The 55,164-nt window shown below is 52.1% G+C and overlaps 2 protein-coding genes across 15 annotated transcripts; one reads left to right on the forward strand and one right to left on the reverse strand.

Annotated features, from left to right (window-relative positions):
• Positions 1–6,940: 6,940 nt before the first annotated feature.
• On the reverse strand, positions 6,941–17,479 carry TRAPPC3 (trafficking protein particle complex subunit 3). Of its 2 annotated transcripts, XM_042245486.2 has the most exons (6): positions 17,337–17,479; positions 9,897–9,994; positions 9,075–9,172; positions 8,737–8,836; positions 8,148–8,330; positions 6,941–7,695 (listed from the first exon to the last, which is right to left on the reverse strand). In XM_042245486.2, coding segments are annotated over exons 3-6 (405 nt in total). In that variant the 5' UTR covers positions 9,077–9,172; positions 9,897–9,994; positions 17,337–17,479; the 3' UTR covers positions 6,941–7,575. The 2 variants fall into 2 exon arrangements, with proteins under 2 accessions (XP_042101420.1, XP_004001847.1); XM_004001798.5 differs by lacking the exon at positions 9,897–9,994.
• A 5,437-nt stretch (positions 17,480–22,916) lies between these two features.
• Positions 22,917–44,860, forward strand: MAP7D1 (MAP7 domain containing 1). 13 transcript variants are annotated; one of them, XM_027967854.2, is made up of 18 exons: positions 22,917–23,229; positions 35,473–35,823; positions 36,007–36,075; positions 36,637–36,800; positions 37,490–37,604; positions 39,028–39,138; positions 40,350–40,472; positions 40,569–40,732; positions 40,840–40,982; positions 41,798–42,150; positions 42,431–42,608; positions 42,695–42,833; positions 42,948–43,052; positions 43,328–43,381; positions 43,556–43,601; positions 43,688–43,769; positions 43,886–44,079; positions 44,266–44,860. In XM_027967854.2, exons 1-18 carry the CDS (start codon positions 23,184–23,186, stop codon positions 44,274–44,276), a joined length of 2,448 nt encoding a protein of 815 aa, XP_027823655.1. In that variant the 5' UTR covers positions 22,917–23,183; the 3' UTR covers positions 44,277–44,860. The 13 variants fall into 13 exon arrangements, with proteins under 13 accessions (XP_027823655.1, XP_027823656.1, XP_027823663.1 ...); XM_027967855.2 differs by having other exon boundaries at positions 43,559–43,601; XM_027967862.2 differs by having other exon boundaries at positions 42,458–42,608.
• The last annotated feature ends 10,304 nt before the right edge of the window (positions 44,861–55,164 follow it).

Genomic DNA, 55,164 nt, shown 5'->3' on the forward strand with positions numbered 1-55,164 from the left:
GAGCCACCACTCATCAAATGCGTGTCTTGAGCAAGTTGCCTAACCTCTGAAGCCTCAGTTTCCTCATCTGAAAAGCTCTCATAGGCTTGTTGTGAGGATTAAATCCATTAGTCCATGTAGAGTTTTTAGCTCTGAGTGTGAGCTGTTCCAGGGTGGGGGGGGGGGGAGGGAGTTCAGTGATGGGGGTGCTGGTGAAGCCAGCAGTCAAGGTACCTCTTGTGCTGGGGAAGGGGTTCCCATGGGCTCCACGCGCACAGTTGCTGCAATACACACTTAGTCCCCCACATGATCCTACCTCTGATTCTTCTGCTGCTGCTGCTGCTAAGTCGCTCCAGTCGTGTCCGACTCTGTGTGACCCCATAGACAGCAGCCCACCAGGCTCCCCCGTTCCTGAGATTCCCCAGGCAAGAACACTGGAGTGGGTTGCCATTTCCTTCTCCAATGCATGAAAGTGAAAAGTCAAAGTGAAGTCGCTCAGTTGTGTCCAACCCTTCGCTACCCCATGGACTTCAGCCCACCAGGCTCCTCTATCCATGGGATTTTCCAGGCAAGAGTACTGTAGTAGGGGGCCATCACTTTCTCCACTGATTCTTCTGACTTACCCCTTAAACTTTCCTGAGCCCCCCGTCAGCCTGGTTCTATGTGCCTCGTACATCCCCAGCCTCTCTTGTTCTCCCCCTGCTGAAGGCCCTGCAGGCAGAGAGGGCTCCAGCCCCTGCACCTTTCAGCCGGTCCTAGGAGGCCAAGTCTGGCCCTGTCCCATGGTCCTGTGGTCCCTGGTCTTCACTGGACCCTTAAGGTGGGCCTCAGTTGCCCCTCCCCAAAGCAAGGCTGAGACAGTCTTGCCATGACCCTCCATAGCCACCTGCTGTTCTACCAGTTCTTGGCCCAGCAAACTTCAAGGCAGGAAATGAATGTCTGTGTACCATAGGTCGCAGACTTTCCTGCCAAGGCTCACCTCTGGGCTAAGCCAGGACAGACACCTGGCCGGTCCTCCATCCCACCTGCCAAGGGCTTTCAGCCTTGGTCTGGCTCTGATGGTGCCTAGATATCAGGGGGTCAGCTCTGCCTGTGATTGCCTGCTGTTGCCGGCTGTGTGGCCTTGAACAAGTTGCTGCCCGTCTCTGGACTTCATCTCCCTCAGCCACAAGAATCCGAGGCCAAAAAAAGAGGATTCAAGGACTGTTCTAGGCCTGAGTGAGGGTAGGAAATGTGTGGTTGGTTAAACTGAACCAGACGAGGCCCGTAACCTGCTTAGCACAGCCCTGGCGGAGCTGATGGTGGCCTCTCCTGCCCCATTTAGAGCATGGGCTGAAGAGTCACGCAGACCTGGGCTGGGATCGCAGTTCTGCCTCTTGGTGACTGTGGGCAAGTGACCTCATTTCTTCAAACCTCAAACTCCTCCTCTTTAAAAGGGGGATAATGATAGTCCCTGATGACAACAGCTAACCCTTGCGGGGCTCTTACTCCATACCAAGCACTGTTCTAAGCACTTATCATGGATTAACTCGTTGAATCCTCACACCAGTCCTTTGAGATGGATAAGAGTATTGTCCCCACTGTGTAGATGGGAAAACAGAGGCACAGAGGGGTTAACTGACTCACCCATGGTCACCTGGCTAGGAAGTGGGTGAGCTGGGAAGTGACTCCATGCAGGCTGGCTCCCCAGTCTCCCCCCTTTCCCACCATGCTATCGGGCCTCTTAGAAACAGTGAATTTAAAGGGCTTAACCCAAGCCTGGCACAGAGTAATGACTTAATTAATGTTAGCAACTGTTATTCCTGTCACCGTGATTCTCCCATTCCTTCTAGACTTCTGTCTTGACAAGTCAGTAAGAAAACTCTCTGGGCTCCAACCGCTCTAGGTTGGAGACTGCGGAGGGCCTGAATGGAATCTTCCTCTTTCCATCTGCCAGGAAAACTGAGGGGAGAGAGGGACGTTCGCAGGGATGTGTGGCCTGGGGTGTGCAAGTCGTCTGGGGAGGGGGTGGGTGTTGGTAGCTGTCCCTGCTCTCCCAGGGCCTTGGTGATTCTGCACACCCTCATGCCCACCCCACACCCTAGGGGACTGGACTCTTGCTTCTACAATTCCTGGGAAGCCCTTCCCTCTCTTGAGCCCTTCTTTCTTTCCAGCCACCAGAGGCCTCTCTTACAGAACTAGGGTAATGAAGACCCCTCCTGCAGCCCCCACCATTCTCCTCACTTCCACCCCCAGGGACCTCTCAGCCCTATCCTCAAAAATCCCAGTAATGCCATGGAAATTGAAGTTACCTTAAATATTCTAATCTTATAACAATTTTGCTTCAATCAACATCTAAATGTGACCACATGTGCCCAGACCACCCAGAGGCCTGGTTGGTGGTTTGGGGTGGGGGGTAAGTTTCTAGACAGATGGAGGGCAAGAGGGCTGCTCTCAGGAATGGTCTGGCTCAGGAGGGGCTCCCTGGGGGAGAGGTCTGCAGGTCACTGAGTCCCTTCCTGGCCTGCTCACACTGAGCAATCCTCAGGCTGCCTGGGAAGCGCAGGCCTGGGCAGAGTCTCCTTATACTCCCTCCTAGCTGGGCTGGGGGAGGGCTGGGGGCTGGTGATGCTCAAAGGCAAGGGGAGGCTGGGGCTGGCTTCATGGGCTTGCAGCTCAGAAGGACTTGGTTTAAGGCTCTTTTGGGTCATCTTTTCTGAACCAGGGGCTCTGCATTTTCGTTTTGCCCCGAGTTCACACCACCCACCCACCCTCTATGGGCCCGCCTTACTCCATTCTTACACTTAGTCAACAGTGAATAAAAATTTATTGAGTACCTGCTTTGTGCTGAAAATGATGCTAGACGCTTGGGAATACAGCAATGAACAATAGAGGCATGGCCCTGATTTTGCAAAATTACCATCTGCAGACACTCATATATCCACACACAGCAATTCTGCAAGATAATTCCCCCAAATATCATGTTCATCATAACTGCCAATTAGGGAACACTCAGCCTAGGCCAGGAAATACACATACTTCATTTTGTTTTATCCTCAAAACAGTCAGCAAGGTAGGCATTATTATCCCCATTTTCCAGATGAAAAAACTGAGGACCAGAGATCCAATTCTTTGTCCAGAGTCACATAACCGATAAGTGGCAGAGCTGGGGCTCACCCTTGGCTCTCCATTTTCAACCTGTCCTCCCCATCACCATACATGCCTTCAGCTGCTTCCCCATGGATAAAATCTCCCAGCATCGTGTCTCCAGCCCTCAACTTGGGGCCACATTTTCATTAAATGAAAGAATTCACATAACAGACACACTCTTCAAGGAACACAGGCAAATAGTCACTCAGTGAAATACAAAAACACACATATGCAACCCAGAACATACTGGAGAAGAGCTTAGTGTCCAATACTGGGCTGTTTTGGTTCAAGTCCTGAATCTAATATGTGTTAGCTGTGTATCTCGGTCTTCTTATCTGCAAAATGGGAATAGTGCTAGGAGTATTGTGAATGCTCAACGAGAGATGCATGTGAAGTGCTTAGACTAGCACTGGCAGAGTCACTCTGCAATAAATATTAGCTGTTGCTATGAATAACATTGGTCTGCATTCACTCACAAGCTGCCATGCTCATCACGCCATCTTCCCAGCCCTCCTCCAGCCTGGCTTTGTCCTAGATGCCCCCATGACTGATGGTCCAGGCCTCCAGAGCCAGAAGGGACAAGCAGCTGCTTCTCTCAGCATCTCCCAGGACTATACCTGTGTGTTGAGGGGTGAGGGTACTGCTTCTCATCTGTTTGGGGTCCATCAGAGAAGCCTTCCTGGAGGAGGCTTCGAGCTCACAGTCTAAGTGAGCCAGGTTGAGTCAGGAGGCTGCTGCCCTGTGCCTTGACTCCCTCCATTATTCCTCACAGCACCCACCCCCTCAACTCTGCTGCAGCGCCCTCTCTCCACCCCCTTCCCCACAGTAGAAACTTTCCTCTCCTTCTGCCAGAAGTGCAAATTGCCCCCAGGAATGCGCTGCATCCCACAGCTCCCCTGGCAGTGGCCAGCTGCCGTCCTGGGGTCAGACCTGGCCCGACATCAAAGGCTGGGGATTGGTAACAGTGAGGCTCCTCACCGCCACTCTCCCCGCCCTCCCTCTGGCCCTCTGGCTTCCAGGGAACAGCACATGGTGGCACTTAAGCTCCAGGAGAATGGAGGATGCCTTTCTTGCACCACCACCCCCTAGCAGCCACAATGGACTACTTGTTAAGAAACTGTTTTAATTTTACTTAATGCAATTTCTGCTCCTGGGCCTCTGTGGCCACCTTCTCAGACCTGGATGCCCAGGACAAATGTAGGGGCAGCCAATCTGCCAGAGAAAGGGGTGCCCTGAATCTCGAAATGTCACTGGTTGGGGGCTGGGGCAGGGACAGGACCCTCTTACATCAGGGGAAGAGGGCTAGTACTCTGGTCTCCACTCAGGAGGTGAGGGGGTTGGTTAGATAAGAGCTCAGAGCTAGCGCATCCAACTCAGGAGGCTGCACGTCTCATACTCAGGAGTATGAGTATGGAGTGTGAATGGAAGCCAGAGACTTCTTTGCCAGTGTGCTTTTTCCAACGCCCTGGGCAGCCATGGAGCTTTGTTTTCAAATGGTTGTGACTAAAGGAAGGGGGCACTTTCAGGCTCTGACCAGCCTCTGAGATTTGCTCCATCAGGTGCATCTTCTGGCAAATTCTGAGAACCAGGGATCCCATGGTTACTCTCTCGGGATGTTACAGTGATCTGGAGACCCCTGGTGGCCAAAGGCTGCAGACAGGGCCTTTCCTTAGCACTCTGCCCAGCCAGCGCCAAGCCCCAAAGCCACCAGCATGGACTTCTCCAGCCACCCAGGCTCTTTGGGAAGCCCACCTGGTTAGTCAGCCATTCCCATATAGCGAGGCAACCCTGCCCCTTCTTGTCGGGAGGCTGTGCCAGTACATCATGGATGGGGAATGGCCTAGCCTGTGGGTTGTGGGGCAGGGGGTAGTCCACCCTCAGCCACAGTAAAGCAAAGGGGTATGTAATCTACAGCTAATTAATTTCAGAGGTGGGGGGCGCAGCTGTTGGGTAGCTGGGCTTTGTATGGTTGGCTCATCTGGGGAGAGAATGAGGTGATGTTCCGAATAGCTCATAGTCCTCAGCCCTTTCCCTTCCCTCAGCCCCTGAGTGCACATCACACAACTGTGGAGTTGTAATTGGGAGAACTTACTAAGGGGACTTTGTTTCCACAGCTTGCCGACCCTGTAACGCTGCCCAAGTTAAATTCTGGGAAAGGAAATACCCAAAACCTCACGCCATACAAACAGCTGCTGGAAAGTAGGCTGTGGTACTAGGAGGAGAGGAAGGGCGAGGGCCCCCCTGGAGAGAGAAAGGGTGGCGCAGCGCACTTTTCTTGGCAGGTCCAGATACCACACGCTTTCCACATCGGGCCCCAGCATTCACTCCATCAGCCGTGCTCTCATTCACTCACACTCTGGTGTGACTGCACCCAACCCCATGCTGGGTGCTGAGGATGCAGCTGGCCAAAATGGGGTGCCTGCACTGGGGCCCCAAACTGTATGTCTCTGGAGGGGGAGGTAAAGAGGTTCGGAGAAGGGGATCCTAGAGGAAGCATCAGTTCAGTTCAGTCCCTCAGTCATGTCCAACTCTGCGACCCCATGGACTGCAGCAGCACACCAGGCTTTCCTGTCCATCACCAACTCCTGGAGCTTGCTCAAACTCATGTCCATGAGTCAGTGATCTCATCCTCTGTCATCCCCTTATCCTCCCACCTTCAATCTTCGCAGCATCAGGGTCTTTTCTAATGTGTCATTTCCTCACATGAGGTGGCCAAAGTATTGGAGCCTCAGCTTAAGCATCAGTCCTTCCAACGAATATTCAGGACTGATTTCCTTTAGGATTGATTGATCTACTTGCAGTCCATGGGTCTCTCAAGAGTCTTCTCCAGCACAACAGTTCAAAAGCATCAGTTCTTCAGCGCTCGGCCTTCTTTATGGGCCCCAGAAGTGATCTTTCCTCCTCGTCAGCAGCTTAACCCAGCTGGAAGAGGCACGTCGGGTGTTCCAGCGCCCTAGAACTTTACGACCAGACACACTTCAAGCACAATGTTCCCCTCACCTCAGGCTCGTCCACTAACCTTGGGGAAGGTCTGGGGCTCTGTTTCACCCCAACAACCTGAGCATCTGGACCTCAAGGTCCGAGGCTCTCCCCAAGAAGAGTGCTACCAAATATGGCCTGATGACCTCTGACCCCTGTTTAAAAGCTACACTAAGCTCTGTGAGACTGAGAGGGATCCGCGGGCCTGCTCCTCCACCATCCCACAGTGTGAAGCAGGCATCATGGTTAAGAATATGGACTTCCCTGGCGGCCCAGAGGTTGAGGATCCACCTTCCTCTGCAGGGGGCACAGGTTCTATCCCTGGTCAGGGAACTAGATCCCATGTACCACAACCAAGACCCAGAGCAGGAAAAAAAAAAGACATGGGCTTATGGAGTCTGGCTGGGGCTTTGAACCCTAGCTTCTCCACTTACTAGCTGTATGACCGTGGCAACCTGTGGCCTTCTAAAAATGGTATTACTGTGAATTAGATAATGCATACGAAGCGTTCAGTGCAGTGGTGGCACTTGGTAAACACTCATTGAATGGCACCCTAACAAGGTTTACATGGTCTTTCTAGCCAAATCCTCCAACGTGGTGGCCAAGAGCCCAGGCTAGTCCATTTTAGGAAGATCTGGGATACTGGTCTGCTTCTAGATTTTGCTATAGACGGTAGACTCAATAATGACTCTGAAGGAGCCTCCTTGGCTCCCAGGCTTCCCAGACTCTCTGGTCCACAGGGAGAAGTATTTCTGGATTAGATAAAATCAAGGTAGGGCACAGGACCCAGCAGGTCTGCACATCCCATTGTAACAAAATTCCCAGGGCCGAGCAGAAAGAAAACAGGACATGATTGGGATTTCACTCAAGAATGTGTCTTTATTGAAGAATCTGTAAGAAAAAAAGATGGACCCTCTGCAAAAAGAGGAGATGTTGCCTCCAAACAGCAGGGAGGAATGAGAGACCTGGGTGGTTTCCCAGAAGTCAATGTTTCCGGCATGACTGGCTCCCCTTTCCTGGCAAGCACTAGAGGGTATCACACTCCAGCCAGCAAATCCGCCCCACCCCTCCCATCATCTCCCTGTCCAGTGAGTCCTGGACTCCCTACAGTCACTCACCAATGACTTTCTGAAGACCCAGGTATAGGTGCGCGAGGTTTACCTCTTAATGGGGTCAAAGTGGGTTCTGCTTTGGAAAATTCAAACAGGAATGTAAAATGGTTTGAGCTCCTTCTAGTCCAACCAAGGATGACTACATCCAGCCCCTGTGAAGGGATAGGGAGCACAGAATTTCGCTCCTGAATGCGCATACTTGAGGGTAAATGGACTATATCACAGTCTGCTCTTTATTAACACGGAGAACGGAAACAAGGTTAGAAGAATATATAACATCCGTTAAAGAGTCACTGAATTCTCAACGGCAGGAGGAGCACTGAGGCTTTCTGATCCAACAAGTGCTCCTGCTGGCTGCCCTGGAGTCCTGGGGTGGTCATTCCTCTCCGGCTGGGAGGTTGTCCTCAATCCGCCTGATGAACCTCATCCGGATTTCTGTCACACCGTCTCCTTTCAGGGTGTCCTGGACAAATTTGGCCTCCACAGCCATCTGGACCTGAGGGACAGTGTGAAAATGAAGGGGCAGCTGCCTGGCCATGGCCTCTGTGAAATCACTGGGCATGCAGCTACAACTGCCTCACCTAGAGCAGCCTAAACAAGGGGGTTGGTTTCCACAAGGACAAGGTTGCTAGTTCCTGTGAAAAAAGGCAGTGGCCCCAACCCAACAGGAGAGACTAAGCAAAGAACATTCACAAATTAAACTGTCACCAGATAAGCCAATCTGGGAATGGATGCTCCCAGGCTTTGGGGGCTGACAGCACCACCTCTCAGCCTAAGCAACGAGGATCAACACCACGTAGAGATCTCCAACTTGGATCCTATGCCTGGCAGCCTCGTCATCTCCAGGTGAGCTCTAAACCCTTCTTTTCACTCTCATTCATTCATTCAAACATTTATTAAGACCCTACTACCCTTCAGGTGTCTCAGAAGGAAAAGAGCTGCACTCACCATCTCCAAGGCTCCTCGCAACACCCCACACAAGAGATTGGAATAAATAAGGGATGAGTGGTTATCAGGAAGTTCCACGAAGTCCACCAAGGGATTATTTTCCAAAATGAGGGAGAATTCGTCACCAGCTGGGCTCCAATTGGTGATGCTTGGAGTGATGCCCAAGTACATCTTGAACGCCACCTGTCAGGAGACACACAATGGCACTATGGGAAGAGCAGGAGGGGCTGTGCACCAGGGAAGGTGATGTGATGGGACCAGAAAGGGGACTTAAATGGCTCTGGAAAAAAACTAGGGCCTCCGCAAGACACCGAAGCCTCAGGTATTCAGGGCAAAGAAGGAAAAGCAACTGTGCACAACTCCACACCCCTCTCCTTCCAGTGGGGCTTTAATCCACAGGGATGCTCCCAACCATTCTTCCCTTTTTCATCATCTGTACTATTCTTAAACCACCAGCAAGGCTTCTTTGGCCCAGACAGCTGCCTAGCTATTCTTCTGGAATACTAAGGGCCTCTCTAAGGGAGAGGGTGGTAAGCAGTGCCTTCCAATGATAATTCTTCAGCATGGCCTGGTGGCCCAGGATAATGACCTTGGCAATGACATCTGCAGTTTCCCGAAAGTCATGGCACCTCCCGACGTTTGACCGTGCCAAGAAATCTTCAATCAGTCGGACTCCAATGTTATAGCCCCTGAAATGAGAGAACCGACTATGTTATGGGGTCTGAATGTCTTATGTCTGAATGTAATGCTGTTGGTAGTACAGGGACAATGAGGACAGTCCCCAAACCTCCCAATAAATAAGCAGTGGAAACAGCACCCGAAGGCTTGGCTCTGACAGAGGACCTTGTTCTGGGCTCTAAGGGACCATGTAGACTCGGCGTGCTCAGGAGTCCCATTCCTGTCTCTCCCACAGAGGAGCCCACTCACATTTTGTCCAGCTGTTTATTCACATCTTCATCATTTTCATAGTCCTTGCAGAGCTGGGTAACTAGAGCCCCGTAGGTCAGGGTGAAGAGCTCAGAGCTCTAAAAGAGATTGAAAAGGCAGTCAGGAGCAAGCCACACAAAAGAGAAGGTTTGGTGAGAGTCTAGATCAGCCTCAATGCAACTGGCAGAATTCAATGGAAGGCTATGGTGTCCCGTGGGAAAGAGCATCATCCTCTGTGGAGTAACCAAAGAATCTGGCTCCCTAGGGTCCATGCGACAGGGCTGCAACCAGACCCACTCGAAAATGGGCTGGGAAAGGTGCCTCATCCACTGAGCAGTTACCCTTCCAACACACCGAGGTGACTTCTGCTGACCCAGGACCCCACCACAGCTGCCAAGCCGAACTGCACTCCTAAGGCCCCATCTAGGAGCAGCAGAGGAGTGGGGAGGAAGGAAGTACCAGATGAAGTCCAGTGCACTAGTGAAGAGCCCTCCAAGTCACCAACAGGGGGAAAAATAATGTTCCTCTTGACACAGCTGAAGTGTTTGTAGGAAAGGGGTAACTGAAGGAAATACAATCTTTTCTGTGCCTGGAACACAATATTGACCTGGACTGGCTTCTATTACAACCACAGTTAGAACCACAGAATCTCTTTCTCAGATAAAGAATCCTGTCACCTACCTACCAAAAAACAGAGAGATGGGAAGGTGAAAGGAACAGCAAATACCAAGACTACAGAATAAAAGCAGCAGGTTGGAGCAAAGGCATTATCAAAGTTAAACAAAGTGAGAAACGTGTTAACATCTGGGTCAACGTACTTACATAGAAATAAGGCTGAAAATCAAGTGCCACCCAACCAGTGCCTTCTGCATGGAGGCTTGTCAGACTTGCAGAAGAGCACCCTTCTGTCTGCAAGTCTTCTGGGGAAGAAAGTATAACTCAAGTCAAAGCCCAGGCTCCCAGGACCCATCATTCCTCACCTCATCCTCAGGGCCTGGCGATGAGGTCACTGCAAGAATAGTAATGCGAATGCCTTTTGCTTACATACTGCATTCTATTTTTCATTATCTCAGTTTCCACTCCACACTAACTCTGTAAAGCATAAAGGGCAGGAACTAATCTGGTTTTAGAGATGAGAAAACTTCAGTAATTTGTCCAAGGACAGATAACTATTGACAAAAGTAATTGGGGGGACTGAAACCAGAAGTTTCTAAGCCACTGTTCATTCTGTTCACTGTGCCCAACAACTGCAGTATTAATCACCTCCCCCCCACAAAAAAACAAAAGATAGCTATACTACGGAGTCAAAAAGAATCAGCTTCTGAATAAGTAAGCTCTCTGAATTCAACTAAAACAGGTCAGGGTATCTCCAAGATCAGGGTATATTACCAAGTATGGCAGTTAAAGGGGAGCTATTAAGGAGAAGAATGATTTTTAGTAAAGTTAAGGGTTTGGCATTAGAGTGGCCTGGGCATGAATAGATGGAGACAGTCCAGCAGTAACCAGTCCATAGAGTTGGCGCCACTGCATTAAATCAGAAGAGCTTTCCTTGCATTATTAATGAGTCCTAGAACTGAGAGTCCAAGAGCCTTGCCCACCATGATGCCAAGTAACATACATATCACGATGTTATTAAGCACTTCACACATGCAGCAGCCCCCAATTTATCAATAAGAAAACTCAAGGCCCTAAAGAGATCTGTTGGTGCTCACGGAATCAATAAGCCTGGAATCTGGGAATGGAATATGACCCAGACTCTCCACAGCCTCTCTTAATTTCTAAGTTTATCTCCACTCAATTATGAACCAAGCCTATGTGGAATAATAGCTCATGACATAAATAGTGCACGACAACGGAAAAGGAAATGAGCTGTAGTGTAGGAAAAACCTTTCATTCAAGGTTTACTATGTACCAGAAACTACCTAACAGGAGGGAAACAAGCAACAAACTGAATAAATAAATGGTTTGCCAGACAGTATAAGAGCCACGGAGGAAAATGAGTGTAAAAGATTAGTGAGTATTTATGTTCACCAATATGTATATGGGGGGGGGTGTCAATTTTAGATAGGGTAGTTAGAAAAGGCCTCATTAAGATGACGGTTGTACAAAGACCCGAAGGTAATAAGGGAAAGCCACGAAGATATGTAGGGGAAAAAATTGGAGGCAGCAAGTGTAAGGCCCTGAGGGGGGGTGTGTGTCTGCTATGTGTGAGACACAGCTAGGAGAGCAGTGTGACCAGAGATGAGTAAACCCAAGAGAGAACAGAAGAGGAACTCAGAGAAGTAACAAGAGGCTGCACTCTGAAGACCCTTATAACTTAAGGTTCCACGGTACCATCAAGGTCACATCATTCAACCAGCCCCATCCTGTCACTGAACATAAGCACACTCTTCCTCCCAACAGAAACAGGAATCTCTTCGCAAAACTTCTACTTTCAGACTGCTTTAAGTATGTTTAATAATAACGATCATTAACATTTATAAAACTTTTAGAGTATCTTCACAGTTACTTATTGATCTTCACAACAACCATGAGAGGTCAGCAAAATAAACACTAGTTATCCCCATTTTATAGGTGATAGGTTAAGTAACAGACTCATTCTTCTTAGTGCTGAGCACTGTCCTGTAAAAAGTTAAGTCTTCCTAAGTCACTGCTTAATCTCCCTGAATATCAGCTTTTCCCAGTTGTACAGTGGTGGCAACATTATGTGCCCTTCAGGATTATCAGTGAGACGACGTGTGTAGAGTGCCTGCAGCATAGCACCTACTCAAGAAGTAGGTACGGTAGGACTCCCCCGGCAGTCCAGGGGTTAAGACTCCACACTTCCACTGCAGGGGCATGGGTTCGATCCCACATAAGGCCAAAAAAAAGAAAAAGAGTAGATGTTATTTTTGTTCTTAAACTGCTTCTCTGTGGCGTGGTGCCAGAAAGCACTCTGAACTAGGTTCAAAGAGGGAGATTCTGAATCACTATAAAGAACTTTAAAGCAATTAGTAAGGCATATAGAAGGATACAGGGTTTATAGTCAGAAGACCTGATTCTAAGTATAGACTTGTCACTGGCTGAAAGACTTTAGCTAAGTCACTTCACTCTGCTGAACTTCAATCTTTTCCCAACAAAAAAAGTAACAGTGAAATCTGTTGTGCCAATCACAGGGTTGATGGAAGGGGAGGGTCTAATGAGATAATGGACTTAAAGATGCTTTGCAGACCAAGAAACCACAGGAGTGAGTTCATGCTGGCAAAGTCAAGTACTTCAGGCACCCTGTGCAGAGTAAGTTAAGCCAAGCCCTACACTCAGGTAAGCTCCTGCACTTGATGGTTTTCAGGCAGCTTTGTAGTCAGTGCACCAAACAAAACATCCAAACTCCTTAGGGGGCTAACCTTTGGAGCTAAAGTTCCAAGATACTTATTAAGAGTCATACTTACTATTTTTGTCAACACAAATAATCCAGTGTGACTGCCCCGCAAGATGCTAGGGAAGGAAGGTCAGTAACAGGACTGAGTCCCTCCCTCTTCGTCACTCTCCAGCCTTCTGTCAAGGGAGATTCTGAGGGCTGCTACTTAAGTAGTAACTCATCTGAGCTCTGGAGAATAGTCACAACACAAAAAAAGGGCAGGCCTAAACACACAAAGGTTAGTTAACATCTTTACTAACAAGAATGCCTGTGTGGTGACCATTTTGTAGTGTACAGTGTTGCTGCTGCTGCTGCTAAGTCGCTTCAGTCGTGTCCGACTCTGTGCGACCCCATAGACAGCAGCCCACCAGGCTCCGCCGTCCCTGGGATTCTCCAGGCAAGAACACTGGAGTGGGTTGCCATTTCCTTCTCCAATGCAGGAAAGTGCAAGGTGAAAGTCAAGTCACTCAGTCGTGTCCAACTTTAGCAACCCCATGGACTGCAGCCCACCAGGCTCCTCCGCCCATGGGATTTTCCAAGCAAGAGTATTGGAGCGGGGTGCCATTGCCTTCTCTGTGTATAGTGTTAGGTTGGTGCAAACATAATTGTGGTTTTACATTGTTGAACTCTGCTGTTTGATACTGGAATACATTCTTAAATAAATGTGGTCATGTTATACATCATTTTAATGTGTATGTCTCACTGTATGATTTTTTGCTAATGACACTACTTGCTGTTTATTTTATGTTTATTCTATTTTGTTATTTTTAAAAAATATTTATTTGGCCGTGCCGGGTCTTAGTTATAACATGTGAGCTCTTGGTTGCAGCATGTGGGATCTAGTTCCCTGACCAGGGATCGAACCTGGGCCCTCTGCACTGGAAGCTCAGAATCTTAACCACTGGACCACCAGGAAAGTCCCTTATGTTTATTTTAGACTAGGGAAATGATGTTACACAGAAAGCAAATTTGAGCGATTTTCTTATTCAAGTTCAAAATGGGTCATAAAACAGCAGATACAACTCGCAACATCAACAATGCATTTGACCCAGGAACTGCTAATAAATGTACAGTGCAGTGGTGGTTCAAGAAGTTTTGCAAAGGAGACAAGAGCCTCGAAGATGAGGAGCGCAGTGGCCGGCCATCGGAAGGTGACAAGCATGCAACGACAATGGCCAATTGAGAGGCTCATCAAGGCTCATCCTGTTATAACTACACGAGAATTGGCCAAAGACCTCAATGTCAACCATTCTACGGTTCAGCACTTGAGGCAAACTGGAAAGGTGAGAAAGCTCAATAAGTGGGTGCCTCATGAGCTGAAAATCAAAAATATCATCATTCTGAAGTGTCATCTTCTCTTATGCTATGCAACAACGAACCATTTCTCAATCAGATTATGATATATGACGAAAAGTGGATTTTATGTGACAACCAGTAACAGCCAGCTCAGTGACTGGACCAAGAAGTTCCAAACCACTGCCCAAAGCCAAAATTGCACCAAAAAACGGTCACAGTCACTGTTTGGGGGTCTTCTGCCTGTCTCTTCCACTACAGCTTTCTGAATCTTGGCGAAACCATTATATCTGAGAAGTATGCTCAGCAAATCGATGAGATGCACTGAAAACTGCAACGCCTGCAGCCAGCATTGGTCAACAAAAAAGGGCCCAATTCTGCTCCAAGACAACGGCTGACCACAGGTCGAACAACCAGCGCTTCAAAAGCTGAACGAATTGGGCAACAAAGTTTTGCCTCATCTGCCACATTCACCTGACCTCATTTAACCGACTACCACTTCTTCAAGCATCTTGACAACTTTTTGCAGGGAAAATGCTTCCACAACCAGCAGCAGGCAGAAAATGCTTTCCAAGAGTTCGTCGAATCCCAAATCACAGATTTTTACACTATAGAAATGAACACGCTTATTTCTTGTTGGCAACAATGTGTTGTTTGTACAACCAAAAAAATGTGTTGGTTCCTATTTTGATTAATAAAGATGTGTTTGAGCCTAGTTATAATGATTTAAAATTCACAGTCCAAAACCACAGTCCAAACAAAAAATCATGTTTGCACCAACCTAATAACATTGAATCACTATATGCACATGGAACTAGCATAGTGTTGTAGATAAACTTTAATGTAAAAAGAAAAAGGTTGCTGGGACTTCCCTGGTGGTCCCGTGCTCAGGACTCCATGCTTCACTGTAGAGGGCATGGGTTCAATACCAGGTAGGGGAAACTGAGATTCCTCAAGCTGCTTGCTGTGGCCAAAAATAAATAAATAAAGATAGTGAAACTGATGTTGATAGCAATGAAGACACTTGCCCAAGGTCACACAAGTAAGCAGTGAAGCCAGGGCTCAATCCCAGACACTTCTATGCTCCTGGCATTGTATATTTTTCAACCTCTCTCATAGAGGACTGCTTCTCAGGGTTAGGGACTAGGACTTCAACTCTGCATTTCCCACAATGCTTTACACAGAGCTGGGCCCCAGGAAAAGTTTGCTAGACAAATGGGTTGTTTCTCTTTGCACAGATTAAAAGCAGAGATCTAATTACTTGGCCATATTCACCATTTACGTTTCGGAAGGGTTAACTGGGAACACAGCAATTAGCAGAAGGCTGGGCTGATTGGGAAGTGGACTGCTAGAGGCAGAAGCTCCCCAGGCAGACAGGAAAGAAGGGGAGCATGTCAAAACCAGGTGGCTACAAAGAGGATCACGTGACAAGCCTCAGGTGGGTACCAATAGGAACTGAATGACAGGATGCACCAAACCTTCATGTCACTCACTTAATACAGATTGCCTAGTGCCAAGCATCATTTTAGGTGCTGGAAGTACAGCAGTTAACAAATCAACCCTTGCTTTCGTAGAGTTATTCTCATGGGGCGACTATAAACAAACAAGTAAATACATAATTTATAATGAAGCATTTTAAATGAAATAGACAGTGCTTGAAGAGAAACAGAGTAAGAGGATTGAGAACTAGTCAGGTGGAGGTGAGTACCTGTAAATGAGGTGAGGAGGAGCTACTCTCTGGGGGAAAGGTTCCAAGCAGAGACCACAGCAGTAGCAAAACTCTTGAAGCAGGAGTGCACTGATGCCAGTCCCTAATTCCCTCAATTCACCAAAACTAAGTGAATACTGAGGGTTGCCAAAACTAAGTGAATACTGAGGGATGCCGGGTGGGGACTGAAGGTTCCTGCTAAACTTGTATTAAAAGTTTCAATGTTGGTTTCAAGTTTTTAAAAAAGATACGAAAAAGAGTTAGATATGAAAACTAAACAGGAAAACTTCTGATATCTGCTCACAGAGGAAAAGGAGAGGAAAATAAACATATATGATGTCCCTTGCATTTTACACTGTTATCTCACTTAATCCTAGAAAGGCATTATTTCCCCATTGTATAGATAAGTAAACTGAGGACCAATCAGGATTCCAACAAATATCCATGCTTTTTACAATACATCAGGGGTCACCAACCTCTGGGATCTAAGGCCTGATGATCTGAGGTGGAGCTGATGTAGTAACAGAAATAAAGTGCACAATTATGTAACGCGCTTGAACCATCCCCAAATCACCTGCACCCCACGCCCCATGGAAAACTGGCCTCCATGAAACTGGTTCCTAACTCCAAAAAGGTTGGGGACCGCTAACCTGCATGACACTGCTGCCTAGCAAAACACTCTTCTTCCTTTTTCTTCTTATTTCCTCCAAAACAGGAATTCTTAACCTATGATTCACAGAGTATTTTCGGGGGCCCACAAGTTCCCCCTAAATGTAAGTAAATGTCTGTTTATGTTTGTCTATTTACTATTCCTGGGGAGGTCCACAGCTATTATCTACTTTTCAAAGAGATCCGACAGAGGAAAAGTACAGTACTACTCTGGAGTAACAGGGCCTCCTGCTGCCCATATTTGGTGGCTGTTCCTGGTATAAGATACAAAGGTGTAATGGAAGTTGTCATCTTTTGTAGAGCTGAGTGTCAACAAAAGGCCGCAGATCTGCCCTGCATGCGACCTTCAATAACTCAGTTTGTAAATCAGAAAATAAAGACAAATGGGCAATTCTAGAGGAAGTAAGAAGATGCCAAAGAAAAGAAACACCTGTCAAGAAATCCCCTTAGTTTGGAGAAAAACATCATCCACTTTACTTTCCAGGCCAGCCCCCATCGGCAGCCAAACTTTCTAGGATAGATGGTGTCCTACTATTTCCAGGACAAGAAAGGAGCCTGTCCACCTTCACCAGAGGGGGACCACTTACGGTCTACTCTGGCCCACCCCCTTACTCTCTTGCTTTCTGGTTAAATCAGTACCTGAGCATCTCACAATGCCCACGGCACAATGTGGGAGACATTATAGTCCAGTAGTCTGAAGCATTAGCTTTGAAGTCAGAGAGACACGGGTTCAAATCCTAACTCGTCTTAGCTGTAAATAGGGGCAAGTTATGCAACCTCTGAGTTTTGAAACGGCGATTTTATCATCCACCTGACGAGTTATTTTGCTGGTTAAATGAGATAATAGACGTAAAGTGCTTGGCCCAGCGCCTAATGCAGCAAGAGAGCAACAGTGGGAGCTACTATTATCGTCGCCGTCGTTGTTGGTCTCGTACCCAATCGCACTCAGGTGGCGGGGGAAGAGGTCTTCGAGCTCCTCCAGCGGCCCTCCAACCTGCCCCGCACCCGGCACGCTCCCAGAGCTAGTCTCCGCTCTCGACCCACCAATGAGCCCCTTTCTTCCCTCCAGCGGAACCACTCCCTCCCAGGGCTGGTAGAAGGCGCCTTTCCAGTTGAGACTTGCACCCCGCGCTGGGCCCCTTCCCCAGAACACCTCCATTCCGCCCCACCCGCCGAGGTCACACGCTCCGGTTACCATTTTCTTGCTCTCGGTGCCACGGTTCGCCTGCCTCGACATGGTGCCAGCCGCCTTACCCTGCCTCGCCACAGACCCACTCGGCAACCCCTCCCAACACTGCTCGACCCAGCTCGCTGCCCCCTCAGCGTTAAGGATTGACCGGCACCGACTCACCGCGCCTGCGCAGCTGGCCGCGGGGCACCACGGGATTCGTAGTCCGGCAGACGAGGGTTCTTCCCGCCCAATAAACGCCGGACCACAGCACCCAACAGCCCCACTGGCAACACCGCCCCTTAGTGCAGCCCGACTACAACTCCCAGAATGCTCCGCGCACAGAGGACTCTTGTAACATGGCTCCCTATCGCCTGGTTTATGGCCGCTGGGTGGCGTCCGCAGCTTGCAGTAATCCTGTATCATCCACACAGTTCTTTCCCACCCTGCCTAATCGTCACTCTGATGCTCCGCAAATTCCTCCCGCCAGGGATGGTCTTGGAAAGTCCCTCTTTCAAACTAGCTTCTTCCGCTGTTGCTGCAATTCAGAGGCAGAAGCTCCCAGGATGTCCCAGAAAATTGGCCATGGCTCCTACACAGATCTGGCTGCTGCTTTACAAAAATATTTGATGACCACCTACTATGTGACAAGTATTTCACCAGTGACTTTCTCTTCGAACCGTCATCTGTCCCCAAACCCCAAAGGCAGCGAGCACCTGCATCCTACCACCGTGGCTTCCTGATGAAATATCCAGTCTGATAAAGTTCAGGTCAATTTCTCCCTCTCTCTTCCCTAGAACAAGACTGGTTCCCAGAAAAGAAAGATCACGTTGGTAGCAGCCGGTTCTGGATTTTAATCCTAGCTTTGCCATTTTAGGCAAATTGCTGGCTCTCTTGGTTGTTGTGAAGGTCGGTGAGACATGTATGCAGAGCACTTGGCACAAAGTAAACGTGCATTCCCTTTCTTTCAGCCACTCTGAAAGCACAGCCCTGCAAACAGGCCCCAGAAATACGAGGGGAATGAGCGGGCCACACCCTCACCCATCACCAAAGGGAAGTCCTACCGTCCCTGACCATAGTTCTTTGGTTTCAGCTCCAACCATCCCTGCCTGGCTAGTCAGTTCTGAGAGGACTGTGCTGAGTCCCTGAGCCCCGTCTTCTGATTTAGGCCTGGTAGCCTGACTCTGGCAGCTGCATTCTAGCCCCTAGTCTTCACCATGACAACCAGCCCGACCAGACTTGAGCCATCCTGGCTGGGGAAGGCTGGGGGGCCCAAGCTGCTCAGCCTGAAAACCAGTACCCAAGATTCCCCCAGTCTGTCCCTCTCGGTGCAGAACCAATTATTATTTTACTCTTCTCCTGTGGCACAGACATGCTGGGGACTCTCTAGAGGCAGTGACCTTTGACTCTGTCCTGTGTCAGTGCCTGGGCTGAGGGCTCTGGGAAGGAACATGAGGGTCAGTTGGGGGTGGGGATGAGAGAGCAGGGGTGGGCTAGCCCTCAGAGGCCAGCAAAGTTAGAGAAGAACCTCCTGCATTCCCAGGAGAGAGGACAGCTGAGGTGAAAGCTGCAGTTGGCTGGCCTGTCTGTTGGTCTGGGCTCCTCCCTGCCGGCTGCCCTTGGCTGCCCACAGAAACCTGAGTCACAGTCACAGCCAGCCGCTCGACCCCACCCAGCCTGCTGTCAGGCCAGGCGGAGCCTCTCCCTGCCCATCTTACAGCCTCTTGAGATTCTTCCCCTCTCTGCCTGTGATTCCTCCTTTTGGCTTCTTTTTCTTTGGGACTCCTCCTCCAAGGGAGAGTCAGCAGTCCTGAATCAAGGGTGGGGGCGGGGTCCTTTCCAGGCTAGTCTAAAAGATCTCCTGGCTCCTTAGTAACTTCTTCAAGGGCTCTCAGTCCCAACTACCAGTCCCTCTCCATCACCTCTTGGGGGCCAGGACATTTAAGAACAACAGGCACCCTCCTCCCCAGCTTCACCCTGGCTCCTTGGGTGCTCAGGGCTCCAGGAAACTAATGCAGCAGGGATAGCCCCCCTTCCCTAACAGGAGCACTAGAGCCCCCGCTCCAAGAACCCAAAAGGTTGAACCTATTTAATCCCGAATCTGAGTTCCTTCTCCCACCAATCCCTCTCTGTTACTTCCCCTCTGCAAGATCTGGAGGGAGGGAAGCCGTATTGCAGCTGGTGTCAACATTGGCCTTTGAGGACATTCCCCACCTCCAGTCCCAGGGAGTGAGCCCTGGAGGTTACAGTTCCCTAGCAGAGTGGTCTGGGTTAGAGACCCCTTCTTGCTGTTGTGCCTTGGGGGTAGGGTGGATGTGAGAATCTGATGTCTGGTCTCTCAAATTGCACCCACCATGAGGCCCCTCCTACTTCCTACTTGTGTAGGAGTGGAGACAGCCTCCAGGGCCTTGGTCCCAATTCATATCTCTTTGTCAAGTCACCCAGTGATTTCCTTCATCTCTTGGATGATCCACTTTGGACCCTCCCGCACCTAACCTAGGAGGTTGGTAAATGCTCTTGCTCCTGCTCTCCCCCTAGTGGGATCAGGAGGGGGACATATTTCAGTGACCTGACTCCTAGCCGCAGCCCAGCGTCACGGTAAGACTGACAGGTCATTCAAGCCTGTTTCCTGAAGGGGGAGGGGACTGCCCTGGGTGTAGGGGAGGAACTTGGGAGACCACAGAGTTCCCTGGCCCCTCACTGGAAGAAGGCAGGGCATTCTCAGTCGCCAATGATGTTGCAAGTGCCCTGCTTGCTCCTTCTCTGGGATGTCTAATGCTTAGGGGGCAACATGGAACACTTGCACCCAGCCCCAAACTCAGAGATACCCACTCTAAATCTGATCAATTGCCAGGGCCTGGGATGCACCAAGGATCCTGATCCATTAGGGGGCATAATGGAGAGGAGTCCACTCCATCTTTCTCTTCCAACTGCATCAATCACAGGACATCAGTGCTCTCAGGACTTCCTGTGGACCCACCAAGTGTGTAGGAAGCCTCCTGGGGCTGGCCAGGAGAACTGACCATCAAGTTGACTAACAACTGGGAAGTGCAGGTGCCTCCACCCTCAGTCCAGGGAAGGGTTCCTCAACCTCAGTACCATTGACATTCCAGGCCTGATGACTGTTCAGGAGGTGCTCTTGTGCGTTGCAAGATGTTAAACAACATCCTGGTGTCTAAGTACTAGATGCCAGTAGCATCCCTAGTTGTGACAACCACAAATGCCTCTAAACATTGCCAAATGTCCCCTGGGGTGGAAAACTGCCTCTGATTGAGAACCACTGAGTAGGCTAATGCTGACTCCTTGCAGGCACTCCTCAAAGTCAATCCTAGATCATTAGACACAATGGAAGATTTCCAGTTCTGAAGCATTGCTCACCCTTCTCCTTCTGAAGAACCTTCAACAGCTCCCCAGTATCTACATCATGTAGTTGCCATCCCTGGCCTATCTCTTCATCTTCAGTTACTGTTTGCCCCTCTACTATGATTGAGCTCCAGGTATTGAAGGTATCTCACAATTCCCACTTATGTATGTCTTTGTTCCTACTGCACTCTCAAGATTGTGGGTACAGAACCCAGATGGCTCTCCCATATTGGGTTCTGTTCATGAATTCTCGGTCTAATCACTGCCTGGCTCAGTGTGGGCCTGGTAAGCTCTAGAAGATGCAGGCCCAGAGGTCTCTGACCTCACAAAGGACTCTGCCTGGACTCTGCCATCCACATGGTCCCCTCACCCTGCAGATAGAATGACTGACAACAAAGATGGGGCTCTGCTCCTCATCCTAATCTGCTTTTACTTCTGAATGCCCACCATCATACTTATTTATTAAGCACTTTGTACGTGCCAGGCTCAGTGCTAAGCATTTCATCCATGTTGCATTATTTAACCTTTACAGCAAACCCATGATAGCTCATGGTATTACTATTTTCCTAATTGTTTAGGTGAGCAAACTGGGTTTCAGAAAAGTTAAGACAGTAGCTTAAGGTCACCAGCTCTAGTTGTAGGTCTTCTAGCATTATCCTTTTCTAATGTTTTTGGACTGGGGAAGGCCCTCCTTGACTCTGGAAGAGGGTTCAGACCTTCAGCTACTCACTCCTCCCAGGACTGTTTGCTCCCAGGTTGCCTGAGACCCAGACCCTTTTGTTTCCAACCTTCTCCCCTTAAATGACTGCTTTCTGGGAGTTCACTGGTTTAGTCCAGTGGTAGAGTTAGCCTGCCAATGCAGGGGACATGGGTTTAGTCCCTGGTCTGGGAGGATTCTACATGCCGTGGGGCAACAAAGCCCATGTGCCACAACTCCTGAGCCCCCACTCTAAAGCCCAAGCTCCAAATCAAGAGAAGGCACTGCAGTGAGAAGCCCATGCCCTGCCATGAAGAGTAGTCCCCACTTGCCGCAAGTAGAGAAAGCCCACCCACAGCAACCAAGACCCAGTGCAGCCAAAATAAATAAAGTCAAAATAAAAAATAAATGACTGCTTTCTGGAGTTGCTCAAAGGAAGAAGACACTGGCAGGAAAGGGGGGCAGGAGGACAACAGGTCACTGGGCCTCATCTCTGGGCGATGGAGAACTAGACAACTGACCTTCTGGAGGTCAGGACAAAGGGCAGAGATGGGGTGCGCAGGGCCCAGCTGCGCCTGCTCCTTCCGCCCCGTCAGTCCCTGCAGCAGCAGCATCGATCCACCTTCCCAGCAAGCTCCCCCCTCTCTGCCCAGGCTGAGCCTGACTTGGCTTGAGGCCCACCTCAGCTGGCACTAACAAGGGGATTGGGGGATCTACTTCCCGGGGCTGGGAAGCAGAACTACTTGGGGGAGGGGGGTCAGAAGGAACTCACTCCCTCCTTGGACGGAACACAGGGGAGAAAATCCTTCCTGGGTAGATGAGGGGGGTCATCTGATGAGTCTAGGGGAGGTTTAGGGGCAGGACCACCCAGTTCGGAGCCGGGAGAGACCCGGAGCAGATTAGAGACCTGGATAAGGCGGTGGTGCAGGCCTGTAATTACTCCCAGAGGAGCAGAGAAGACACAGCCCCAACCGTAGGAAGATGCAGGAAGGGCCGCAGCAAGGCTCCCAGGCCGGGTCTCTCCCCACCCCAGCCATCACCAGGGGAGAGAGAGCATAGCCCTTTTAGGGGGTCTCCTTGTGACCCTCCAAGGCTCCCGACGTCCCTCGGGCTGATTTTATTTGAGGTGGGTTTGGGAAAGACTGCCGATCTGAAGCTGCCGCCAAGGCCCCAGAGCCGGAGCTCGCAGGGTCCAGGGTGGGATTGGGGGCTCCCATCCCCGCTACCCCACTGCTCCCCCCAGTCCTAGCGGCGCGTGAGTCACCCGAGCGCTCCCTACATAGTCGCCTCGCGCTGCGGCGCGTACCAACGCGCGGCCGCAGGGGGAGGCAGCTCGACGGGCGTCCTCCGAGAGCTGTAGCGTCCCCTCCGCCGCGACTGCAGGAGAGGCGTCCCAGGCTCCAGGCCCCGGGCCCCAGGGCGGGGGCGCGGCGGGCGGGGCAGGAGCGCGGTCCCCGGGCGCTGCAGGGGTGGCCCTCCCCGCGTCGCACTTGGTACGCGCCAGCCGCGAGGCCAGGCCCAGCCCGGGCCGTACAATAGGGTTGGGCAGTGGCCGCGACTGGGCCGGCGCCGGGCAGGCAGAAGGATCGAGGCCGGAGCCGACAGACACTGGGCGGCCGGCTACTGCGAGCCCGCAGGCTACCAGCCGAGCCAGCCTCGACCTTCGCCAGAGCTCCCCTAGCCTTCGAGTCGTTGCCCGCCGGGCCGGGCCGGGCGTGATGCGCCGCGGGACCCCTATCCTGGCCGCTGGCCGCCGCCGCCGTCGCCGCTGAGACCCCCCAAGACACCCCCGCACCCCCAGTGACGTCGCAGCCATGGAGAGCGGCTCACGTTCGGAGCCGGGTACGGGCGCAGCCCCAGGTATGCCGGAGGCGAGATGAGAGAAGGGGATGGGGGGCCTCGGAAAGGGCGAGGATGAAGCCGGCCCGCCCGGCGGGGACCCCTCCCCCGCCGCGCCCTCTGACCACTTGGAAGTTTAAAAATAAAGGCTACAGCGGCGTCGGCGGCTCTGGGCCACCGGCGCATCTTCTGACAGCTGCCCTTCCCCCACCCCGGGCGCCAGGACGTCCTGGGCGCCGGGATCCCCGGGGGCCCCATTGTAGAGTTGATGGTGACCCCTCCGCCCCAACCCAGTGCCACCTCGGCTGCCCAGCCCCTACCGTCCTCCCCGATCCACCCCAGGCCTCATCTACTGAGCTGGGGCGTCTGTCCCCCTCCCATTCCTGGTGGGCACATTTAACCCCAGCCTGAACGTGTGTGTCGGGGGTTCAGATTATCAGGCCTGAAACCTTGCATACCGAAGCCTAGGCCCTGGCGCCCCCCGCCTCCCCACGCCCAGGCCCTGGCCTAGACCTCGCCCCCACCCCATCCCTCCAGCTGCCGCGCAAAGGGCCTGTTGCTGCTGCCCGCCGGCCGGGAGGGGAGGGAGAGGAGGGAGGGGAGGGGGCGGTCTCTAGTGGCGGCTGCCAAGTAACCCGCCGGATAAAGGCAGGGGGAGGGGGAGGCAGCATTGTTTGGGCAGAGGGCGGGAGCTGGGGAGTGGGCCGATTCCCCTGCAGCCTGGCCTACTCTGGAGCCCACCCAGTCCGATCGGGGGAGAAAGGGGACAGAAGTATATATCTCAGGGCCTGAGTGTTTCGCAGAGAATGGGGTGAAGGCTCGAGGCCGGTACTCCAGGGACCTGCCACATCATTCCTCAGCTTGAGGCTTCTGATACCCACCCCCCCCACCCTTACACACACACACACTCCCTCCCTCCCTCTTTCTCTCTTCAGGCCCCTGACCATCAAAGCCCTCTCCCCCCTCACTCCACCAGCCACCACAGTGCCCAGGACTTCTGCAAATCCCATTCGGATCCGGGAGCAGCTGATGAGGGGGTGGGGACAGGTTTCTGGTTGGGCCTGGGGTTGGAGGGAGGGATTTCTCTTTCTCTTTCTTCCTGGAAAGGGAGGGAGGAGCATGATTACTGAGGACCCAAGCTCTCTTCACTGACTCAGGGGGGAGGTGGCCCCAACCCCACACCTCCATAGAGTCCTAGAGCCTAATCCCTGTCACCTCCCTACCCCCTGGGGCGTGGGCCCAGGATGAAACTGTGTCTGTGGGTGCAGAGCGCCCAGGACAAGGTGGAGCCGCTTGGTTGTGGGTGGGCTCCACCCCATGCCCTCATGGGTGTTTGGAGGGGACCCTGTGGGTGTGGGAGCTGGAGGATGCAGAGGGGAGGCCAGCAGACCCGCGTGGTTCAGGAGTTCTGTAGGCTGTGCCGGAACAATGGCACTTTGGTCTGTCTTGGCTCTGCTGAGCCTAAGAGGGGACCCCCAGGGAGGCCTCGCCCATGTCCATTCCATCCGCTTCCTGGCCCTCTACAGCTGAGGGTCTTTGGCACCGGTGTGTACATCAGGGCCTGAGTGGTGGTGATTACTGGGCCAGAGATGAGGGCTGGAGTGAGTGGCCGGTTTATAAGCAGGTCACTTGAATGGGACATCTGGATTGAATGTGAGGGCATGGGTGGGATGGTTGGGTGTGCCAGGGGCACCTGACTGGGTCCTGCACACCAAGTCCTGGATTGGGAAGGCTTCTACACACAGGGACAACCTAGATGGAGTTACATGAGAACTGGGGTCAGGATGGTGGCTGGTCTGTACCAGTTTCAGTTAAAGGTGACAAGGGCCCTGTGAGTCAGGAGCCTTCAGGGAGTAACGGTGATGCCCACTGCATGTGCCCTGTGAGAGTCTGAGGCATGGGTCTGAGACGCTGAATACATCTGACGTGCTCCCTGCCCTCTCTGAGCTCCCTTTGCACACTGAGCATTAACAGGAGGCAGCATGGAGTAGGGGATAGGTGTGGCCTGTAGCAAGTGACCTACCCTCTCCAGACAGAGTTCATACCCCTGGAAAATGGAGGTAGTGTTATCAGCCTTGTGGGGTTAACGTTAGAGGTTAGAGACGATGTACCTAAAGGAACCTGGCACATGGATGCCCGCAATACAGTGTTATTACCATTACTGTGGTTGTGCTCATCGGAAGTGGTGCCAGCAGGGAGGTACAAAATATGGGGAAAGTAGGGGCAGGAGTTGGGATTTAGTTTGCTTGAGAGTATACTCTGGAATCAGTTTAAGTCTCCCCTTCATAACTTACTACTGTATGACTTATATAAGTTGCCGAAGTCTTAAATTTTCCCATCTGTAAAATGATAATAATGCTGGAAATAATCTCATAGAGACATTGGGATCACTAAATTAGAGAAATACATAAGACATTTAGGAGAAGCCCTGGTAAATAGTTAATGATCAGTAAATGCTATTCATTTTTGTTGTTATTATTTTTAATTCCTTTGGAGGCCTGAGGAGGAGATGGGATTAATTATAACTTCAGGAGGTAAATGTAGGCCAGAGAACAAGGTAGAGATGAGTTCTAGACAGACATGAAACAGGGTGTATCGGGAACAGAGGGCCCCATACTTGAAGTGGGGCATTTGGAAATAGGAGAGAGACCCGGGGGTAGGTGCAGCCATCCAGCGCACCTATATTGATGCCCACTGTGTGCCAGCTCAGTCCTGGCTGTACAGACGACAGGACAGGGAAGTGAATCCCAGTCACCACCCTCCGGGAACTCCCGGTGATGCAGTGGTTGGTGGAATCTGCTTGTGGAAGACTTCACAGAGGAGGTGTTTGAGGTGGACCTGAACTGATGAGAAAAAGATGGGTCGCCTCTGCACCTCTCCACATATAGCAGCCAGTGTGGCTGGCAGCTCCCACTGATAGCTTCTGTCCCTCCTGGGGCTGGTGGGCCCAGTAATGAGGCCTTAATGAGCCCCTAATGTGCAGTCACGCATATGCAAATAAGGAAGAAGGGGCACCAGGCCAGTTCACTCCCCCTTCTCCAGGGATGGGCATCAGCTGGTGGCGGGCAGAGCTCAGGGAGTGGGGAAGGAGCTGAAAGAAGGGCCCAGCCTGGGGTGATGGCACTTGAGAGCCATCAGGCCAGTTCTCAGGCCTGACCAAGGTTGGGAGTTTGGCCACAAGCAGCTGGGAACCATGTCCTTGGGTCCCCACTGGGCCTTGGGGCCAGTGAAGCAGCCAGCAAGCCAGGCTCAGATAATGCAGCTTTGTTGGCGGTGGCAGCTCTGCCTGGCACTCCGGGGCACAGCCTTCGGTGCCTCCTCCATCACCTCTCAGCTGCAGCTTTTCCCCCCAAGGGAAGCAGAGAGCACCTGGTACGTAGTGCGTGTCTGCTCAGTCGTGTCCCACTCTCTGTGACCCCAAGGGCTGTAGCCTGCCAGGCTCCCTGTCCATGGAATTTTCCAGGTAAGAATACTGGAGTGGATTGCCATTTCCTGCTCCTTACCAATGACAAGAGGAAATAGACCCCCTGGTGATCCTACTGACCTCCTCTTATTTATCAAGGACCTTCTGTGTGCCAGGCATAGTGCTTAGCATGTCCTGTGCATTGTCTCATTTGGCTCTCAAAACTATCCGGTATGGACTAGTATTATCCCCATTTTATTTACTTTTTCAAATTTTCTTTTTTATTTTTGGCTGCACTATGCGACATCCCTAAAGAGGAACTGAACCTGTACCCCTGGACCCCCTGCAGTGGAAGCACCGAGTCTTAACCACCCAACCACCAGGGAAGTCCCATATCCTCATTTTATAGATGAGGCTCAGAGAAGGTGGTAACTTGCTTTAAAGTCACACAGCTAGGCGCTGGCAGAGGAAGGATTTGAACCCAGGTCTGTCCAACTCTGAAGCCTGTATGCCAAACCTCTATGCTGAATTAATCATGGCCAAGCCAGCTGGTGATAGAGTCTGACTTCACTTTCCTTGCAGTGACTGGTCTCCTCTGGGCATTGTGGTCTCAGGGACCCTGTAATCTTTTCTCTGGGAGGCAGAAGTAGAACAGCAGGGCCCTGCATCCCCTATCCATCCTGCCAGGTTGGAATCTGAGCAAGTCAGACCAGAAGGAGGCCCTGGACTCAGGCAGTGGTGACAGTTCAGCCAGCGGGCCATCCTCAGGCCTTGGCTTAAGGCCGGGCCTCTGCCCTCAGCTCCTAGGCCCTAGCGTGGGCAGCCCTGCTGGGGCTGAGGGAGGGCCGGGCTGCGGGATGGGGTCATTTCCTGCCGCCTAAAATAACAGGAAGTGGGTGCTCCTGATTGGAGGCTGGGAACAATGGCCGCCAACCGGGCCAGAGAGCTCCTCAGATCTGCAGTCTCCAACGGGATCCCAGCCTTATCACCCACGGAGGCCCGCGGCCTGCCCAGCGCCCTGCAGCGAAGGGCCTATGGCCCAGGGTCTGAGGGGTGCTGGTGCAGGTTGCCCCTCTGCTGGTGCCCTCCCTCTCAGAGCTGGCTCAGCTCTGTCCCAGCCGGGAGTGGTGCTGCCCCCTAAGGGTGCCCTCTGTCCCAGCCTCACCGTCAGACATCTCCTAGGGTTTGTCCTTCCTGCCCACCCCCATCCTCCCAGCCCCCGGCTCTCTCTAGGAGAGGAAACCCAGGAGGCCGCCCCCTTTGGGTCACAGAGTGACGGTATAGACTCTCAGCCTGATTCAAGTTCCAAACCCAGCTTTGCTACTCACCAGCTGTGTGACTTGATCCCTCTGAATCTATTTCCTCATTTGTCAAATAGGGTAATAACATCAACCCCATAGGATGGTGGTGAAGGTGAAAAGGACTGAAGTGTTAAGGGATTTACCTGACACAGCATTAGCTGTTGCTACTGTTAACTGGGCTTTCCCTGGGCCCAGGTAAAGGAGTGCCTAGAGGGGCAGGGCCAAAGTGAGCTGGATGACACACGCTGCTGTGACAGGGTGTCTCTGAGTGCTGTATGCATCTCTGAAATTTCATTTGTGTCTCAAAGGAGGTGCTTGACTCCCTGTGTGTGTGTGTGTGTGTGTGTGTATGTGTGTATAGATTTCTGAATCCCAGCAGTAGGTCTGTTTTCCATATGAAACGGGAGAGAGAGAGAAAAGAACGCGTCTTGTCTCTCGCCATTGTGTGGGCCCTGTCCACATTGTCTGGGTGTCTCCCGCCGTCTCTCTGCAATGTGTACTCTCTGTCTGTGTGTGTGTGTGTCTTTGCCCCTCCGTCAGCCTCCCTGCTCTTCATTTGTCTGCGGCCACCTAAGGAGCTGCTGCTGGAGCCAGAAGGGCTCTGGCTAGAGGTGCTGACCTCTGCTGTCTGGGCACCCCCTTCCCTGGGCACACCCTTGCTCTGCCTCCTGGACGAGGGCCATTCACCCCCACCCCTGCTCAGGTGCCCCAGTTCTTGACTCCTGGTGGCCAGCCTGGGCAGGAGCCTGCCTTCCCTGCATTCCTGCCCTCTGAGCTCAGTGCCTGCCTGCCCCACCTGCACCCTTCATCTTCAGGGGGGAAACCCACTGAATCACTTCCTTCTTCAGGGAATAGGCAGGAGCCTTGGGGAGGGGTTATGTGACACCCACCAGAAACAGTGTGACGTAAGCGTTTTGTCATCAGACAGCCTTGGGCCCAGTCCTACTTCTGACACTGACGTGAGCAGTTACTTAACCTGTCTGAGTAAGTGTTCTTACCTGGGGAACGGGCCTTCCATAGCACTTTCCCTTGGGGGCTATAGTAAGAACTTGAGGAGACAAGGGAGAGTGCCTGGTTTACCGTAGGGCTTCAGCAAATTAGTTTTGTTTCCCTTCCTGGACTTAGGAGCTGGCCGGGCATACACAGAACTCTTACATGGTAGAGACATTTACGGTTAGAGAGGCTAGATGTTGGAACAGCTAGGGGTTTTACTGTTTTATCCATCCATCCACCCATTCATTCATCCATCCACCCATTCATCCATCCATCCATCCATCCATCCATTCCTCCATCCATCCATCTATCCATCCATGTATATGTTCATTAAGCAGTCACAGAATTTCTTCTCTGCCGGGCAGATCCTGTATAAGGCTCTAGGCTGCAAAAAGGATTCTGTCCACTAGCCCTCACAGGGACAGCAGGCAGACTAAAAGGGCAGACTGAGTTACGGGTATTGTGAGAGGAGTTTTGGCCCAGGAGCAGTTGTTGGGGTGGGAGGAGGGAGGGATGAGAGGCAAGGACTGCCAGCACCCAGATGGTGGGGATAGGGAGTAAGCACCCTGAGACATGTGACCGGCCCTCCGAGAGACTGGGCCCTGATGTCTCTGCAGTCCCTCTTGGGTTTTTGGAGAAAACTAGTTGATCCTGCAACCAGCTCCTGCACCTTTGCCTTGCCAACGCTCTTTGTGCCAAGAAATGAATGCAAACTATCTGTTGTTTATCTAGTTCTTAACAAATACTTCTGGTCAATATCAGTATCGCAAAATAAAACCTCACAATTTGACACAGACCAAAATAAAGTGAGGTGGCTGAAGGATTGCATTTGATGATTGAAAATGGGAATAATCAGATATTGAGTTAACCATGCCTAGATAATTAACCAAGGAATTCATTTGGCTTAACATAATTTGTTCCAAATAACACAGTCCTGATGACATTTCATCAGGGTTGGCATAATTCTCAGAAAAGTATTTGTATTCAGGGTCAGTAGTCCGCCAGGTCAGAAGAAGAGTTCCAAATGTGCTATTTGCCTCCTGAGAGGTTTTTCCTGTTGAATTGCTGGAATCCACACTCATTATTACTTTTATTAACTTCTCCCTGAGTACCTTAGTCCAGGAAGCTACCCAAATTGAGATGGAATTGTTTTGCCTGCCTTCAAGTGTTTGTCCTTTTCCAATATATGGCCACACGGATCTGCTCACTATTAGGTGAAAATCTCCTCCTCTGTGCGTGTGCTTAGGCGAGGGTGGCTTCCTAGTACAGCGATTTATTCTTATATAGCAGCATTTCGTGACTGTCTCCACGTACTGGGCACTGTGGTAGCTGCTGTGGCAAGCTACAGTGGCAAGCAGAGCAGATGCAACCCAGCCCTTAGGGGGAGGACAATAACGAGAAAACCAAACAAGGAAGTTTAAAATTGTAAGTCACAGTGCTCCAAACGAGAGGCATGAAGTCATGACTGCATATAGTGAAGGAATTTATCCTGTTCAGAGAGGCCCAGGAAAGCTTCCCCAAGGAAATGATGCCTCAGCAAAGATCTGAAGGATGAATGAGAGTTAAGTAAGAAAAGAGAGAGAGGGAAGAGCTTGTGCAAAGGCCCTGGGGCAGAGGGAGTGTTCAAGGCCACCAGAACTAAAAGGTCAGTGTGGCTGGAGTATAGACAGCAAGTAGGGAGCAGAGAGGGGGCCTCAAGAGGTGTGGGAGAGGGAGGCAGGGACTTCAGACTGTTGGACTTGCATCCTGGGCTTAAGAATCTTGGTTTCTCTTCAGAACGATGAGAAGTTACTGGAGAGCTTCAAGTGGGGAAGAGAACCATGACCAGATTTGCATTTGAAAACAATTACTTTGGCTGCTCAGTAAAGAGCAGAGCTGGAATGGGTGCGGGTAGGATGATGACGGAAGTTTGCAGTCATCCAGGGAAGAGAGGTGCTGATGGTATCTGCCAGGGAGGGGTTCATTGATATATTCATTCAACAAATAGCTGGGGAGCCACCTCTGTGCCAAGCTCTGTTGCTGTTAGAGACAGAACAGCTAAACAAAGTATAGGTGAAAATGTGTGCCCTCATGGAGATTACCTTCTGGAGGTGGGAGACAGTGTTAAAGTGGTGCTAATGCTTACCGAGAATAACAGAGTTGGAACGAAAAACAATCACAGTTGGAGGACTTCTGGTGGTCCAGTAGCTGAGGCTGCGCTCCCAATGCAGGGGGCCAGGGTTTGATCCCTGGTTGGAGAACAAGATCCTACATGCCGCAACTAAGACCTGATGCAGCCAAATAAAAAAAAACATATATAATAAAATTTAAAAATAGATGATATATATGTATCTGGAAACTGGAATGGCTGGGTTGCAGTTGACTGAGATAGGGAAAACTGGAGGAGGAGCAGGGTTTTGGAGAGAAAGATCAGGAGTTCAGTTTGGGATGTTAAATTTGAGGCATCAGTAAGACATCCGGGGTGTCAGGTAGGGAGTTGCATGTGGTGGGGGGGGGGGATTTTTTTTTTTTTTTAAAGAATTCAGTTGGAAAGGGGAGGGAAACTTCACCTACAGTTTGTAGTTTTAGAGGGGGCCAGGGAAGGCTTGGCTGAGAAGTGACACTCAGGTAAAGACCTGAAGGAGGTGAGGAAGTAAGACATGCAGGATCCGGGGGCAGAGAATTCTGGCAGAGGAAACAGTGAGCGTAGAGCCCAGAGGCAGGAGCGTGCCTGGCACAAATAAGGAACAGTGTCCCGGAAGAGACGGGGCAGGGGGAGACGGGGAGGAGAGAAGACCCAGAGGCAATGGGCCGCAGAGCAAGGGTCCTGAAGGGCCCTGAAGGCCTTTGGTTTTCCTCCCTTGAAGTGTGGGGCATCAAGCTCTCCAACCAGGAAATGAACCCCGGCCATAGCAGTCAAAGCCTGGAATTCCAACTGCTAGGCCACCAGGGAACTCTCAATCTCTTTTTAAAAAATTTTATTTATTTTAATTGGAGGCTAATTACAATATTGTGGTGGTTTTAGCCATACACTGACATGAATCAGCCACGGGTATACATGTGTCCCCCGCCGCCCCATCCCAAACCCCCCTCCCCAGACTGATTCTTAAACAGAATCATTCTGCTGCTTTGGTGAGAAAAGACCCAAGGGGAACAAAGGATGGCAGCGGGGAGTCTTTCATGAGAGATGATAGGAGATGATAGAGATGGAGATGGACCAAGATGACAGAATGGAGCTAGAAGTGACTGGATTCAGAATGTACTGGGCATGTGGAGCCAAAAGGATTTACTGAGGCCTTAGATGTGAGGTATGAGACTAGAAAAGATCCGAAAATGACTCTGAAGATTTGGGGCCTGAGAAACTGGAAGGACTGGGTTGCCATTGACTGAGATAGGGAAAGCTGGAGGAGCAGGGTCTGGCAAGGAAAGGTCCGGAGCTGAGTTTGGGATGTTAAATTTGGGGCCTCAGGAAGACACCCAGGGGTATCAGGTAGGGAGCTGCATGAGCGAAACCAGTACTCAAGGGCGAGGTCTGGGCTGGAGATACAAATTTGGTTGTCATCAGCAGAGCGGTGGTATTTAAAGCCGTGAGTCTGGATGAGGTCATCAAGGGAGTATGTGTAGGCTGACGGGAGACGAGGTCTTCACTGGGCCCTGAGGCGCTCCGGTGCTAAGAGGCTAGGGAGTTTACGAGGGACTGGCAAAGAAGCCCGAGAAGTCACAGCCAGCCAGTGGAAGGAAAACCGGGCGAGTGTGTTGTCTTCAGTAACTGAAGGAAGAGCACCCAGGCCTCACTCGTGTCAGATGCAGCTGAGAGGTCAGTGGGGTGAGGCCCAGGAAGTAGCTGCTGACTCAGCAATGTGGATGCCACTGGCGACCTTGAGAAGAGCAGTGGCATGGAGCAGTAGGGGTGAAGGCCTGCCCCAGGGGGCTCTTATGGCAGAGATGGGGAGAAGTAGACCAGTTCTTCCGGGGATGCTGTTTGCTGAGCCCCTGCCAGGCACCGGAGGTGATGTGCCTACTCACCATAGGCCCCACCGCCATAGGCCCCACCTTGAGAAAGCCGGAGCTCAGATCTGCCTGACTGAAGCTGGCACCTTGTGCCCTGCCGCACCTGAGCACCAGATGCAGGCCCTTCCAGGCCTCATCCCTGCACTTCCTCCCAGACTCCCCTTCAGGTGGCAGGTCTGGTCAGAAGCTAGCTGGAGAGACTCACTGTCTTGCCTGGTGGGTGTGATCGGCCTCGGTGCAGACAAACACCTGCCTACCAGTTTTCCTTGCAACACCTGTAGCATGCACAGGTGCCAGGAGAATGGCGATAAACAGGCCTCACCCTCAGCCTTCGAGCTTCGTGCTTACGTACGTAGGCCCTTTGGCCCCAGATGGTCCTTCGAATCCTGCCTCTGCCACATACTAGTTCTATGGCTCTGAATGAATCATTTAGTGGGGTAAGTTCTGATGGTCTCTTCTGTGCAACGAGGGTAAGCCTCTCTCTCAGAGTTCATATGGAGATGCAGGATGGGGCTACAAAGGGCCTGGCTCAGCTCTCGGCGTGTAGGAAGCAGTCACTAAAAGGCGGCCACTAGCTTTCTTGCCCACCGGGACTGGGGAGGGGTTAGGTGGCCCGGAAGTAGACTAGCAGTGACCAGGCGTTCTTTTGGAGCTGATGTGGGGAGGGGCTGGCCGAGTGGGAGGGACAACTGGGGAGACAGGGCCTTGGCTGGGACTCTTGCCTGGAACCCAGGAATCTAGAAGGGCAGGAGTGAGGGGGAAATAGTGTGAGCCTCAGACGGTATCATTGTGTAATGCGTGTTGCCTCACACCGCCTTATGCAGAGGCCGGAGGGTGTGGGGGTTAGAGCAAGGGCACCAGGGACCAACGCCGGGTTCAGGTCCCAACTCCCTCACTTCCCAGCTGAGTGGCCTCAGACTTCACTTAATTTCTTTTCACTTCACTCTCCGCCTCTGTCTCAAAGAAATATTTACAGTGCCTCCTTTAGAAGTATTGTCGTAAGGATTCAAACTAGTGCGTGTAAAATACTCTCTCCATAGGAAGCTCTCAAGAAATATATAATGTTAGTGGTTATTGTTGTTACTAATGCTCATCACAGGCCTACTGTCTGCATTTTACAGAAGAGGAACTGTGGCACAAAGAGGGCCCGTAACTAGTCCAAGGTCACACAGTCAGTGGGGAGGCCAGATAGCTAAATAGTCTGCCTTCGTCAGAGCCCACTGGACACCCATCTCCCTGAAAAGGGTCCCCAGAGTTCCAAAGTCAGCTCCTTCGAAGTGTCCTCTCCCTGTTCACACATTGTCACCCACAGGGAAGGGAATTTATCACCTCCTGAGAGGACCAACGTTCCTAGGGCAGAAGGCCCTGCATGATGGAGGCACCTGGTGAGAGTGAAAAATGCTTCTTTCGATTGACCATTCCATGGGCTGTGGCCCTGATCCCTAAGCCCAGGCAGCGGGTGTGTTCCCCATCTGTCCCCTCAAGCTCCTTAGACGGCAGCAGTCAATGGCACCAGGGCTCAATGTGCAGAAGCTGCTTTTTGGCAGCTTCATAAGACAAACAGGAAGAGAGAGGGAAGTGTGGTGTCCTGGCACGTGAATTGTTCCAGGCACTTCACTGACATCCCTACTAGCTTGGGCTTTTATAGTCCCCATTTTACAGCTGTGAAAACTGAGGCTTAAGAGAGGTTGAGTGGCTTGCCCTAGGTTACCAAGGCTCTCTCTTCCTATCTTGGAGTGGTGAAGTCAGAATCGGGCCCTCGGCTGGGTGACCCCTAAGCCTGTCTTTCAGTTGCTCACACGTGTGTGCGTGGACATGTGTACATCAAATCATGTGGCTTCCTCACTTAGCACTTTGGTGTCTCTTACAGGGACCCTGAAATACTAATGTCTAACAAGAAGAAATCTGCAGGTGGTTGGGAAAAAAAACAAATGACAAAATGGATGCAGCCAGCTGCCTACCCTGTTGGGGATCCCACCTGGGCATCCCACTGTGCCCAAGCTTATGTCTTTCCTTCTGGCAGTCCCAGGCACCTACTGAGCACTGGGCATTGGGATGGGTCCTGTGAGCCCAGGAAAAGCAGAAAGGTGACGTGGAAACCAACCTTCACCGTTTGGTCCACTAATTACCCCCAAGGTCTCAGTTTTACCGATACACCCTGCTCCCTCTGCCCCTTTGCAAATGCTCTTCTCTTTGCCAGAACCCTCTCTGGCTTGGTTTGCTCACTCCAGCTCATCCTAGACCTCAGCTTGGCTCCTACTTCTGCAGGAAGCCCCCTCAGTATAGGTTAGCCATCTGCTTTGTTACTCCAGACATAGTACTTACTCTATACTGTAATTGCCTCACTGTCTGTCTGTCTGCCCTGCCAGAGTGTGGGCTCCACAGAGGCAGGGACTGTGGCCATTTTCTCACCATTACATCATTAGTGTCTGGAACAGGGCCTGGCATATAGAAGGAACTTGATAAACACGTACGAATAAATGAATATCAACTGGACAAGGGAAGGAGCTACATGTTGAACTGATGGTAACAGAGGTTCTGTCTCACTTTCTCTCCTCTCTTGTGTTTTACTTCCAGCTATGGCAGCCAGGACCCCTCCAGAGCCAAGACCCTCCCCAGAAGGTGACCCCTCTCCACCGCCGCCACCACCACCGATGTCAACCCTGGTGCCCGACACTCCCCCAGACACGCCTCCCGCCATGAAGAACACCACTAGCCCCAAGCAGCTTCCGCTGGAACCAGAGAGCCCCCCGGAGCTAGTAGGGCCTAGGCCAGCCCTCCAGCAAGAAGAGTCCCCTTCCTCCGAAGTGAAGACCAGGGGACCCACCCCACCAGCCACAGGCCCACGGGATGCCAGGCCTCCTCGAAGGAGCAGCCAGCCATCCCCGCCAGCAGCACCCGCCTCCGACAGCCCTCCCACCAAGCAAGGTATGTGTGATGTCCCTTGTCCAGGGCCCAGTCCCAGCCCTGGGTGAAGCCCCCAGAGGAGTCTCCTGGCTCCGGAGGAGATGGAAAAGGTGTGGGCATGCGGCCTGGGGGCAGAGCCCTGGGGCTGACTCCCTTTTGAGAGGAACCTCTTGAGCTAGGTCTCTCCTTATTCCTTTTGTTAAGACGTAAAGAAGGCAGGAGAGAGACACAAGCTGGCAAAGGAACGGCGGGAAGAGCGGGCCAAGTACCTGGGTAAGTGCGTGACAGCGCCCCTTCAGCCTCACCCCCATGGACATCCTGTTAGTAGCACTAACCCTTTGGGAACCTCTGTTGTGTACACTGTGCTAAGAGCAGTTCGCTTATCTCACTTAACCCTGTACCCATTTTGAGGATGGGGAGACAGAGGCTTGGAAAGATGCAATCCTTTGCCTAAACCACACGGCTAGGTGGAGTAGCTGAGACTCAGACCCAGAAGCCTCATCTCACCCCACGCTCTTAATCATAATATGTCAGCAGGCCCTGAAGTTAGACAGGGACCTGGCCCTAAAGAGCTCACTTCTCCTCGGGTGCCCAGAGACCGCGATGCTGGTGGCAGGGAAACAGGCCGCATTCTGAGGCCCCAGCCCACCTTCAGCATGCCCTTCAACTTGAGGGGGGGAGTCTCAGAGCACAGGCATCTCCCCAGTAGGCAGGCAGCGGGGAAGACCCACCCCGGGCTGGAGGAACAGGCAAGGCCACTCGGAGCAGACACTTGGGGGCCCAGGCACTACCAGATGTTCACACCTCTGGGGCTCCTTCCCCCACCCCCTGCAGCGGCCAAGAAGGCGGTGTGGCTGGAGAAGGAGGAGAAGGCCAAGGCACTGCGGGAGAAGCAGCTCCAGGAGCGCCGGCGGCGGCTGGAGGAGCAGCGGCTCAAAGCCGAGCAGCGCCGGGCAGCCCTGGAGGAGCGACAGCGGCAGAAGCTGGAGAAAAACAAGGTGCGTTTGTGCTGGGTTCTGGCCGGGCACGCTTGCCTCTGTGTGCACACATCTGCCTGCGGGCTCAGTGTGAACACACACCCCTGTGTTCACATGTGCAGTCGGGTCCTGTGGGCCCCACATCTCAGCGTCTGTGCAGGCGTGTTTGATTCTGTATGTGCCAGGATAGGCGCCTGTGGCCGTGTGCTGTCATCACATGTATGTGTACATGCCCCGGATGGGTGTGTGTAGGTGTGCAGAGATGTGTCTGTGTGAGTGTGCCAGGTGAACTCCTAGTGAGGAGAGCCCTGGCTTGAGCACTATTGAAGAAATGAAGGAAAAGGTGGCCTGGCTCTGGTCCAGTCCTCAGGCAGAATGCAAACCCAACTCCAGGGTCAGAACCCTCAGAGCCAGTGGCCCCCCTGGGAGACCCAGGCAGGGAGAGTCCCACCCGGTCCTCAAAGAAACAGCTCATAGGCTCAGGAAATGAGTCAAGAACAATGAAAAGCTCCCCAAGAACAAGTTGAAAGGGATCTGTTGCAAACTGTCTTTAGTCACAGCGAGGGCTCAGTAGCCTTGGTTACCCGCCATGAGTCAGGGAAACCTTCTAGGGGTGGGGGAGGCCTTGTCCTGGGAGAGCCTTTCTCCCAGGTAGGAGGAAAGCTTCTGAGCCCAAACCTCTCCCCCCATCCCGGTCCCCGCCCCACCAGGAGCGCTATGAGGCAGCCATCCAGCGGTCAGTGAAGAAGACGTGGGCTGAAATCCGGCAGCAGCGCTGGTCCTGGGCAGGGGCCCTGCACCACAGCTCCCCAGGACGTAAGACCAGTGAGTGGGCCGGAGGGGCTGCAGGGTGGGAGGGGGAGGCTGCGGCCTGAGAAGTGGGGGAAGGGAGCAGCTTCGGTGCACGGAGCTGGCAGCTCCCCGCAGCAGGTATGCCTCACTTCGTGTGCCTTGTGTCTTCTGGAATGATCTGTAAACCCAAGTCTGTAGAACCAAGTCCTGTCCCAGGACTTCCACTATCAAGTCAGAGGTGGGTGCTCTTCATTCGGTTTGCTCTTTTTAGATTAGCCTTCTTTGCTCCTGTCAATTACTATTAGTTGATTGATACAGAAAAGAGCACTTTAATACCCTGCAGACACTGGATATTTAAAGAAAACTATCATGCTGACCTACCTGTCGTGGAAGGTAGCTTTTTGTCTCTGAGTTTTCTTCACGTAGGGCCATCATTGCCTTTTGGTCTGACATTTTGCTGGCATGTATGTGCTGCTGTGTTTGGGTGTCTTTATGTAACGGCGAGATTCGGTATTTCTCATCGTGCGTCTTTTGGTGTATATGCTCATGGATCTGTGCATTGCATGTCTTAGTATGTGTTCATCTTGATGTGTGAGTGGCCTTGTGTACTTCACTGTGGATTCCCAAGTCAGTCAGAATTGGGTCTGGATTCCCAGCTCTAGCCCTTGCGGTGTGACCTCTGACTTCCTGCTCTCTCACTTTCTTTATCTGTAAAATGGGAATAACAGTACTACTTGCCTCCGAGGTTGTAGGTAGATGTTTGGGAGGATCAAGGGTGGTAACATGTGTGTGGTGCCCAGCACAGTGCCTGGTACATGGTAAGCACCCAGCAAATGTTACAAATACGATTAGGTTGCTTTGACGTTTCTGTGCCTGTCTACATCTGGGTCTGAGCCTGTCTCTGTGGCTGTGTTTGTTCTGTCTGTGCATGTCTGCACTACCGTGTGCATGCGGAAGTGCCTGTCACTCTGTATGCCCGTGCGTGCATCTCTTTGTCTTTGTGTGTCCCTATGAATATGCAAATCTGTGTGAGCGCCTTTGACCGTGGGTTCTTCTGTTTAGGAGCGTCTGCATTTGCTGCAGGACCATGGGTGCTGTAGCCAGAGTGCCTTGGCTGGGCAGTGTCGGCGAGTGCCAGTGCTGGGTGGTTGCGGGGGAGGGCTTGCAGGGCCCAGCCCTAGGGAATGACTTCCTGGCCAGGAAGGCTGTAGTGTTTCCAGTTTTATTCCATCTCCTTCCTCTGTTCCTTTTCCGTCGGCTCCCCCAATCCAGGTTGTCTGGTCACCTACCCACCCCCCCATCCCCTCCAGAGCCAAGTCTGCCTCCTCCCCCGCTTCCTAGCCTGCCCACTCCTCCCTCTCCCACCCTGCCCGCGGAGCATCCTGCATGGAAGGCCTCAGTGCCCCCCCTGGCTCCCGTCCGGCCCGGCCCTAATGCCGTGTCTTTTCCCCTCCAGGTGGGAGCAGGTGCTCCGTGTCGGCAGTAAACCTGCCCAAACACGTGGACTCTATAATCAACAAGCGGCTCTCAAAGTCCTCTGCCACGCTCTGGAACTCCCCCAGTAGAAGTAAGAGAAGGCCCAGCCCTCCTTCCTCCAGAGCTCCTTGTAGTCCCCTCCTTGTAGCCTCTTCCAGAGCTCAGCAAAAACCTCAGGTCCCAGGAGCCCTCACACACCCCAGGTCTCCATCCCCACTCGACCCCGCTTAGGGTTGTGCACCCCTTGGGGGAGCCGGCATTTGGATCTGGGTCCTGAGAACAGAGGTGCGCCCCACAGGGGAGGAGAACAGAGGGCAGTGACCCAGCAGGCAGAGCCTGGCTAGAGCCTCGTGAGCAGGTGGGGATGAGAGTGGGGGTGGAGGGTGGGAATGGGCCGGCAGCCTCATCTCCAACCACAGCCAGCTGGCCTAGGCCAGCCTCAGGCAGGTGGCCTTGCCCGGGAGTACCCGACGAGCCTGGGTGCTGTGTGTGCAGGAGCCCTCTTATTCTGCCTCCACCCTGGAGGGCCCACGCAACCCTGCCCTCTCTGCCTTCAGAGCCCCAGCCATGGCCTTGGCTGGATCCAAACTTGTGGCCAACCAGGGTAGCACAGCCCCTGCGTTCCCACCATGCCTTGATGTTACATGTGAACAGGCCATGGTAGGAGTTATTTATAAGTTTCTCCAGCTTTTATTTGGTTGCTCTGTTGCCCAGCAACGAAATCAGCTGCTATTACCAGCCCCACCTGACTGAAGCTTAAAAATAACCCAGCAGCTGAGGGGACAGAGCAGGGTGGCCTGGGGCAGCCAGGCCCCCTAGCAGCCTGTCCCTGGCATGGGATACACAAAAGCTGGGCCTCTTCTCAGTCAGAGGAGCACAAGGGCCGTCACTGTCCCAAGTCCCGTGGGGGGTGGAAGGGGGGGGTTGTGGGCGATGCCTCCCTAGGCCAGCACTCTGAGGGCAGGAGGAGCAGAGCCCTACAATGGGACATAGAAGTTGGCAACTGGGTACCCCACCAACCTTGGCTGTATCCTCTCTATAATCATAGTTCAGTGCCCTTTCACCTGGGGAGAGAGGTAGGAGGGACCTCTCTAGCCCTGCAGGAGGTTGCCATGGGAAGTGTCTTGTTGCCTGTGTCTGCAGTGGGGGTCAGACCCCAGGGCGGACAAGTGTAACCCCCATGAATAGGGGGAGTCTGAGACTCCTTGGGCTCTGCGTGGGGATGATACCTGGCCGTCTCCAGATGCCTCTGCTTGCCCACTCTAGCCCCGCAGTAACCTTCTACTGGCATTCTCCCCCTAGATCGCAGCCTGCAGCTAAGTCCGTGGGAGAGCAGCATCGTGGACCGTCTGATGACGCCCACCCTCTCCTTCCTGGCACGGAGTCGCAGTGCAGTCACACTGCCCCGAAACGGCCGGGACCAGGGTAGGGGCCGCGCCCCTGGGAGAGCCCCCTCGAGGGGCGGGGCAGGGGCCAGCCACGCCAGTGGACCGCGCCCCGACCGCAGTCATCCCTCCGCAGCCGTGCCCCTGTGCCCGCGCTCAGCCTCCGCCAGCCCGCTGACGCCGTGCAGCGCCCCCCGAAGCGGGCACCGCTGCGCCCCCGCCGCGGAGCGCGGGGATCGCCGCAAGGCCAGCGCCGGGGGCAGTCCCGCCCCGGCCCGCCTCCGGCCTGAGGCCTCGCCGGTGAGTGGCTGGCGGCGCAGGTGGGGACCCGGCTCTTGTGCTGGGGAGCTCCGGCGCCTCTGACCTCTGCTTCTCCTCTCCCTGCTCTCCTTAACCCTCCTCCCCAGGTGCAGAAAAAGGAGAAGAAGGACAAGGAGCGGGAAAACGAGAAGGAGAAGAGTGCCCTGGCCCGGGAGCGCAGCCTCAAGAAGCGCCAGTCGCTGCCTGCATCTCTGCGCCCGCGCCTCTCCGCTGGCAACGCGGAGCACAGGTGGGCCCAACAATAGGGCAGGGCCTGCTAAGGCCAGGCCAGATAGCCAACCATTCATTCATAAATATGTGTCGTGCATATTTGCCAACCATTCATTCATAAATATGTGTTGCTCTAGTCGGACAGGACTGAGCGACTTCACTTTCACTTTCATGCATTGGAGAAGGAAATGGCAACCCACTCCAGGGTTCTTGCCTGGAGAATCCCCAGGGACTGGGGAGCCTGGTGGGCTGCCATCTATGGGGTCACACAGAGTCGGACACGACTGAAGTGACTTAGCAGCAGCAGCAGCAGCAGAGAAACAGTCTGTAGCCCTGCTGGGCTACAGTCCATGGGGTCGCAAGAGTCCAAAACGACTTAGCGACTAAACAACAACCCACCTTTTGAGAGAAAGCTCCTTGAGAGCAGAATTTTTTAAATTTTTGGAGTGTTTTAATCATTGAAGTAACCCTTGCACCTAGAACCAGTGCCTGGTAAGCACTCAAGAAATATGTGCTGGACGAATGAATGGTCTTGCCAGGTACATGTTCTGGGTGCCCAGCACACGTCCCTGAGCCAAACCAGGCCTCGTTCTTGCCCTTAGTAATCTTACTGGCTCTTGGGGAAACAAACAGGAGTCAAAGAATCACAAATGAACATGTAATTACAAACTGGGATATCTACACTAAATTATGTTTGTGTGAGAGCATATAAGGTGGGGGTGCTGACCAAAACCTGGGAGGACACTTCCCTAGGGAAGTGACATGCTCAAAGTGTGTGTGTGTGTGTGTGGACACTCTGTGCCCTCGAGCTCTAACTCTTCTTTTTCCTCTCAGTCCCAAATCCAAGGCCCGGCCATCCTCTCCCTCCACAACCTGGCACAGGCCTGCCTCCCCCTGCCCCAGCCCAGGGCCAGGTCATGCTCTGCCCCCAAAACCACCATCCCCCCGAGGCACCACTGCATCACCCAAGGGGCGAGTCCGGAGGAAGGACGACGCAAAGGAGAGCCCCAGTGTGGTGGGGCCTGAGGACAAGACCCAGAGCAAGGGCAAGGCCAGTGACGAGAGGGAGCCTGCAGCCCCAGCCTCACCGGCTCCCTCGCCTGTGCCCTCACCCACCCCAGCCCAGCCCCAGAAAGAGCAGCCCACAGAGATCCCTGCAGGTGGGCAGGGAGAGAAGAGGCCAAAAGGTGGGCAGGGCAGAGAAGCCAGCTTTGCCTGTGAGTGGGAGGTGGTCAGAGGTGTGGGCTGCCAGAGACGCCTGGGGGAGTGGATGTTGGGAAGAGGAGGCGCCTGCCAGAGACCAGGACCTCAGTGCTCTGAGTTGCTGGCAGAAGCTGGGTGGGTGGGCCACCGGGGTCGCTCTGAGGTCCAGCAAGCACAGGGGTATGGGGGTGGGGGGAGGGGAGGTGATGGAGGGGCTTGTGCTGGTTGGTGCATGCTGACCCCTGGTCCCGGATCCCGCTCCAGAGACAGCTGTCCTGACCTCACCCCCAGCCCCTGCTCCCCCGGTGACTCCTAGCAAACCCATGGCTGGTACCACAGACCGAGAAGAGGCCACTCGGCTCCTGGCTGAGAAGCGGCGCCAGGCCCGGGAGCAGCGGGAGCGCGAGGAACAGGAGCGGAGGCTGCAGGCCGAAAGGGACAAGTGAGCACGCCCTCGGGGACCGAGGAGGCCTTTACGGGGGCTGGAGAAGAAGCCGGGCGTGAACCTGAGTCTCCTGTGTCCCCCAGGCGAATGCGAGAGGAGCAGCTGGCTCGGGAGGCCGAGGCCCGGGCGGAGCGGGAGGCGGAGGCCAGAAGACGGGAGGAGCAGGAGGCTCGGGAGAAGGCGCAGGCCGAGCAGGAGGAGCAGGAGCGGCTGCAGAAGCAGGTGCCCCCGCGGGCCAGGGCACGGGCGCCTCCTGGTGGCGGGTCGGGGGCCGGCTGGAAGGGACCGCCGGAGGCCGGCCGCCTAAAGCTCCCGGGGGTGGGGGGTCTTTGGCAGAAAGAGGAGGCCGAAGCTCGGTCCCGAGAAGAAGCGGAGCGGCAGCGTCTGGAGCGGGAAAAGCACTTCCAGCGGGAGGAGCAGGAGCGGCAAGAGCGCAGAAAGGTATTGCGAGCGGCAGGCAGAGTCGTGAGCGGGACCAGCTCCCAGCTCGGTCCGCATTTCTTTAGAGGGGCTAGTGGGGCTGGGAGGGGGCGCTGCCTTGGGTTGCAGAGGGTTAGGTCGAGAGGGAGCAGGGGCGAGATCTGCTTCCTGCCCTGGAAAGAACTGGTGTGAGCTAGAAGGGCCCCCGAGACTCCAGGACCAGGGCTAGCTGGTGGGAGGTCGAGGATTAGGGCCCGGCTTGGGCCTAACCGAGAATGGGGCTTCTTTCCCAACAGCGCCTGGAGGAGATCATGAAGAGGACTCGGAAGTCAGAAGCTGCTGAAACCAAGGTCAGGATGCCCCCAAGAGCGGTGTTGGGAGTGGAGGTCCGGTGAGGAAGGAAGGGATCCAGGGTGGAGGAGCAAGGCTGTCCAGGATCTGGGCGGAGGGGAGAGAAGAATTCAGCGGCGCAGTCGGGTGGGGCCAGAGATCCCCTGGAGCCTGACTGCTTTTCCTCTTCAAAGCAGAAGCAGGACAGAAAGGAGGCGACGGCCAACAATTCCAGCCCAGGTAAAGGCCTGTTCCCCTCCTCTCCAGCCCCAGCCCCAGCCTTCAATCCTCTCCCCGACCCCTAACTGATGGCCATTCCTTCCCAGGGATAGACCCTGCAAAAGCTGTGGCGGCTCGGCCTGCCGGGCTGCAGAAGGAGGAGCTGCCCCCCCAGGAGCCTCAGTGGAGGTACCAGCTCCCAAAGGAGGGTCCAGGAGCAGGGAGGCAGGGTCAGGCTGGAGACCGTAGGCGCCTGGGCTGTCCCGCGATGGGAGCGGCCTGAGCGTTGGCCTCTGCATCCACAGCCTGCCAAACAAGGAGTCGTCGGGGTCCCTGGTGAATGGGCTGCAGCCTCTGCCAGCGCACCAGGAGAACGGCTTCTCCCCTAAGGGACCCTCTGGGGACAAGAGTCTGGGCCGGACGCCAGAGGCTCTCCTGCCCTTCGCAGAGGCAGAAGCCTTCCTCAAGAAAGCTGTGGTGCAGCCCCCGCAGGTCACAGGTGGGGATCCCTTTCTCCCAGCCTGCATCTCTAGCTCCTCCTCCACCCAGCCCTTTCTTCTCCCAGCTGCATCAGAGGCTCTCTCAAGCTCTACCGAGAAGTCACCCCCACCCCACCGCCCCCGCCTGGTTCTGGGCTTGGAGCCTGGTTTGCCCTGACTGTTCTCCCTCCTGCTTTTTCCCCCAGAAGTCCTTTAAGGGGCTGCCTCCGATCCAGGCACAGCTATGAGGGCTCCTCTGCATCATCTACCAGGGTGTCTGGAAGAGAAGAAGACAGAACAAAGCCGGAAGTGGCCTGGGCCCCTGCGGGTTGGGTCCTGTCTGTTATTTTTAATCTGCACCTTATAGACTGATGTCTCTTTGGCTGGAGCCAGACCCTGCCCCTCAGTGCATTCGTGTGCTCACACGCGCGGACACCCCCCATACACACACATACACTCACAGCCTCTCTGGCTTCCTCCCATGGGGAAGAGCCACCTGTAGTATTTGCCTTGGTTTGGTGGGGTACAGTGGATGTGAATACTGTAAATAGCTTGTGCTCAGACCCCTCGGCGTGGAGGGGGTGGGTGCAGGAGGCAGACCCTCCCAAGACTCCCTGGGGAGAGCTTCCTCCCTCTATTTAACTGTAACTGAGGGGGAACCCAGGTCTGGGGATGGGGGGCACCTTGGGCCACAGGATGTTGGTTGCTTTAGGGGTACCTGTGCCCCCTGCCCTCGCCTGGAATCAGTGTTACTGCATCTGATCAAATTTCTCCAGAAATAAAGTGAGAATAATTCTGCCAGTCCCATCTGTCCTTAGGGCTGGCAGTTGGGTGGGGAGCAGGCATCCTCCTGAATTCTAAGAAGAACTTGAGGACCCGGTGGTCTGCGGATATCCAGCCGTACCTGGTAACCAGTCCCAGACGTCTTCTGGCAGTCTTCCATTTTGTCTTTCATTCATTCACTTAACAAAAATGGTTACATCTACTCTATACTAGGCAATGAGCTCTATGCCAGGGATGCAAGGAGGGAGAAAAGACATGGTCTCTGTTCTCTTGCAGTTGACAGTCTAGCAGTGAGCATCAGAGACACAGGAGCCCTCTCAACATCCATTCCCATTGCCCCTTCCTCATTCCAGAGCCCTGATTTTGTGTAGGGGGCAGTCTTCCTCTTGGATCCCACTATGTTCTTCAGCAGAGGTGGCTCCTAAGCCCAGGGGTGCATCAGGATTGCAATTGCTGGTCCCACCCGCCTTGCGAGTGATTGGTTTAGGTATCTGCCAGCAGATACAAAGAAAACCTTCCCTCATTTTTTTTTTTTCCTCACTCTGAAAGAAAAATAGCAGGTGGGAGCCAGCCTCTAAGGTGACCTCCCAGTGTCTCCCGCCCTCTAGTGTTCACACCCTATGTAGTTCCTTGTCATGTAGGACCAAGGCTGGGCTGAGTGATGATAGAATACAGTGGCGGTGGTGGTGGGCCATGTCTGAGATTAGGTCTTAAAAGACACTGCAGCTTCTGACTCAGTTGCTCTCTCACTCTGGAGGAAGACAGCAAGCACGACACTAGGAAACAGCCTTATGGAGAGGCCCACCTATGGAGGCATCAAAGCCTCCTGCCAACGGCCCCACGAATCAACTTGGGAGTGGATCCTCCAGCCACAGTTAAGCCTTCAGGGGACTTCAGCCTTGGTCAATAGCTTGGCAATAACCTCATGAGAGACCTTCTGCCAGAACCGCCAGCGAAGCCTTTCCAATTAAAATGTCATTTTAAACTGCCAAGTTCTGTGACAACTTGTTACACAGCAGTAGTTAAGTGAGACACTTCAGGAGGAGAAAACCCTATTGGTATGACATGAAGTCCTACTGTGAGGCCTGGAATTGCTGTATCCATCCTGCTAACCTGAGGACAGAGATAACATCAAGGGGGCAGTGCAGCAAGATGGGGAAAACTGAGGTCCTTGAGAACACCACTGAATTGCCCAACCTCCAAACCAGTCCTTCCCCTGGACAACTTCCCTTGTTGTTTAAGCCAGTGGAGTTGGGTTTTCTGCTGTGGTGGTCAAAAGCTTCTAACCCATCTAGGGACATAGATGATAAATACATAAACGCATTTCTGAGTGAGCTAGGATGAAGGAAATATCATGGACGAAAAGCTCATCACACAAAGACCTACTCAGAGAAAGTGTCCTCTAAAGATGCAGCATTTCAACTTGACCTGAAGGATGAGAAGGAGCCAGCCGTGTGAAACAGAGCAAGAAGAGCTGCAGGGGGAGGGCTCAGTGTGTGGGACGCCCCAGAGGACCGAGAGCAGGACCAGTGCTGCTGAGGGCCGGGAACTGTGGCAAGAGCCGGCAGAGGAGGCGAGGTGGGCAGGGCCAAGCCACAGGTATCCAGGATCAGATGGGCAGGGAAGGTGCTAACAGTTTCCAGGCCCTCTCCACATCTAATTCCTTTGACACCCCTCCCAGCCCCCAGCTCATACCGAGGCAGAGATGCCATTTCCCTGAAGGCAGTACCCTCTGAATACTGTGGCTGGAGAATCACTTATTCGTTTATTCATTCAATCAATTGTGGAGCACCAGTTAAGCACCACAGGGATATGATGGTAAGCAAAACCAGACTTGGAAGCTGTTGGAGCTTCCTGGTGGGAAAGACGGGTATTAACCAAATAACCACACAAATGGAAACATAAAATGTGGTTAAGTGCTCTGAAGATGGAATATCTGAGTAATAAGAACACCCAACAGGAGGATCTAGGTTGAAGTCAGATAAGATATCCTTGAATAAATGGTGTTTAATCTGAAATCTGATGGCTGGTAGATGTTGACTGGTGAAGTCAGGAATGGAAAAAGGAGAGGAGACAGAACATTTTCTAGACAAGGGAAAAAGCAAGTGCAAAGGCCTTGCACAGAAAGGAGATATGTTTCAGTATCTGGAGGAGTGTAAGCAGATCTGAAGGAGTCTATTTTTACTCATCACTGGAGTCCTCAGTGTCTGGTACCATGCTGCTGCTAAGTCACTTCAGTCGTGTCTGACTCTGTGCGACCCCATAAATGGCAGCCCATCAGGCTCCCCTGTCCCTGGGATTCTCCAGGCAAGAACACTGGAGTGGGTTGCCATTTCCTTCTCCAATGCATGAAAGTGAAAAGTGAAAGTGAAGTTGCTCAGTCGTGTCTGACCCTCAGTGACCCCATGGACTGTGGCCTACCAGGCTCCTCTGTCCATGGGATTTTCCAGGCAGGAGTACTGGAGTGGGGTGGTCTGGTACCATAGGCACTCAATATTTATTTAAGGAAGGGCTGTTGATAGAGATGATCATACTGAGTGAAATAAGTCAAACAGGGAAGCACAAATATATCACTTATATATGGAATCTAAAAAAAAAGAAAATGATACAAAAGAACTTATTTACAAAACAAAAACAGACTTACAGACATAGAAAACAAACTCATGGATACCAAAGAGGAAAGAAGGGGGGATGGGATAAATTAGAGGAGTTTGGGATTAATAGATACAAACTATTATCTATAGATAACCAACAAGGGCCTACTGTATAGCACAAGGAACTATATTCAATAGCTTTTTAACTTTTGATAAACTATAATGGAAAAGAATCTAACAAAGAATATATATATATATATATTTATATATATACACACATATATAAAATAAGTTTGCTATACACCAGAATGGAGAAGGCAATGGCACCCCACTCCAGTACTCTTGTCTGGAGAATCCCATGGACGGAGGAGCCTGGTAGGCTGCAGTCCATGGGGTCGCTGAGAGTCGGACACAACTGAGTGACTTCACTTTCACTTTTCACTTTCATGCATTGGAGAAGGAAATGGCAACCCACTCCAGTGTTCTTGCCTGGAGAATCCCGGGGACGACGGAGCCTAGTAGGCTGCCATCTATGGGGTTACACAGAGTCGGACACGACAGCAGCAGCAGCAAACACCAGAAGCAAACACAACCTTGTAAATCAACTGTGTTTCAATTTAAAAAAGAAAAGAAAAGAAAGGTCCATTGAGGAGGTGGTGCTTGGCACAAGGTGAGCCAGACCATGCAAGGCCTTGTAAGGCTGTGTCAGGAGTCTGGATTTTATTCCAAGGGCCATGAGAAGACACCGAAGGCTATTAAATGGGGTGGGAAAGGTGACATGGTCAGACTGGCATTTTTATTAGACCTCTCTGGCTGATGGGTGGGAAACCAGTAGGGACTTGACTGTAGGGACTTGACCAGTTACGAAGTGATTACCAAGATCCAGACAGAAGATGATAGAGGCTTAAGCTCAGGAGACAGAGATGGAAAGAAGGTGTTATTTAGTCTCTAAGTCACTCTTCCGGGACGCTTGCAATGCCATGGACAGCAGCCCACCGGCCTCCCCTGCCTATAGGATTTCCCAGGCAAGAATACTGGGTTGCCGTTTCCTTCTCCAGGGGATCTTCCCAACCCTGGGATCAAGCCTGCATCTCCTATATTGCAAGCAGAGTCTTTACAACTGAGCCGCCTGGGAAACTCTCGGAAAGACGTGGGCCACATGAATTTACTTTTTTATTCCAGAAACATTGAACACCTACTATGTGCCAGGCACAGAGGTGCTAGAGACTTTCAAGCACACAGAAACTGACATGGTCGTTATGCTCATGGAGCTTACAGTCTGGTGGAAGAAATGCACATTAAATAAATAATAGTACCAAATGGACAGTTACAACTATGACAGATACATGAAGGGGAAGCATGTGGGGCTAGGAGAGTGAGTAATGAGGGACCTGCCCTGATCACAGAGGTCAAGGAAAACGTCCCTGAGAAAGCAATGCTGGAGCGGAGATCTGAGAGAGTAGGAGTTAACAGGACAGAAGGGTGGGATTCGTTCCAGGCAGAGAAAACAGCAGGTGCAAAGGGCCTGTGATGACCTTGGCCAGTGCATTTGAAACGGAGAGAATAAGGAGGAGGATGGGACCAGAGAGGGAGGAAGGACGGGACCACACAGGAGTTTATGGGCCACGCTACTAAGAGTTTGGTCTTTACTGCAAGAGCCACCGGGAAGCTGTTGAGAGATTTCAGCAGGTAGGTGACACGATCAGAATAAGGATTTGAAAGGTTTATCAGATGGGACTTCCTTGGTCCAGTGGTTAAAACTCCACACATCCACTGCAGGAGGCATAGGTTCCATTCCTGGCTGGAGATGAACTAAGATCCCTGCAAGACTCGCTACCAAAAATAAAAAATTATCAGAGATACCACCTGCGGGAGGGATTGAGAGGGGAGAGGAGTGACAATAGGGAGTGCAGACACAAAACAATTCTGGTGAGATGCGATGGCCACTTGGTGCAGTGAGTAGGGGGAAACCCAGAGGTAGAGAGAAGTGAAAAATGGGGTACGCAAGAGAAGAGTGTCAAGGATGACTCCTAAGTGTTCTGAGTCAAATAACTATTTGGGTGTTGGTGCCATTCACTGAGGGAAGGAACCCTGGAAGAAAGCCAGGTTTAGGTGGACAGATTATGAGTTCCACCTGGAGGTCGGTGGTGGATAACAATTTCTTGCAGGGACTGGAGCTCACGGAATGGATCTGATCCCATAGGTTGGGAGGAAGGGGCCAGCAGGTCAGGAGGGCAGTCCTAGGAGGGTGCAGGCGCCTAGGACCTGGGGGTGGGGCGCGGGGGAGAGCATTGCTTTGCAAGAACTGGCGGGCTGCAGAGACGCCGGCCTCCCCGTCTATTTCCCGGTTTCCTGCCGGAGCTTTAGGAATGTCCGGTCTGCTCTTAAGCAAGACAGAGCGGAGCGGAGGCGGGGGCAGAAAGCCTGTGCTCAGGAAAGCCCTTCCTTTCTCCAGCTCTGCTCCTTTCCCAACAGGGCCAGACCAGGCAGGACCAGAGGAGGCAACAAATGCCCTTCCCTCGTCCTCCCTCCCTCCCAGCCACTGCTCCAGAGCTTTGGCCCTCTTATAAGCACCCAACTCTTCCGCTTTCTCCACCAGCTCCACGCGCGGCTGTGCGGATGAGACTCTTGGAGGAGCAGTCCCTCCACCCCTCAGCCTGGGCCCGGCTACTCCAAGAACGGACATCTGGCTCCCCCTCGTGGTGACATCAGCACGTTGACGCTTTAGGTCAGATCGAAGCTGCCGGGGCCAGAGGCGGGGCTGTGGCCGGCGTCCTGGCCTAGAGGTCAGGAAAGTGTGTGTCCAGTCCTGGCCAGTGACTCACTCTATAACGGTGCGCTGTTCCCCTGACCTCTATGTGCTCCGATTTCCTTGCCTGCAAATTAGGGTTAGTGATCTGGGTGAGGCTTTCCTTGGCTAACACATAGAGTTTTTAAAAGAGTTTTGTTAGTTTGAAAAACCCCTCTCCCTAACTTGAGGTGCCTTGACATCCAGTGGCCGCTCAACAAAACCTCCTGTGTGTTACCAGCCCGTTCCCTAAACCACTCCATTTCGGGACAGCCACATTAGACATACTCCCATTGGACTTCCCTGTGCCTCAGAGGGTAAAGCGTCTGTCTACAATGCAGGAGACCTGGGTTCAATCCCTGGGTCCGGAAGATCTCCTGGAGAAGGAAATGGCAATCCACTCCAGTACTCTTGCCTGGAAAATCCCATGGACGGAGGAACCTGGTAGGCTGCAGTCCATGGGGTTGCAAAGAGTCAGACACGACTGAGCGACTTCACTTTCACATGGCCAGAATATGGTGATGCATGGGGCCAGGTTGGTACTGTCGGGGCGCTCAGTTGGAAAGACCAGGCATAGAATGGATGGAAATACAAAGAAGAAATATTTGATCCAGATCTCAGGGCCGGCTACTCGGGGCTTGAGAATCTCCTTTAAAAAAAAAATCATTTTATTTATTTTTCGTTTTGGCTGCTGCCTGCCAGGCGTCCCCTACACTGGAAGGCAGATACTTAACCACTGTACCACCAGAGAAGTCCCTGAGAAGCTTTTTTAAATTAAGGATTGAGAACTTTATGCCTCCAAAGGACAGCCCCTAGCTTTCAGCTCTGGTCCACAGTGGCTGGGTGGAACTGGATCCCAGCATTGCTGACAATGGCCAGCAAGGGTAGAATGATGGTTGGGGTCTGCCCCTGGTGTAAGTAATAAAGGTGGAGAATTGAAGAAGAAGAATAACTAAGAATAACTAAAAACCGGCCTGCTTTTTAAGATCACTGTTCATTTTAAACAACATCAGTTAAAAAATGCTTCTCCCTGAAAAAAACATTTATTGGTCTAATTTCTTTGATCTTCCCAGGTGGCGCTAGTGGTAAAGAACCCGCCTGCCATGCAGGATACACAAAGGACATGGGTTTGAGCCCTGGGTCGGGATTCCAGTACTTTGGCGTGGAAAATCCCATGGACAGAGGAGCCTGGAGTGTTGCTATCCATGGGGTCGCAAAAGAGTAGGACATGATCAAGCGACTAAACAGCAATGATTAGTGATGTTAAGCATCATTTTTATGTGCTTATGGGCCATTTGTATATCTTCTTCGGAAAAGTATCTATTCAAGTCTTTTGCCCACTTATTAATTGGGTTGTTTACTGTTGTTGAGTTTTAGGAGTTCTTTCTATAGTGTGGATATAGATTACTTTTCAGATATGTGATTTACAATTGTTCTCTCCCATCCAATAGGTTGCCTTTTCAGTCTGCTGATAGTGTCTGATGCACAAAAGTGTCTGATTTTGATGAAGCCCAGTTTATCTATGTTTTTCTTTTGATGTCATATCCAAGAAATCACTGCCAAATCCAATGTTTTAAAGCTTTGCAAGCCCTATGTTTTCTTGTAAGATTTTATAGTTTTAGCTCTTATAGTTAGGTCTGTGATTCATTTCAAGTTGGTTTTTGTCAGGTAATCAATTTTTTTAAATTAAGACAGTAGAATTTCAGAGACAGCTTACCCTAAAAGTAAGATTCAGACCCTGGACTTTAGGTGCTAGTATTCCTGAGGGTTGACTGCCTGCCCTTCTCACAGTTCTAAAGTTGTTCTCATCCTCTTCTGGGGCTTAAACTGCTGTGTAGGTGAGAGGTTGTACGGTCCAGTTAAGAGCTCAGATGCTGGAGCTGGGCCTCTGGAGTTCCAGCCTGGCTGTCATTCGGTGGTCACGCTTGGTGACAGTACTGAACGTTTCCCCCTTCACCTGTAAAATGGCAAGAGTAAAGGCACATACCTCACAGGGCTGGTGTAAGGAACCAATAAATTAATGTGTATAAGAATTTAGGGGGAATTTCCTGGCAGTCCAATGGTTGGGACTCTGCACCTTCACTGCTGTGGGCCTCGGTTCAGTCCCTGGTTGGGGAGCTAAGATCCCACAAGCTGCATGGCACAGCCAAAAAAGAAGAAAAAAACTTAGAAAAGTGTCTAACACTTCATGAGAACTAGATAACATTTTTATTGTTAACTTTATGCTGATGACTCCCAAATAAGAATCTGCAGTCCAGACCTTTATCCTGAGGTTGGCAACCTACATATGTGTCTGCAGGACATCTTGACGTGGACAACTTTTGGGCACCTCCAATTCAAGTCCAAATCTGGACTTAGAACCAGAGAACATCACAGGACCCACCAGTGTCTCAAGGCAGGTGTCTGGGAACTCACCCCTGCTGCCTCACCTCTGCAATGCCTCCCGCTCCCTCCCCAGTGCTCCGACACCCTTCCAGCTGCTGTCATTTCTGCCATCCTAGAAAGAGCAGCACGTCCTCTCCTCTAATCTAGTTTCTCCAGAACAGCCATGTGACTTCCCTGACGATCCAGTGGTTAAGACTCTGTGCTTCCACTGTAGAGGGCGAGGGTTCGATCCCTAGTCCAGGAACTAAGATTCTCTATGCTCCGTGGAGTGGCTTCCTGAGTGCTGCTCACCCGGCGGCTCTCACACCCTTCTCTTCTCTGTGTACCCCCAACCCTGGATTTGTGGCTCCTCTCGATGTCTCAGGGCCTTTGTATGAACTGTGCATGCAGCCTGGGACACCGTCCCCTGCCTGCCCTCCTCCCCATCCCTCCGTAGTTGGCTGATGACTGTTCAGTTCTTAAATGTGTCTTCTTCTAGGTGGCCTTCTTTGACCCCAGAGCTCTGGACCTACCCTCACACAACAGATGCTTTATCATAACAATTTGTCTACTAAATGCTCCTCTGCCAGAACCTGAGTCACAAGAGCAGGGACCTTCCACTCTGGTTGCCTACCTACTGTGTCCTTTGTAGCCGTAGTGCCTGGCACCCCACAGATGCCATCTGTGTGCAGTAAGTATCTGACAGGGAAACATGGCCAAGAGCGTGGACCCCAGGCCAGCTGGGGGAGTAAGGGGAATACTAGGAGGGTCGTGTTTCTGTGATTGAGTGTCAGACCAGCAGGGACACTTGCCAAGTGTCCCAGAACCTGGGCAAGAATCAGGCAGCAAGTGCCCTGTGTTCTGATTAGCTGGGAAGTCTGTTCTTTGAAACCACTGCAGGGCTTTAAGTTGGGAGGTAAGGGACTTCCCTGGTAGTCCAGTGGTTCAGCATCCGCCTTGTGATGCTGGGGACAACAGTTCTATCCCTGGTCCAAGAAGATTCCACAGGCTGGGGCAATTAAACTACTGGGCCACAACTACTGAGCCTGCATGCCTAGAGCTCATGCCCCACAACAAAAGAAGCCACCGCAGCGAGAAGCCTGCACACCAGAGTGAAGAGGAGCTCCTACATCTCTGCAACTAGAGAAAGCCTGCTTGCACAACAAAGACCTTCCGTCAACATAACAAAGCTCAGTCAAAAATAATTAATCAGTTAAGTCAGAAGGTAACATGATTGGAGGTGAAACACCAGCTGGGCAGAATTGGAAGTTAGGTGGGCCAGGAAGACAGTATGAGCAGGAAGACAGTTACGAGGCTGTGGCACTGAGATGTCTCTAGAAGGACACACAGAGAAGTGGGGAAGGAAAGTGGGTGGCCGAGAGGCAGGGCAGAAGAGACATTGCATTGCATGCTCTTTTGTCCCTATGGAATTTTAAAGCAGGTGCCTATATCACTTGGTCAAAAAATCATCTTATTTGTGTATTTAGGTTGGCCACACTGTGGGAAATTCCGCCAAAGATTATCTTAAAGAGCAGATGAATGGATTTCCCTGGTGTTCCAGTGGCTAAGACTTTGTGCTCCCAATGCAGGGGGCCTGGGTTTGATCCCTGGTTGGGGAACTAGATCTTGCATGCCACAACTGAGACCCAGTGCAACCAAATTAATTAATTAAATTAAATATTTTTTAAAAAAGTGGATGAGAAACTTCCCTGGTGGTCCAGTGGTTAAGAATCTGCCTTCCAATGCAGCAGATGTGAGTTCTAGCCCTGTTTAGGGAACTAAAATCCCACTCATCTCGGGGCAACTAAGCCCTCATACCGCAGCTACTGAGCCCTCACACAGCAACAAAAATCCTGCGTGCAGCCGCTGAAGAATTAAAAGAGACTGGATGAAAGGGGTATATTACAATAATCTATGCAGTACATAGTGTCTATAAAATTTGATTTTTTTTGTATTATAAATTAATGCTGACTCTAAAGAAAATGAGAAGATGTATAAAAGTAGGAATAATTAAAAAAAATAAAATCCCCTAAGTTCCCTCTACCCAAATGTCCACAGTGATAGGAACACTCCCTGTTTCTCCACCTGAAGCAGCTGGTAGATAAGCTGGGTAAGGGCTGGAGGAGGGGGTTTGTTTTCCTGTGGGGCTACTGGATTTAAGAAATCAAAATACAGGACCCCTGTTAAAGTAAGAATTTCAGGTAAACAAGGAATAGTTTTTTAGAAGTATATTCAAATATGACATAGAACATTCTTACATTTAAAAAGTCTTTTTGTTACCTAAATTCAAATTTACCTAGGCATCCTCTATTTTATGTGGCAACCCTAATGCGTGCGTGCTAAGTCACTTGGGTCATGTCCGACTCTCTACGACCCTATGGACCCTAGCCCACCAGGCTCCTCTGTCCGTGGGATTCTCCAGAATACTGGAGTGGGTTGCCATGCCCTCCTCCAGGGGATCTTCTTGACCCAGGATCAAACTCGCGTCTCTTAGGTCTCCTGCCTTGACAGGCAGGTTCTTTACCATTAGCCCCACTTGGAAAGCCCGGCTGATCCATACCCTGGTCTTTCTCTTC

This window comes from Ovis aries, chromosome 1 (assembly GCF_016772045.2).
Source record: "Ovis aries strain OAR_USU_Benz2616 breed Rambouillet chromosome 1, ARS-UI_Ramb_v3.0, whole genome shotgun sequence".
NCBI lineage: Eukaryota > Metazoa > Chordata > Mammalia > Artiodactyla > Bovidae > Ovis > Ovis aries.

Coding starts and splice junctions, on each gene's coding strand:
- TRAPPC3 (XM_004001798.5), bottom strand. CDS start 17,378: ATGTCGAGGCAGGCGAACCGTGGCACCGAGAGCAAGAAAATG. Junction 9,173..17,336: donor GCACCGAGAGCAAGAAAATG/GTAACCGGAGCG, acceptor AATCTCTTTTAG/AGCTCTGAGCTCTTCACCCT. Junction 8,837..9,074: donor AATAAACAGCTGGACAAAAT/GTGAGTGGGCTC, acceptor CTCTCATTTCAG/GGGCTATAACATTGGAGTCC.
- MAP7D1 (XM_027967841.2), top strand. CDS start 23,184: ATGGAGAGCGGCTCACGTTCGGAGCCGGGTACGGGCGCAGCCCCAG. Junction 37,605..39,027: donor CTCCCCAGGACGTAAGACCA/GTGAGTGGGCCG, acceptor TTTCCCCTCCAG/GTGGGAGCAGGTGCTCCGTG. Junction 42,834..42,947: donor AGGAGCGGCTGCAGAAGCAG/GTGCCCCCGCGG, acceptor GGTCTTTGGCAG/AAAGAGGAGGCCGAAGCTCG.